The 72,089-nt window shown below is 41.3% G+C and overlaps 3 protein-coding genes across 4 annotated transcripts; 1 reads left to right on the forward strand and 2 right to left on the reverse strand.

Moving 5' to 3' along the window:
• Nucleotides 1–10,303: 10,303 nt before the first annotated feature.
• Nucleotides 10,304–30,676, reverse strand: LOC124272162 (DENN domain-containing protein 3-like). The gene is made up of 12 exons (XM_046707300.1): nt 30,641–30,676; nt 29,926–30,197; nt 29,052–29,441; nt 28,786–28,910; nt 26,553–26,695; nt 20,564–20,672; nt 19,484–19,687; nt 18,770–18,910; nt 17,518–17,693; nt 15,458–15,568; nt 12,504–12,600; nt 10,304–10,477 (listed from the first exon to the last, which is right to left on the reverse strand). The coding sequence occupies exons 3-12, from the start codon at nt 29,110–29,112 to the stop codon at nt 10,304–10,306; spliced, it is 1,341 nt and encodes a 446-aa protein (XP_046563256.1). The 5' UTR covers nt 29,113–29,441; nt 29,926–30,197; nt 30,641–30,676.
• A 186-nt stretch (nt 30,677–30,862) lies between these two features.
• On the forward strand, nt 30,863–37,377 carry LOC124272145. Its single transcript, XM_046707290.1, has 4 exons — nt 30,863–30,971; nt 33,473–34,098; nt 35,274–35,432; nt 36,157–37,377. The coding sequence occupies exons 1-4, from the start codon at nt 30,872–30,874 to the stop codon at nt 36,553–36,555; spliced, it is 1,284 nt and encodes a 427-aa protein (XP_046563246.1). The 5' UTR covers nt 30,863–30,871; the 3' UTR covers nt 36,556–37,377.
• Nucleotides 37,378–49,389: 12,012 nt separating this feature from the next.
• On the reverse strand, nt 49,390–62,940 carry LOC124272146 (C5a anaphylatoxin chemotactic receptor 1-like). 2 transcript variants are annotated; one of them, XM_046707291.1, is made up of 3 exons: nt 62,900–62,940; nt 56,660–58,040; nt 49,390–49,748 (listed from the first exon to the last, which is right to left on the reverse strand). In XM_046707291.1, exons 2-3 carry the CDS (start codon nt 58,036–58,038, stop codon nt 49,682–49,684), a joined length of 1,446 nt encoding a protein of 481 aa, XP_046563247.1. In that variant the 5' UTR covers nt 58,039–58,040; nt 62,900–62,940; the 3' UTR covers nt 49,390–49,681. The 2 variants fall into 2 exon arrangements, with proteins under 2 accessions (XP_046563247.1, XP_046563248.1); XM_046707292.1 differs by having other exon boundaries at nt 56,639–58,040.
• Between the last annotated feature and the right edge of the window lie 9,149 nt (nt 62,941–72,089).

The following is a 72,089-nucleotide window of genomic DNA, read 5'->3' on the forward strand; positions in this document are numbered from 1 at the left end:
TTCAATCTCTTGGTCCACCAGAGTAGATGTGGTTTGGCGTAATCTGGTAGACTGAGCGGTAGAGAGTCCTCGAGATGGGCATTGATGAGGGACTTGTAATGGGCCATAATGGAGCCTGCCTCTGAGTGTCAAGTCTTGAGCCGATGTGAGTAGTCCCAGTAGACTCTGCCACTGTCGTGTAGTAACGGCGGAGAGTAGGGCTTGGGGGATCAGTTGTTGTATCTTGATCCATCTGTCCTCGGGACTATCATACGGTTCTGAGCTGTAAGGAATCATTATACCTAGAAACTGCAGATCTTGCGTGGGCTCTAGGTCCGACTTGAGTAGATTTACTAACCAGCCTAACTGCGTTAGTAGCTTGATTATAAATTCCAGCTGTAGTCTGAGGCGCTGTGGATGTGGATCCACCTGTATGCCGTCGTCTAGGTAAAATGCACTCCGCGGGCCTTGGCGATGTAGATATGAGACCATAGGCTTGGTTATTCTTGTGAATATCCATGGGGCGAAGTGATTCGAAGGAAGTACTTTCCATTGGTAGTGTATGCCGTCTAGCATGAATCTCAGATATTTCCTTGAACTGGGATGAATCGGAATGTGTAGGTATGCATCCTGCAGATCTATACTTACCATGTAATCTAGTGGGCCGAATTAGATGGCGAAGTTGAGGTAAATGTATCATCGCGGCAGCTGGTGGTTTGCATAGAAATTCTCTGTTGAATATGCTCATGTTGTATATTAGGCGATACTTCTCTTTGGAATTCTTTTTCGGCACTAGGAAGACTGGGGAGTAGAAACCTGGTATGATGTTTTGCTGATCGAGAACTTCTAAGGCCTGTTTGTTTAGTAGAGACTGTACTGTTTCTCTTAACATGGGTAGTAATGCCAGTTGAACGTTGAACCCTGGTGGGTTGACTGTTAACGGTGGCTTGGCCTTGAGTTGTAGACGATATCCGTATCGAAGGATGTTGGATACGTACGGGTCTTGAAGTATCTCCCAGTTTTCCCAGTGAAGTTGTAGTCGTCCACCCACTTGAGAGCGGTTGTACTGGGACGACTGGGGGTGGAAGACTCCAGTCGTTCCGAACCTGACTTTCATCGCTTAAATCCACGTCCACCTCTGGATGATCTGCCTCTAGCTGATCCTCCTCTGAACTTGTTGTAGGGGCGACGAAAAGAATCCTTGGGATTATTAGCGGCCGCTAATTTCTTATCCCGTGCTCTCTGTAGCCCTGAGAATTTAGCCTTACCCGAGTACCTCTGTGCTGAATGTTTGAAGACGTTGGCTAACGTATCCATAGATCTAATCATCAGTACTTCTCTAGAATCTTTAGATACTTCCTTGGAGACCTTGTTAATGTTGCCACCAAACAGTAAAGGTGAAGACCATGGAGCTGTGTACAGGGGCTCTGTGAATTGATTATTCCAAGAGCATGAGGCTAGTAATCCTTGCCGACGTGCCATGGTGGTAGTTTCAGTAAGAGCTGAAAGATGGTCTGTAAGGAATTGTTGATCTTTCTTCTGCATAAGTAGAGCTGAATAGATCATCCTGTCCTCCTCATCCGTAGAGTTCTTGAACTTGGTGATGAGAGTTTCGTTAATAGTCCTAGATCTATTAAGTCCGAAGAACATTCTTCTGGCAATGGTATCTAACTGGGCCATCTCACACGATCGTCAATCCTATAACTTCTGGACTTGGAATCACTGATAATCTTGAAGTTTTCATCAATCTCCTGAGTCTTGAAAAAAGGCTCCATATTATGTCCATAAAATGCTTGGCATTGAAGATCGGTAAGTGAGGAAGATGGGATTTAGTAGATTTGGAGAAAGTTGTATCCAGTTTAGCAGGAGCGGCTGCGATAGGATCCACAGGAGGTATGGTGATATGATCTACGTCATCATCTTTCATCAGGTAAGTTTGGGCTGTATCCTGCGTTCTTGGAGGGAGAGGCCAGTTGTAATTCATTTACCATCCAATACCTTATCTCAGCCTCTGAGAAAATAATACCATCGTCTTCCTCTGGCGTATGGTGCATATGTCGGAGACCTCGATCTGTAAGAAGATCTATGTGAGGACTGAGGAGAAACGGACTGGCGAGTGGCTAGTGTATGCAGATCTTGGAGGCGACATCCTTCGCGGAGACTGTGGGCTCTGTGAGCGTTGATAACCGCCGGCCGGCCTCTGGGCTTCTCGAGCGTTGAGGGCTGCGAGAGCGTCTTGTAGGCGTTGTAGAACCACTTAGCCTTAGCCTTGCGCGAATGTCTGGAGTCAGTGTCGCTCCGACATATGAGTGCTTGCTTTGCGAGCATGCCGTACATGACAAGGTGCGTGCTAGGCGAAACACTCCTTCTCATGAAAGCCTCTTGCAAAGGATCAGACTCTAGCTCCTTCCCGGGCGGCCTGGGATACCTTGTGCAAAGAGCTCACTCGGGCAGGGTTGCCCTTGGCGGCGTCTATGGGCTCAGGGGCCCCTCGAAAGTCAAGTCAAAGGCTCTGGGGCCCTGTATGACTTAGTATGGGGTGGGCTCTGGGGCCCGTGGCTCTGAGGCCTCTGTAAGCCGTAGCGGTCTTCCATCATTCTCATAATGTGGTTGATCAAGTCATCTGGGACGTTCTGCGTTGATGAGGGATGTCTCTCTGCAGAGGTGACGGGACCCTCAGATAAATGTATTGGTGATAGCGTCGGCATCTCCAGTTGTGTGTTCGTCTGCGCTGAGGTGATAGTCGCAGAAACAGGCCGTTTCTTGTGACGAACTTCTGGAATGATAATAGGCATATCATCATCATATAATGCTAATTCTGTAACTGGTAAGATATCAGAGGCAAATTTATTAGATTTAGTTGACTTCCCTTTAGATGACGGTGTAGATCTTGGAGTACGCAGAGTACGAGATGATATGGCTGGTTTCCTCGACTTGGACTGAGGCGGCGGCAGCTCTTGAGATGCAGGTAAACTTCTTGGACATAGCGGACTGCGTCCCACTTATCCTCGAGGAAACTCAGGCATGCCACCAGCCCGGTGGCGAGTCCTCAGTCAACAGTTGACATGAAACATTAATTTGCGATGTATTAGCCATGTTTGAAATCCGTTTACGAGATTTATCTGCCTTCCGTCTGTAAGCGGAACATAAATATTGTCAAAGGCAGAGATAGGTAAATTGCTACACAATTTACAGCGAGAATCAAAGGAACATGGAGTAATGCAACTAGGGCATTTTAAATGAGGATCGGTATCAGAGTAGCGTAGTTTACAATCTGTGCAAATTTTTCATTAATGTAGCCTACTGAACAATCACGGCAAAGCGTGAATAAACAGCAGAAACACAATTAATAATCAATGCAAATTGAATAAATATACTAGCACTACCTCTATACTAGCATTATAAGAGGAACTAAACTAGATTTAAATAAAGGATATATGTGTTGGGAGACACAGGTGCTCTCCGTCCAGCTCACTGGAAGAAGAAGAAGAGAGTGAGGCACATGGGCTTGGGTGGCCCCCTTCCAGCAGCTACGGAAAGGGAGATAACTTCGGGGTGAGTACTAATGAGTGATTTTTTATTGAAGGGAGCTTCAATTGGGAGATACAAGTGTTCCACTAGGTTAAGCCAGAAGAAGAAGACAAGCAAATAAACATGAGTCAGGATAAGAAAAATAAAGTCAGTTTGGACAACTCATTAAATATAACCACCTTTCACTCGGCCTGTAACTCAAGACTAAGATCATGTATGGCACAATCATAGGTTTAAGGAACTTAAAGGCAATAATGTTAAACATTTTCGACAATATTTTGCCAGCTACAATGTACTTTTATATATTGGGAGCATATGCACTCAATCTTTAGCTTCCTATTGGTGCTTAGGAGACTTATTATCCCTTATGACTTGGCCTGAAATTGATAAATTGAAACTTCGACATCGAACAGCTTCTAAACAAATAATACTTGCCATGTATGGAATGTAAACTATTACACCCATACACCCACAACCGTTTAATGGCGGATGTTATTAGTATTTACCAAACTTGACTCAACCACAAAGTTGCGTATAGGATATTCTGTGAAAGAGCACTCTAAGGACATGACTCCCCATAGTTCCCGCTTTGCAATAATGTTCAAATGGGTAGAGTGACGACAGGTTCGACGGCGCGATGTTGCATTAATTCATTTTGAACTGACAATTGGAAATACGGTAATCTAAACATCTACCTGGACTTGGAATAAATTATATGGTAGCTTCCTGGAGGGCTGATATAGTTGGTATTACTATTGAGAGAAATCAAATTTTGTATTTTTAGAGAAGTGTGGTTGTGACATTGTGCCTTTTATGGGGTGAAACTCTGCACATCAGGCTGAACTTTCTTTACATGACAGGGCCATTGCACCACCTTGGCCCCATTAAAAATTGTCTCCAGCATTAGCGGACACAGGCCTTTTAAAACAGCTGCGTATGTGAGCCAGTAAAAGTGACATGACCAGATTGATTATCGTAACTGTGTATTCATTTCCATAACTTAATTCCAAGTAACTACCAATTCATAACAGTCATCTGACTCTCGCGTAGATATAGATTAAGGTCACTTGCATTCAAGGCTATTATTTCAAGGCAACATCCAGAAAGCAGCGCCAGGAGGAGTGGAGCGAGTTTATTTGGCGCTGCACTCAGCAATATTCCAGCCATATAGTGGCGGTCTGTAAATAATCAAGTCTGGAACATAAAATCCAGTGATCAACAAAAGAAGTTGTGAGTGAGTGAGTGAGTTTAGTTTTACGCCGCGACTCCAGCAATATTCCAGCCATATGGCGGCAGTCTGTAAATAATCGAAGTCTGGACCATACAATCCAGTGATCAACAAAAGAAGTTGTGACATGAGTGAGCGAGTTTAGTTTTCACGCCACACTCCAGCAATATTCCAGCCTATATGGTGGCGGTCTGTAAAATAATCAAGTCTGGACCATACAATCCAGTGATCAAAACAAAAGAAGTTCTGGCGGCCAGTTGTATTCATACTGATAGACTGAAGGTATATTTTCCTTGATGATCAAGGATGACGCCATTTCATATATGCTAGATATATCAGATATCAATGTAATAACGCTTAGTTGTGGTACACACAACTGTAATGAGTGAGTGAGTGTAAGTAGGTTTAGTTTTACTTTAGCAATATTCCAGCTACAGTCGAAGCACCGTTGTCTCGGGATATTCATGGGACCAAGAAAACACCGAGTTATCCTAACTTCGAGATTCCAATTGAAAGTATGGCCGCCCATAGCCTAAAACCTAAAACGTCCATAACTGCTATCAGCCCGTTTATCGCACAGTGAGTACTCCTAATTATTTCCTTCTTAATTAATCGTGAAATACAACAAACAAGGATACCCTCAAACTCAATTGAATTCTACCAGTTTTACACTCAATGATCCCTTTGATTCCGCCGCGACCGTAAACGTGGTGGAAAACAACCTCAGTTCAGAGGGATACTTGCCCATGAAAGGTAGGTGAATATCGAGTTTCTACCAAAAACAAGAAAAAGTCTTCAGAATGAGGAATGCTAAGTTTCTACTTTACACATACAGACAACGCTCACAGCATAAGAACCCGTGGAAGATCCGGGTTAGAATTGATCTTCAGTAACCACATATACAATGTCCACAGTATATTAGGAATGCAGTGTCATACATATACAATGTCCACAGTATAAGGAATGCAGTTATCACACATATACAATGTCTCACAGTATAAGGAATGCAGTGTCACACATATACAATGTCCACAGTATAAGGAATGCAGTGTCCCACATATACAATGTCCACAGTATAAGGAATGTAGTGTCACACATATACAATGTCCATTAGTATATGGAATGTAGTGTCCCAATATATACAATGTCCACAGTATATGCAGTGTCACACATACACAATGTCCACAGTATAAGGAATGCAGTGTCACACATATACAATGTCCACAGTATAAGGAATGTAGTGTCCCACATATACAATGTCCACAGTATAAGGAATGCAGTGTCACACATATACAATGTCCACAGTATAAGGAATGTAGTGTCCCACATATACAATGTCCACAGTATAAGGAATGCAGTGTCACACATATACAATGTCCACAGTATAAGGAATGCTGTGTCACACATATACAATGTCCATACAGTATATGGAATGCAGTGTCCCACATATACAATGTCCACAGTATATAGGAATGCAGTGTCCCACACATATACAATGTCCACAGTATAAGGAATGCAGTTATCACACATATACAATGTCCATACAGTATAAGGAATGTAGTGTCCCACATATACCATGTCCACAGACAGAGAAAATGATATCTAAAATGTGTACCACATGCACTGTGTCTGTCAGACATTGGCAGAACTATCAGGAGAAAATCAACAGTGATACTGCAAAGTCACCAAATTTACCCAAAAAGTCACTAAACCTACAATAAAGTTACCAAGACACCAGAGAGTCATCAAATATACCAGACAGTCACCAAACACAGCAGTAAATCACTAAACCTACAAGATATGTCACCATCTCTACCAAAAGTCACTAAACCTCACAGAAAGTCATCAAACACACCAGAAAGTCACTAAACCCAGAAGAAAAGTCACCAACTCTACCCAAAAGAGTCACCACCACTACCCAAAGTCACAACCTCTACCCCAAAAATTTACCAACTCTACCCAAAAGTCACCAACCCAACCAGAAAGTCACCAACTTTTCCAAAATGTCACCAACTCTACCCAAATGTCACCACCTCTACCCAAAAGTCACCAACCCAACCAGAAAGTCACCTACTCTACCCAAATGTCACCACCTCTACCCAAAAGTCACCAACCCAACCAGAAAGTCACCTACTCTACCCAAATGTCACCAACTCTACCCAAAAGTCACCAACCCAACCAGAAAGTCACCAACTCTACCCAAATGTCACCAAATCTACCCAAAAGTCACCAACCCAACCAGAAAGTCACCAACTCTACCCAAATGTCACCAACTCTACCCAAATGTCACCAACTCTACCCAAATGTCACCAACTCTACCCAAAGTCACCAACTCTACCCAAAGTCACCAACTCTACCCAAATGTCACCAACTCTACCCAAAAGTCACCAACCCAACCAGAAAGTCACCAACTCTACCCAAATGTCACCAACTCTACCCAAGTCACCAACTCTACCCAAATGTCACCAACTCTACCCAAATGTCACCAACTCTACCCAAAGTCACCAACTCTAACCAAATGTCACCATCTCTAACCAAATGTCACCAACTCTACCAAAATGTCACCAACTCCACCCAAAAAGTCACCAACTCCACCCAAAAGTCACCAACTCACCCAAAAGTCACCAACTCTACCCCAAAGTCACTGACTACGAAAAGTCACCAACCAACTCAACAACAGCATCACCAAACATAACAGAAAGTTTCCTGTCTAATCAAAGAGTTACCCAACCTATCAGAAAGTTACCACACAACTCTGAAATATTACATTCCATACATAAAGGTGTCACATAACTGCAAGATGTGATACTAAATGATTTGTAATAGAACATATCATACAGAAACTGAAACTGACTGGCAGATATTTTGTTGGTTAATCAGAACTGTTTTCCGTCTGCCAAGAAGTATGTCAAACCCTAAAGCAAGAATGTAACTGTGAACTGCAGGCAGTGTGTGCTCTCAAACAAAGAACTAGCATAGTCTAACCACGAAAAGCTCTGACACTGCTGAGACAATGCATGGCACACACACACACACATACACATCACAAACTACCCTCTGCTTGAAGAAAGGGCTCTCATGCAATTTGCATTTGACTTGGTCCAACATATACTTACCTACAGGCTGAAGATGTGAAAATGAAAGTGAAATAACATTCAGTTAGCATGGTTAGAGTGACAGAATGTTGTTTTATGCCACTTTAAGGCATATTCCCACAGTATCATGATATCTGTAATGAATGGATTAGTGCCAGTGTATTCCCGACAAACAGAAAAACATTCCACCTAAAGACACCTTGTCTCCATGCAGGCACACCAATCTGGTCAACTGGTCACTCTCCATTTTGGCTTCATTGCAAGTTGAATTTGTATCTGTTTTCATGTGACATGTTTTGTCTGTTCATGGGGAACACATGGGGAAAGGATGTTTCCATTAAAGTTTGGGAAAACGGTAGGGCTGCGCAATATAACCGGTTTACCGCTATTAACAGGTTTAGACCTGAAAACGATACGTATTGCGATACGCTGATCTAAAAGCGGTATTTTGACTTGCATTCGGAAAACTTCGTAACACTCGGAAATCTTCGGATGTGTCCTTGTTTCATTTGTGCCAAATATTATTCACATTTTTATTTTATCATGATTAAAAGTTGTTATTAAAGCTTAATCAAGCCTAGTGATTTTGTTGTGTTTTGCTCTAAAAATCAAGAATTAACTTGATTATAAGTAGTTTTTGTTTAAAAATACTTAATGCAATATATTGCAATACATATCGCAATACATGCTGTCGCATCACAATATATCGCAATATGAAATTTCTCTGCAATACCCACCCCTAGAAAATGGAGTGATAAGCAATTAGTATGAGTCAGGATAATGTCAAATAAGTATATTTGTCCTCATGATCCAGGTATTAACCCATGGTATTGCGCGACGCACAAACGTGCACCTAGTCTGCACAGAAGTAAACAATGGACACAGAACAGCCAAAATACTGTGTCCGGAGTGACATACAAAAGTACCAAGAGCGTACCTACAGTGCATGAAGAGTAGTTACTAGTGTCTGTTATTTCCAACAGTCATGGTCACTGACTATGTGATCATTGATCATGATCACTGACTATGTGATCATTGATCATGATCACTGACTATGTGATCATTTGATCATGATCACTGACTATGTGATCATTGATCATGATCACTGACTATGTGATCATTGATCATGATCACTGACTATGTGATCATTTGATCATGATCACTGACTATGTGATCATTGATCATGGTCACTGACTATGTGATCATTGATCATGGTCACTGACTATGTGATCATTGATCATGATCACTGACTATGTGATCATTGATCATGGTCACTGACTATGTGATCATTGATCATGGTCACTGACTATGTGATCATTGATCATGATCACTGACTATGTGATCATTGATCATGGTCACTGACTATGCGATCATTGATCATGGTCACTGACTATGTGATCATTGATCATGATCACTGACCATGTGATCATTGATCATGGTCACTGACTATGTGATCATTGATCATGATCACTGACTATGTGATCATTGATCATGATCACTGACTATGTGATCATTGATCATGGTCACTGACTATGGGATCATTGATCATGATCACTGACTATGCGATCATTGATCATGGTCACTGACTATGTGATCATTGATCATGATCACTGACTATGTGATCATTGATCATGATCACTGACTATGTGATCATTGATCATGATCATTGACTATGTGATCATTGATCATGATCACTGACTATGTGATCATTAATCATGATCACTGACTATGTGATCATTGATCATGGTCACTGACCATGTGATCATTGTCACTGACTATGTGATCACTGATCATGCATCACTGAGCACGTGATAACTGATACATTCGAAAGCCTCTGAAGTCATCATACACTACACCATTTCAATAATTTGCAAGACCCAGCCATATTACCAGAGCGGACCCATGGAGCATACTGATAAGGGGCCCCTGGACTCCCTTCTGTAAGTCCAGGTAAAACCCTGTGAACTGCATATAACCTACTGTGTCTCACCTCAAGAGTCTTGGACAGGTAGATGATGCTGGCACGGAAGAACCCACTCAGCTTGTCTGGCATCACCACTAACAGCTGGCAACCGGAATGTCTGGTATTCTTCTCAAGCGGAAGGAGGAGTTGAAGGGTAGATGGAGATCGAGGAGTGGAGTGATGGATAGAGGAGTGACGAGCAGTGGAGGAGGAGCTTCTGAAGTGAGTGGAGTGGAGTGAGGAGTGAGGAGTGAGTGGAGGAGTGAGTGAGAGGAGTGAGGAGGAGTGAGGAGCGAGGGAGTGAGTGAGGAGTGAGGAGTGGAGGAGGAGTTAGTTTTACACCTCTTCAGGAATATTCCAGCAATATCACGTGGGGACACCAGAAATGGGCTTCACTCATTGTACCCATGTGACTTAATCGAGCCCAGGTCTTCAGCAGAGCAGACTCTTTAACCATTAGGCTACCCCACCTCAAATAAACTCGCTTCAAATAAACTTAAGAAGATCTTAAGTGGTGTATGTGGACTTATATACCTTGCAGGCATACTTGAAGAGCTGTCTAACAGGCCTCCAACCTTTTTCACATATGGTCGGTTCTTTGCTTCCAAAATCTGACCAAAAATCCTGCTTCTCTGCAAGCCTCTCTGAGAGGAAGGTTTTGAACATGTCAGTTTGGAGAACCTGTGATAATGGGAAATAGGAAAATTCTATTACTGTATATTATGAGTTTTAAGTCACACATTCTTTCTCGGCTTCCTGTTTAACTTCAGAATGCCAAATATAAATATCGGTAAGCACATCTCTGATGTGAGTATAGGGCTCAACATGCATGTCAGCCAACTGACTTTAACACATAAAACCTCGGCTCTATGCAGATTCATACTGAAGGTACAGGGATGAGAATCCTACCCATTTTTAAACATACAAATCTTTCATACATACAGAATCCTTAAGATGATAGGTCTGCATACAGTGAGTGAGTGAGTTTAGTTTTACGCCACACTCAGCAATATTCCAGCTATATGGCGGCGGTCTGTAAATAATCGAGTCTGGACCAGACAATCCAGTGATCAACATTAAGATGATAGGATATACTCCACGTTACACTGCATACAACTAAAACACTTACACATTTTGTGACATACAGGAAACTACTGTTATAACGAACTCAAAGGTACTGCTAATATTACTTCCTCATTATCATTATCATTACGACTTAAAGATGTAGTTAGTGCCCTGGGTGCCGTTGTACAAAACAACCTTAGCACTAAGGCTACCTTAAGTTTATGCTAAGGTATGGGAGTTACGGTCACCTTAGCTCTAAGGTCGCCTTGTACAACGTCACCCTGGACCCCAAAACAGTTGATTCAATCCGGCAGTTCGGTCGTTATATATGTAGTTTACTGTATTTTTAAAAAAAAGATTACTGAACTAAATACCATACAAGAAAATGCACCCCTTCCAAATAGTTATGTGCTATCTCTACTGGCCAGGGAGACCTCCATATTGGAACATAATGGTGCCTCGTAGCTGATGCAGGTACCTTAGGGTCCTTAGACCAAGCTCATCGCCATTAAAGACTCTTTAAAGCCATCTCACTCTTAAGACCATCATACTCAACAATCCTTTTAGAGGCAAAAGGCCAAGTCAGCCTTTATGCAGTTATTGTAACACTCAATATCAGTTTGACTCAACATTCTGTGACAGCTGTCAACCCCAAATGGTGGAAGTTGTATTCACATTCAATGAGTGAGTTAGTGAGTTTAGTTTTACACTGCACTCAACAATATTCCAGCTATATGGCAGCGGTCTGTAAATGATGGAGTCAGGACCAGACAATCCAGTGATCAACAGCATGAGCATCAATCTGCGCAATTGGGAACCGATGACATGTGTCAACCAAGTCAGCGAGCCGGACCACCTGATCCCGTTAGTCGCCTCTTACGATAAGCATGGGTTACTGAAGATCAATTCTAACTCGGATCTTCACGGGTCCCAAATCTTGGAGGCAGGCCCCAGTCTGAGAATGACCAGCATTATGCCAAGTATTTTGCGGCCCTCTGGTATAAAGTTGTATGGTAAATTGCCTCAACAGTAAGTTGTAGAAACAATAGCAAAAGTAGAAACAATGGCGAAAGCACTATGACAGTTGAGTGAGAAACAAGGCAATTCGGCACAAGATTAAAGCAAAATATTTAAAAACACTATTGTGAATTGGCATGAGGCTACAGAGGTACTGCGTGACAGAGTGAGTTGTTTTGAAAAAGTGTCAGTATTACGCCAAATAAACGAGAGCCTGATACCTCATTTTCGATATGATGCATTCCTCTGTTAAATAAATACAATATATTTATAGAAACACATGAAAAACAACAATTGGTAATTTATTGAGTTTGGAGTGAGTGAGTGAGTTAATATTGTTTTATGCCAATTTTAGCAGTGTTCAAGCAATTTCATGGCAGGGACACCAGAAATGGGCTTCAGTAACTTTCACACATTGTGCTGGGCCTTCGGACCTTTTAACCACTGGGCTACCCCACTGCCCCATCTGAGTTTGTAAGTGGGTAAATATGTTAGACACATTTGGCAATATTTCATCAATATTCAAGCCATTTTACAAGAAATGAGTTACCATTAGGCTGCTGCTCTGTTAATATTATTATAAAATATGTAAGAATGTATGCATGGTGTAGTAGTTCTTAGTTACCTTATCATAGAAGGGTTTGTCAGTCTCTGCTATAGTTTCCTTGAAAGCTTCAACATTAAACTTGCATAAATCCACCTTGAGTTCACGTATCACTCCCCTGCATAGAAAAATGGTTATAACATGTCCAAATTTATAATATTTATGATATTCTTATTAATCATATATGAATATTACAAAGTGAGAATAGAAATAATTAGAGCAAAATAAAGTCAGTTTATATTTACAGACTTGGAAAATTATCATTCACTAATATTTAGAAGAAATGTATGCTGCATTTCCTGGCCGACGTAATATCATAGACTGTGGTGGTGATGATAGTGTCAAAACGATTTATTATCTGTAAGTGAGTGACTTTTGGTTTTATGCCGCTTTTAGCAATATTCCAGCAATATCATGACAGGGGACACCAGAAATGGGCTTCACACATTGTACCCATGTGGGGAATCGAATCTGGGTCTTCGGCGTGACGAGCGAACGCTTTAACCACTGGGCTACCCCTACGGCACTTATTATCTGTGAAATATATATGATGCCCAAATAAATTGATCTCCAGACGAGGAGACATTTGAAAGTCATTTTCTATAAATATTGGACATATGACAGTACCCTCAGAATAAGGCCATGCTACTCTTACTCAATATGAATAACCCGTGAAGGTCCAGGTTAGAATGAACCTTCAGTAACCCATGCTTGTCGTATAGGCGACTAATGGGATCAGGTGGTCAGACTCGCTGGCTTGGTTGACACATGTCATCGGTTCCCAATTGCGCAGAACGATGCTCATGCTGTTGATCACTGGACTGTCTGGTCCTGACTCGATTAAATACAGACCGCCACCATATAGCTGGAATATTGCTGAGTGCGCGTAAAAATACTCACTCAGTCACTCATCACATGGAATAGCTAAATACACCATGAAACACATTGAACTCTAATACCATTAACTGACTGACTGACTGACTGAGTTTGGTTTTACGCCGCTTTTAGCCATATTCAGCAACATCACGGCAGGGGACACCAGAAATGGGCTTCACACATTGTAGCCATGTGGGGATTCAACCCGGGTCTTCGGCGTGATGAGCCAACGCTTTAACCATTAGGCTACCCCACCGCCCCAATACCATTAACTACTTAAATCAGGTAGACTATAGTGTATGCAAAATCCAATAACGTTGTTATGAGGTAGTATTCATTGTCAGTATAATACTATATTTTTTATGTTTGTTAGTGGATTGATGGAAGTGTTCATGAAACAGAATTACCTCCCTTACTTGTTTCATCCCAGCTCTTTCACGAATGACACATAGAAAGGTGAACTGAGTGGAATTTGTTTTAGTACAGGCGACATTTCATTAACCTCAATTAAGGAAACAGTTTCTAGAAGGCTGACTGTATAAGAGCAAGACGAGAATGATTGAATGTCTCATTCTATGATCTGATCTACATGTAGGAAAACATGAACCTTTCGCCAGCTTCCAACAGATTCAAGAGTCCAGCATATAACTCAATCATTTTTCCCCATTGTGTTGCCTTTTATGACTGTAAACCAAATTTTGTGTGTCTCAGTATAATTTGCTAGTTAGTTATAGATCTACTAATGTGGTTATCTACTGATTTTACAATTAGTTTCCAGTTTAACCTTTGCATCTCAACTAAGGAATAAACACATGACAATATTAGAATTCAACATTACAGACAAATCAGTTTCAGACAGTAGTCTTAACTTCAAGGCATAATTACAGTTCATTTGTTTTCTATACAATTCTTCAAGACCCCAAAATGCCCCATCTATGATTTGTTGGGCTTTGTAAATATTAGTCAGGATGGTCTTTTTGGAGCAAAGGTGAGGTGAGGTGAAAATTGGGTTTAACGTCGTGTTTGAGAATATTTCGCTCATATGACGACGTGCATGCTTGTGTATGTGTATGTGCGCCTGCTTGTACTAGCCCAGACTTAAGCTGGTTTTATAGTGCTAGCCCACTGAGATACCATGCCGCAGTGAAGCATGAATACCCCACTCAGACACATTATACCGACTCCAAGCCGACCAGTCCTTGTTGTACCCATTAATGCCGAGCGCCAGGCAGGGACCAACAAGTACCATATTTTAACGTCTTTTGGTATGAGGCGGTCGGGGATCGAACCCGCGACCTTCCGCTCTCAGGGCTGACGCTCTAACCACTACACCACGGAGGCGGTTTTGGAGCAAAGGATTCAAGGGAGATGACAATTTCAGAGAAATACCATTTCCTCAATTCTGCTGTTTTGTCAATGAATTGCGAAAGTAAATTTCAATGTGAACAAGTATTTGTGTAGATTTTAGTTTGCTTATTTGTTTGTTTGTTTAAATCCAGAGTCAGTAATTTCCCAGCCATCTGTAAATAATTGAGTCTAGACCAGACAATAAAGTGATTAACATCAAGAGAATTGATCTATGGATTTTGATACAACGACTTGCATGTCAGACCACCCGATCACATTACATGCCTTCAACAACTAGCAATAGTTTTGAAAGACTGTTTCTAACCCAGATTTTCACCATTGCTGTGTAGATAGTAGGTAAAATGATATATCATATCAGAAAACAGTGAGTGAGTTTAGGTTTACTCAGTAATATTCCAGCTATATGATGGCAGTCTGTAAATAATCGATTCTGGACCAGACAATCCAGAGATCAACATCATGAGCATCGATCTACGCAAATGGGATATGATGACATGTGTCAACCAAGTCAGCGGGCCTGACCACCCTATCCTGTTAGTCGCCTCTTAGTCTTATGACAAGCATAGGTTACTGAAGATCAATCCCAGCCCGGATCTTCACGAGTCTATCAGTAAGCAGACAAAATAAAGCAAAATATAATGTTTGTAAAGCATACTGCAGTGTACTAGAATAGTTTTTAATATTGTGCAATCTTTACTATACAGATTTGGAACATTTATCTGTATAACTACCTGAAAAGGTTGACCATGAGTTCAAGGAAGGCCAGAGTTATCTGCCTGTTGAGCTGGTGTATCTTCCTGGACCTGTACTTCCTCTCTTCATTCAGATTATAGATGAAGGGTCTGGGAAGGAACAAGGTCAATATTTCAGTTCAGCAAAATACAGTTCTGGAAAACATATCATATCTTTGTCAACATTATGAATTCTGCTGTGACAAACCTATTAAAAACAGAATACATGAACTGAAGAATATGTTATTACATGAATTGTATATTGTAGTTTCAGAATCTAAGATACTGTGACAGAAGACAGTGGATAATTTCAATAACTTAATGTAAATATACTTCACAGAGAGATATTTTGGTACATGTGTGTGCTCAGATACATGCTTTTGTTCAGCCAATTAACTACTGTCTTCCCTTGTGAAATGTCAGCCTTTGTCATATTATCATAATATAAATATACAATTTACAGTTAAAATTTCCAAATTTTGGCGTTTCACATATATAGAGATCATTACACAAGCAAGTGTGTCATACAACTTATACCAAATGAGTGTGAAATTTTGTATGAAGTTTGTATAAGTCATATGCCACACTTGCTTGAGTGTAATAATTTCTTTATTATCCATTTTATTCATGTACATTTATGCAGTAAAACACGGTAAGCAAGTGTGACGACCCTCTTCATTAATGTCACGTTCAATTGTTAAATGACGTCACAGACGATGAAATACAGAAACAAGGGTTGCTAGGCAAAAGTGACACGTGCACATGTGCACATATAATATATATGACACTGGTTATGTTTCACAACATGGGTAATAAAACATGTATAGCTACCTGCCACCCATCTTTCATTCACCTGATGAAAGAGTAAGAATATACTCTAAAACGTCGTGTTCCTAACATTACAGAAGTCGACATCCATAAACTTTTCTCCATTATTTAAACCTTCTAAATGCATTCAAAGACTTTATACTTAAAGGGCAAGTATACACGAAAATGAACCTATTTTTCTTGCTCTTTTTTTAATATGAAACTTATTTACTTGGTACTTTTAAAGACAAAAACAGTAAAATTATAAAAATTAACTATATATATTTTTTGTAGGAAAACGATTTCTATTTTACACATTTACCAAGTGTTCCATTTCAATAGTAAAAACACCATGGCTTATGTCCATTGGAAATGACGTAATTGGTGCCACATTTATAAACAAATGACGTCATCAGGTTGTATGGAACCGCTTCACGTAGTGCAAGCACAAGTGTTTGATTCCAGTGTCTCAGATGCGCATCCTATTGAAATGGTGCACTGTTCAGTCCCTCGCTGTATGAACCACAATGCAAACAAACATGAAAGGATGAGTGAGTGAGTGAGTTTAGTTTAATGCCGCTGTCAGCAAGATTGCAGCAATATCAGGTGACACCAGAAATGGGCATCACACATTGTACCCATGTGGGGAACCAAACCCTGGTCTTTGGCTTGATGAGCGAACACTTTAACCACTAGGCTACCCCACCACCCCACAATGAAAGGATGAAATGGAAATATTACTTATACTTATAGCACAAGTATTCTCATTATTATCTCAGTGAAACATTCTCAATAGGACAGCCATCAATATCTGACTTATAAATGGCCAACACTTCATGATAGTAAAGGTAAGATACCCACAGTTGTCATTCAAAGTTGGCCCCAAGTTATTGGGTAGTTAACTATTCTACTGCGAAACTCAGTTCAGGTTAATATGATCCAGGCCACCCAAGGCGGCCTCATGCTTGACCTTACCTGTGAAGATCCGGGGTAGAATAGGTCTTCAGCAACGCATGCTTGCCACAAAAGGCAACTATGCTTGTCGTAAGAGGCTTGACTAATGGGATTGGGTGGTCAGGCTCGCTGACTTGGTTGACACATGTCATCGGTTCCCCATTGCGCAGATCGATGCTCATGCTGTTGATCACTGGATTGTCTGGTCCAGACTCGATTGTTTACAGACCGCCGCCATATAGCTGGAATATTGTTGAGTGTGGCGTAAAACTAAACTCACATACTCATGCTTGACCTACCTCTGCACATCATCAAGGTCTGTCTGGTAGCGAAAAGCCTTGGCAACTTTCCTGAAGAACTGTGCCGGCTCAACTGGTACATCAGGGATTGTCTTCTCTACACCTCCATTGTCTGAAGGTTCTGGGTTTATCTTTACTGTGTCGTCATCAATGTTGACAACAACCAGTCCCTCCACCTACAAACATGAGAGAAGCAACCTTTCTGAGCTGTTCTAAGTAGATGCTGTTGACTTGATATGACATCTCTCTCTAAAATTACCAAACTGGTACACTTAAAGATAACAGCTGTGACATCACACCTACAGGTACTTACTTCCTTATTCTCCAGATCATAATAGTGAATTAAACATACCCATCTGATCCATCAAATCCAGGTGCTTGCCATGACAACAAGGTACCCACCTGATCCACCACATCCATATGATTGCTGTGACATCAAGGTACCCACCAGATCCAGGTGCTTGCCATGACAACAAGATACCCACCTGATCCACCACTTCCATATGATTGCTGTGACATCAAGGTACCCACCTGATCCACCACCTCCAGGTGCTTGCTTTGACAACAAGATACCCACCTGATCCACCACCTCCATATGATTGCTGTGACATCAAGGTACCCACCTGATCCACCACGTCCATATGATTGCTGTGACATCAAGGTACCCACCAGCTCCAGGTGCTTGCCATGACAACAAGATACCCACCTGATCCACCACCTCCATGTGCTTGCCATGACAACAAGATACCCACCTGATCCACCACCTCCATGTGCTCCCACCACCTTCCATATGCTTGCTGTGACAACAAGATACCCACCTGATCCACCACCTCCATGTGCTTGCCATGACAACAAGATACCCACCTGATCCACCACCTCCAGATGCTTGCTGTGACATCAAGGTACCCACCATATCCACCAGGGTGCTTGCCATGACAAGGTACCCACCTGATCCATACATCCACCTTGCTATGATCCACCACCTCCAGGTGCTTGCCATGACAACAAGATACCCACCTGATCCACCACCTCCATATGCTTGCTATGACAACAAGATACCCACCTGATCCACCACCTCCATGTGCTTGCCATGACAACAAGATACCCACCTGATCCACCTGATCACCTCCATATGATTGCTGTGACATCAAGGTACCCACCTGATCCACCACCTCCAGGTGCTTGCCATGACAACAAGATACCCACCTGATCCACCACCTCCATGTGCTTGCCATGACAACAAGATACCTACCTGATCTACCACCTCCATATGCTTGCTGTGACATCCCATCATGAAGGTACCTGGAGCCTCCAACAGCTCTAAGGAAGACATGGAAAGGATCGGGACGTATGTGAACCTCCAGGAGAATGGCAGGATAAAGTTGAGGAAGCTCTAAACATAAAATATCACATATACACTCAAAAGATAATGTAACGATTATCAATTTCCATTTATCTGATAATTTGTATTCCAAAAATACATAAATGAAGACAGATGGACATACGATAAGACTTTTAATCATATATAAAAGATATTCAAATATCAAGTTCCAAAGCAGTCTAGCAAATACTATTTCCTAAACACAAGTTCTAGTTAGTTTTATACCTCAATAGATACAATTCTTTCCTTAGACTGACTGACTGACTGCTGTTTTACGCCGCTTTTAGCAATATTCCAGCTACATCACGGCGGGGGACACCAGAAATGGGCTTCACACAATGTATCCATGTGGGGATTCGAACCCGGGCCTTCGGCGTGACTCTTTCCTTAGAGATGTGCGACTGATTTGGTTTTAGATGTGTGACTACTTCTCACCCAGCTGTGGAAATTCTTTAATACTGAGCACACAATTTCAGAAATAATATTCCCCTAAAGATGCATGATCCTGAACACATTTTGTGCAGTATGTGTAACAGACATAGAGAGAAGGGACAATTGGCTGTTGCAGTGTAAGCTTAACCTGACCTCCATGATGACTGCCAGTTTGCCATAGCTGGAGGACACGAAAACAATCCGCTCCTCAGTGAGGATGCTGGTGAAGATCTTGAGAACATTGTCTATAGAGAACGAGAGGAAGACTAGGTGCAGGGGGATGTCGATCACTGGCGTGTCAGGCCAGTCGGAGGGGTACAGGATCATCTGCATCTGGAAGGCTGAGAGCGTCAGGATCTGTAACATCAGTCATCTCATTACGTTCATTGCTTTAGAAGAACAATTCAAGATCAAAGTAATTTGTTTTTATCACAGAAAACTAAAATAATCAAAAACAAGTTATGAGTCTGAAAGATGAAAAAAGACATGTTTAATGTTAGGATCTGTTTGGTTTTCTTGGTGAGGTAAAACCAGAAAGATTGTTAGTATGACCATGTGAGATCTAGATGAGGATTTAGATTTTTCCCAAGCCACTCACTCAGTGGAAGAGGTCTAAAAGTGAACATGTCTTCATGACTTGACATGGAGATTCCACCTAAAATTTGTCCTCAGGAACAAATGTTTGTCCTGTGAAATGACATATTAGTTCGGTTGCCAGGCTTGGTTGACAGTGTCAGTGTATGCCGCCATCATGGAGAGTTGCTCATGTTATCAATCACTGGATTGTCTGGTGCAGACTGAAATATTTATATAGCTGGAATATTGTGGTGAGGTGAGGTGAAATTGGGTTTAACGTCGTGCTTGAGAATATTTCGCTCATATGATGACGTGCATGCGTGTGTATGTGTATGTGCGGCTGCTTGTACTAGCCCAGACTAAAGCTGGTTGTATAGTGCTAGCCCACTGAGATACCATGCCGCAGTTAAGCATGAATACCCCACTCAGACACATTATACTGTCGTAATTTGTACCCAATAATGCCGAGCGCCAGGCCGGGACCAACAAGTACCATATTTTAACGTCTTTTGGTATGACGCGGTCGAGGATCAAACCCGCGACCTTTCGCTCTCCGGGCGGATGCTCTAACAACTACACCACAGAGGCGGTCGGAATATTGTGGAGTGATGCATTATGTGACAACAAACAAACAAACAAACAAACAAACAAACTCACCACAGAGACATTGCCAGGTGGGGGAACGGGGGTCAGTGTGAGGACGTAGGTGAACTCCTTCACAAAGAAGAACATTTCTTCTATGTCACGTTCTATGTTATCAACCATACTGAAAAAATACAGCAGCTTGTATCAGGTGACAGTTCAGCCTGCAATAATCTAAATAATGCACTCCAAGTCATTTTCATTTGTATCAGATGTGGTGCTCTCTATCATGTACAGGGTTATTAAAATTTAACTAAACCTGCAGAGGTTTCCAATTCTTTGAAGAGAGTCGTCCTTTGGGTACATATATGCATTTTCTGGGGCTGAAAATGTCCTGTGACAGTTGTATCAATGTTTTAATAAATATATTGTACAATAAATAAAAATCTTTTTTATCTATTATATGGCCCCCATCACGTGGAGTTACCTCCCTGCTACGCATGCGCAGACAACCAGGTAAACACCTAGGCCCGTATCATCATTCCTTCTGCTGAATAAATCAGTGAACAGAATTGCGGGGAGGTTGGCGGCCCTACCCCAAGGACGACTCTCTTCAAAGAATTGGAAACCTCTGCAGGTTTAGTTAATTCTTTTTCAGAGAGATCGTCCTTGGGGTACATATATGCATTAACTCAGACTCCCAAAGACCGGAGGCCAGGGAGGAGGGAATTCTGTCAAAGTACCCATGAATAGCGATCGTTAGGAAGAATGCAACAGACGCCACAACACTCACCTGTCACGTGTCCCGAAGCATCAGCGAGAGGCATTATGGGAGGGTAACCGACAGGGAGGATAAGAACTTAGTTCCGACCTCATGTGTTAAGCATAGCAATTCGCACACAATGCAAAAATAAAACCCCCGCCCACATCATCATCTATTAGAGAACACCGTAACGGGGAAAAACCAACTCACAACCGACCATAATCTCCGGAGAGAATCGAAAGGAGTTAGATCACACAACAGCGGACATATCAATAAAACACAATTGAAAGCAGCGTCAACTGACCAGATAACCAAGACTCACTCGGTCAGGGTGGCAGGACACTGTCCACTGGAGAGAACAGAACGGCCAAAACGCGCACGATCAAGTGAATGTGTATCGAGCTGATAGTACCTGATAAAAGTGCTAGGCCTGCTCCAAATAGCGGCAGAGCATATCTCTTCAATGGGTAGTGCTGATGCAAAAGCCTTTGACGTGGCTACTGCCCTGACCGAGTGAGCCTTCAACCCCTCAGGGGGAGGCTTGACCATAGCCTGATAAGCAGCACAAATGACCGATATACAAGCCAGCGAGACAGGGTCTGTTTGCTTGCCCGGCACCCCAGCCTTCCCGCCACCGCAACAGCAGAACAGATGGGTCCCCGTACGGATCCCTTGTGTTCGTTTGATATGGACCTTCAGAGTCTTTCGGACATGCAACGGGCGAGTGCTCGTTGCAGAGGTCCCTGATGTGGAAGGCTGGGTAAGAGTAGGAAGTTCGATAGGAGCTGTCACATGGAAAGCGTGATCAATCTTCGGACGGTAAGTATCCGGGTGGCAAGTACTGACACGATCTGGATGGAACACAGTCAGCGCAAGGGCTGCCCAGACGTTACCGCCACCAGAAATACAGCCTTCCATGTTAACAACTGAATGGAAATAGCCGATAGACGTGAGAACGTAGGACTGGACATCCAATCAAGCACAATTGACAAATCCCAAGGTGGGCTGGTTCGCCTGACAGCAGGTCGAACCTGATCCACGCCAGCTAGCAAGCACTGCATAAGAGGGTGCTGCCCCAGAAGAGCACCATCGACAGGGGTGTGAAAAGTGGAAACAGCGGTGGAGTAGCCACGAATGGTCGAAGCCACCAAGCCTTCTTACAAACAAGCTTGCAAAAACTCCAATACTCGGACTAAATCCGCAGAAAAGGGATCTGCAATCCCCTTATCTGAACACCAGCGCATAGCGGGACCACCTATCCTCATATTGAACGTTTGTCGAATCCCGCCTCAAAGCCAGAATTGTGTCTGCAACTGCTGCAGGAATTCCGCGTGCTTCGAGGCTAGACATGACAGAGGCCAAGCCACCCACTGAATCCTTGGATTGGGGTATGGCGCGCCGTTCTGAGTGAGAATGTCCGGTCGCAAAGGTAATAGAACAGGAGGCTGAGCCAGAAACCTGAGAATTACCGGAAACCAGCTCTGTGACGGCCATAGCGGTGGCAGTAGCACAAGTAGCCCAGCTGGCTGGGTGGACAGCTGGGAGAGGACCCGGGGAATGAGTGGTAGCGGTGGGAATGCCCAGCTTACTTTGCAGTCCAATCCAGCAGAAAGGCGTCGGAATCAATGCCCTCTGGTCTGAAGCCAACGCCTCTCTGGTATCTATTCAAGTCCCAGGAGACAAACCCTGGGACTGTGAGACACTGCCAGTACAAGCTTGCTGTATAGAGCTCATCCTCAACCACGCCCGCCACACTACAGAGATAGTTGCCGCCATTTGACCCTGTAGACGGAGCCAAAGTCCGCTGGTGCCTGGGGCTCAGACAGGAACAACACCATCTCCTGTACTCTGGTGACCCGGTCAGGCGACAATTCCCACAAGATCCTTGTGAGTTTGGAACACGCGCCCTGAGAAAACCAAGTCCTGGGTGGGTACCAGGTTGGATTTCTTGAGGTTTATGATCCACCCCAGTCGAACTAGAATGTCTATCACCGTATGGGTAGAATCTAGGCTTGCTGGCTGAGTTAGAGCTGAGCAACCAGTCAGTCAGGGGTAAGGGTTGAACAACGCCTTCCTTGGCGACCTTGGCGAGGGTAGCTGGCACTAACATGAGCTTGGTGAACTGTAACACCCCGGGGCAGTGGATATGCCAAGGGGAGCACCCTGAATTGGTAACCCATCCCGTCATAAGAGAACCGGAGGTACTGCTTGAATGATGGATGAATTGGCACATGTAGATACGCATCCTTTAGATCGATCGACGTAAGCCAATCGCCGGGCTGAACAGAGGAGATCACCGAGCGAGGTGTCTCCATCTTGAAGGATGGAACCTCTAGCATGCGATTCAACCCCTTGAGGTTGAGAATGGGATGGCCCCCGCCGTCCTTCTTCAGAACGAGGAAGTACATAGAATAAAACACTGCCTGTTCCTCGCCCGGTGGTATGCGCTCTATTGAGGACTTGTCCAGCAAAGCCTGAACTTCGTCTCGCAGTATGCCCGCCTTGACCGGACATGACGGCACCGGAGTGCGACGTATGCCGGTGAATTCTGGTGGGCCTCGCTTCCACAGTGGTAGATGGCCGACACTGATGGTGGAAAGCACCCAAGTGTTGCTGGTAGCCTTCTCCCACTATAGGAATATAGAGAGGCGACCCCCCACTGGGACGTGTGGTAAGAGTGAGTGAGTGGTCCCTTGCAGAGCTGATCTGACCCACGGCGACAGCCTGCAGGTTTAATGAGAGGTCAAGGCAGACCTCCTGCGACCGCGAAAAGGCTGAAGGGAGCCAGACGAAGAGGACTGCTCCTTGCCCTTACCTTTGGCGGGACAGCTCCTCCTCCTACCCCTGCCCAGCGGCCGAAGCCAGCCGGCAGACTCAGGTGAAGGCTGCACCCCAGAGGAGGAACACGCTACGGGAGCACCTTAGAATCCTTGAAGGAGGTAGCTGCAGCAGCAGCCTCCCGAATGACCTGCTGAGCCCCTGGAAACAACATCGCTCCCAGACAGAACGGAAGGGCTAGCAAGGTCTGCTGTGTTGCTGCCGAGTAGCGGGACATAGACAGCCACAGCTTGCGCATCCCCATGACTGCGCACATCACCGTGACGACACGCAGACCGCAAAGGGCAGCATGCTGGGTGGGCCTGCACTTCGGACAACTGGCGAAGCAGAACAACATGCGGGGACACGTCCCCAGTGCTCCCTTCAGCCTGCAGAGCCGACCTTTGGATAGAGGAAAGGTAGGCCTCATGGATCACCACCCGCACCTGCTGCATGGCATTCCAGTAGACTTCCTCATAAGTCCGGTAAGCCTGCCGCAGGGGGGCGCTCGCAAGGGCAAACGGTGGAACTAAACGCCCCTGCTTGGCAGCCGGGGCTGCACCAGAGGAAGCCGAGCCTCCCCCGAGGGCGACCGAAGTGAACACGCAGTTATTAACCACCGGCACAAAGAACAGCGAATCGTCCCCCAGCTGGTACCTCTTAACGAGTTCGGGCAAATCGAATTGAAGGCGTGTCCCAACCAGGAGGGGATCCATCACGTCCTGTACCAGGGAAGGCAAGATACAGAGCAGTGTCTCGCGAGGGTTGCCTAGGGCAAACGCCTTGCCCGAGTGACAGGTGGGTACCAGCGGCTTGGGGAAATACAGTGAAGCCTCGTTTATCCTCGAATAGTCCGGACTACTGAATCAAGACCCAAGTTCAAGCAAGAGTTGCTTCCCTTACTATTACAAAAAAGCGACCACGAATCTGGATAAAACAAATAAGCATTTAATGTAAAGCTCATAAAACAATGAATAGCAAGCACAACAATAATCTATAGTCATAGCAAAAAGTCTTTCATTGTTGTTTGTGTTACGTTTAACCTTCCTCATTGAATTCATCACATGAATAATTTTACCGAGTGACATCCATGTTGATCCAACGTGTCTGATCACGTCCTTCCTCAGCACAGGTGAGGTAATGTCTAACAAGCGATCTATTTTAGTATGCCTTGAATGTCCGAATTATTCCTGCATCCATCGGGTTGAATATGAGACATGGTATTTGGTCACATTTCATAAAAGTTAGCGAAGCACACTTGTGACTTGCAGCGTTGTTGAGTCCATGTGACCGCGATCTGTCTGTCAAAGTACATTAACCAATCACAAAATAGCTCACTTGTCATCAAAACCTTTGTATTGTGGTGTCAATCAAAGTGTAAATGTACAGCATCTTCAGTCGGGAGATTTTAATGTCTAACTAAAACAACAACCCCTTAATAGACATTTCTCAAAAGTTAACAAGAGTTCATCTTGTCAACTCCATGACACGAGTTTTATTGTTTATGGCCAGTTAAGTAAACATTGCGGTGGGGTGTTGTTATGGTTCGTGAACCACGACTTACAGCATCCGGACTGTGAAGCAATTTACTGTTTATTTTACTGATTGGTTACAGCTACTTACCGTCGGTTCCGGATTATCGAGGCAAATTAAATAGGCATAGATTGGTAACAAGCTAAAAATCGTAAGTTTAATACAAAGTCACATAAATGAGAAATAACAGACAGCAAAGTCAATAAAACTGTTCTGGCAAGAACGAATAAAGAACATACATACAGTTGTTGGAGTCTCAAAACATTCTTTATCTCTCAAAGAGGAGTAATTCAGCTAGGATACTTTCGAAACATGTGTGAAGGCTTTGGTGACAGCAGAAGGAATGATGATACGGGCCTAGGTGCTTACCTGGTTGGCTCGCATGCAGCAGGTGGTAACTCCACATGGTGGGGGCCGTATAATAGATAAAAAAGATTTTTATTTATTGTACAATATTTTTATTAAACATTGATACAACTGTCACAGGACATTTTCAGCCGCAGAAAATGCATATATGTACCCCAAGGATGATCTCTTCAAAGAATCGGTGCCACTTCAGTTCTAATAATCAAAGAGATTTGTGTACAAGTGTGAGTGAGTGAGTTTAGTTTTACGCCGCACTCAGTAATATTCCAGCTATATGGCGCGGTCTGTAAATAAATGAGTCTGGACCAGACAATTCAGTGATCAACAGCATGAGCATCGATTTACGCAATTGGGAACAAATGACATGTGTCGTGCCTGACGACCCAATCCCGTTCGTCGCCTTTTACGACAAGCATGGGTTACTGAAGATCAATTCTAACCTGGATGTTCACAGGTTTGTGTACAAGCAATATTTGCTGAAAAACACTTGACACCCACATTAATACAAGCATGACATTTTTGCCTATATTTCTGACATATACTATGCTTGTATTCCTAATGAATCATGTATCCATGCAGTATTACCATGAGAGACATTCCTTCATTGAGTAGAAGTAGGGATACTTGGAGATGAGGATGCAGCACTGTGGGACATACGCTCGCGTCTTCGTGCTACTCAGGTTTGTCTTCTTCACCTCAAGACTCAGGTTCAGGTTTTCTGAATCTTCCTAAAAACACACATGGATATTCATGATATGAGAGAAAGAAAATCACACCTTAACCATTCAGATGATTTTATATTTAACAACAAAATGCACAATTATGACTGACTGACTGACTGAGTTTGGTTTTACGTCGCTTTTAGCAATATTCCAGCAACATCACGGCGAGGGACACCAGAAATGGGCTTCACACAATGTACCCATGTGGGGATTCGAACCCAGGTCTTCAGCGTGACGAGCCAACGCTTTAACCACTAGGCTACACCACCACCCGCACAATTATGAAATCATACATAGATAGATAATTATAATCAACATATCATATGCAACATAGAAAGTTTGTTCTATATTGAAGAAAGTGTCATCTGTGTGGATCATGCATTTTTTTCAGACTGTGATACTAATATGCTTCAACAAAACATGTTAAAGGAGTATTCACAAAATACATAAGTCCCCATTTCTTGTTTCATTGTTTACAAGGTTTGTACATCTATGTGAAACATACCCATTAAACTGAATGCTTTGGAATTTTTAAAAAGTACATAAATCTGTATATGGCACAACTAAAAGCAGACCCTATCTGCTTACTAGTACTAATCCAACAAATAGAAATATGGTAAATGGCAAAGAATATAGAAGATACTGTTTTGACAAGTCAGCTTTCTTACTTCTTAAAAAGAATCTACACAAAACCCTTTTTAAGAAGAACAGACTAAGTTACTGCACAGCACAATTTGCTCTAAGTAATGGTTTTAAAAGTGACCTGTCTCTATATCAGAAAGGTAAGTAATGGTTTTAAAAGTGACCTGTCTCTATATCAGAATGGTAAGTAATGGTTTTAAAAGTGACCTGTCTCTATATCAGAATGGTAAGTAATGGTTTTAAAAGGGACCTGTCTCTATATCAGAATGGTAAGTAATGGTTTTAAAAGGGACCTGTCTCTATATCAGAATGGTAAGTAATGGTTTTAAAAGTGACCTGTCTCTATATCTGAATGGTAAGTAATGGTTTTAAAAGTGACCTGTCTCTATATCAGAATGGTAAGTAATGGTTTTAAAAGTGACCTGTCTCTATAGTAATGGTTTTAAAAGTGACCTGTCTCTATATCAGAATGGTAAGTAATGGTTTTAAAAGTGACCTGTCTCTATAGTAATGGTTTTAAAAGTGACCTGTCTCTATATCAGAATGGTAAGTAATGGTTTTAAAAGTGACCTGTCTCTATATCAGAATGGTAAGTAATGGTTTTAAAAGTGACCTGTCTCTATATCAGAATGGTAAGTAATGGTTTAAAAGTGACCTGTCTCTATATCAGAATGGTAAGCAATGGTTTAAAAGGGACCTGTCTCTATATCAGAATGGTAAGTAATGGTTTTAAAAGTTACCTGTCTCTATATCAGAATGGTAAGTAATGGTTTTAAAAGTGACCTGTCTCTATATCAGAATGGTAAGTAATGGTTTTAAAAGTGACCTGTCTCTATATCAGAATGGTAGTCATGTATGTCAGCCTCATAGTGCTTGTTACTTAGGAATGTTAAATCTGATTTTCTTGTTTGGATTACCAATCTTCTTTAATTTCATCATGTCATAATCAAAATCAAGTCTGATATCTTCAATAACAATATTTCAAAATTTTCCATGACATTGAAATTTGCCATTTAAACATGTTAAAGAGACCCAAATAATGCCTGGCTAGCTATTCTCAAAACATTCGTAGCCCTACGAATTTCTTAAACCCATTCTTAACACATTGCCTACGATCAAAGTTAAGAATTCTTAGGGCTACGAACGTTTCGAGAATAAGGGCCCTGGTCCTTATTTCACTCATGTTACTCGACCCATGAAGATCCAGGTTAGAATTGGTCTTCAGTAACCCATGCTTGTTGTAAGAGGTGACTAATGGGATGGGGTGGTCAGGCTCACTGACTTGGTTGACAGATGTCATTATATCCCAATTGTGTGATCCATGCTAAAGCTGTTGATCACTGGATTGTCTGGTTCAGACTTGATTATATACAGACTGCCACCATACAGCTGGAATATTGCTGAGTGTGGCATAAAAATAAACTCACTCACTCATGTCACTCAAAAGGTGTTACCTTCTGCAAGACATATGGCTTGTAGAAGGTGAGACAAGTAGCGTAAGTCCTGTTGCCGGATAGATCCGTGAAGACAAGGTAATGGACAGAGTTTTCAGGTTTGTTTCTGTACACTTTGGCATTTTCTGTCGACAAAATAAGAATTGTTATTAAATAAAACACATTTTAAAGTATAAAACTAAAAAATAATTAAAGATTACTTGATTCTTTGACATCAACGTGGTTATATCATGGCATGACAGATTAACTTTAGTAAAATGAAATACCTGGAAAACAGAACGTAGGAATCGAACGAATAACTTCTTCTGATAAAGGGAGATCGGTCATAGTCACAGAGCGATAATTGACAGGAAGCGTCCGTCGAATCAGGTGTTTCTTCAAAAGTGGTAATGGACTGCTGGATGGACTACGGCTGATGGTTGGACTGTAACGACGGCGTCCTTCACGGATAGTTTTGGAACGTGTAGGGAGACTAAGGAATTGTTCTCCTGAACTGTCCAGTGAATTGCCTGTAGAACCACAGCTGACAGGAGGGTAGTGGGGATCTTCTTTCAAGTATGGCTGGAAGTATGTGGCTTTACTTGATGAAACTGCAGCAAGGACGTGTGCTCATAGTCCTGGTAGAACAGGTTGAGGAGGAGGCTATCACTATCTCGCTGAAACAAGATGCCTCCTATTAAAGCATTATGTTAACATTGTTTCATCTATTCATCCCACAAAATTCCATTTCACTTTACTTCAGTTTCTAGAACAAAACTTCAAAGGTTTAGATTTTTCTCTTATACAATATTGTTTTTATTATCCTCTATTCCAAATAACTGATCCCAGCTTTGAACACCATCAGCTGCAACAAAATATTATAATTGCAGAAATTTCTTTTAAAATCTCATGGTTAAGTATAGAGTATGTACTAAAATTCTTTTTTCACAAAAACAAAATTATACTTATTTCATATGGCCGAGAAAATTATTTACAATGCAGTTACTTAAACTGACCAAGATCATGTTTAACATATTTAAAGTCAACATATGTTTTCAGATGAATAAATGCAAAAAATAGATTAGGTTATCCAGTACTATTGTTTTAACATCTTGTCTATAAGGATATTCTGTATTATTGTTATAGTTTTCATAGACATACTTCTGCATCTTTGTCTGCTGGAACAAGTCCAGTGTTTTCGTCAATGCCAACTACGATCAAAACTTCCACAAATCTGTTGTAGAGACTGTAGGCATTGCAGGTATCATCCATGTCTTTAAGTCCAGCCATGTTTTCTGTACTGCTTTGTACTGATGTCGCTCAGTGAAATCCTACTGTCGAGTCACTGTTAGAATCATGTTGTGTTTAAAACAATGTTTTGTGAAACAACTGCAACAATGTCTGAGCATGCCATGCTCTTCTCCACAAGAAATCTATAAGAAAAGAATCATTAAACATTTTATTATTTATATTCACATAATATTTTCTACCTAGTTTCGTTTTAGAGTAAAAATATTAATGACAGGGCACTAAATATATGATGATAATGAAGACACATTTCAAAGGAAAATCTCTTAAGTTATTAAACCTACGTAAATAACTGTGTATCGGTACATAAACATCAATGACAGGTAGTGGAATAGATACGTAGGTTCGAGAAATGATTATAGCTAGAGAAAAGAAGTTCGAATAAACATGAACTATCCCATATTTCTCTACACTGTCACTTAACATGTCCTGTTGTTTTGAAATGAAAACCAAAATAGCAAGAGTTCCCATTTTTCGTCCTACTTTCAATAGATGACTGACAGAAGGTCCTTCTCTGACAAATCGTGTACTAATATTTACAGTTGAGCTCAAGCATTCCTATCCTTACCCTTGTTCCCAGTCACGAGATCAACATTAGAGTTATCTACCCTTGAGCAAGCTTAATGTACTAATGAATGATTCCAATAATGTTTTCAATATATGCGTTTCACAGAATACACAATCGTAATAAAACTATTATGATACTCGCCAGGAATTATCGTGCTCAATAGTAAGTCCATAAAGCGACAACAATAGTAACTAGTATTTAACGGAAAGAGAGTATCACGCTAGAAACAAAATGGCGGCAAAAATGAAACGACGGAAATTTTTGTGGTTGTTTGTTGTGACAATATCGATTTTGTTTGTGTCCCTGGTTCTGTACTTAAGACATAAACTAGGTAAGGTCTCATAGAAGTCCCGGACTTTTAATTTTTGGAAACAGAGATTACAAAGATGGAATGTTTGGGCTGTTAGACACTGATTATGCTTGTCACGACTCGCACAGATCAATTTTCTTGTTGAAAGGCGCTGGTCGTCTGTTCATGAAGGGCGTCAACTTGATCACATGCACCTCAGCAGTATCGTTGCTACATGCAGTTGCACTGCTGTAGGTCCGGTGTCCAACATGCACTTGGCCCTTGATGCAGATTAAATACTATAGTCTGTAGTGAAAACGTACCGATAAATTTCACTTGGAAAAAAAATCAAATCAAATAAAGTTAAATTTAGATTGCGAATCCTCAGAATTTGACATTGACAATTGAACATTTAAATATCAGAATTTTGTTCAACGTAGGATAAAAGTTATTTAACAAATGATCATAGTTTCAAATCGCTTTTATTGGTTTGTATTACAACTTACAAGGGGATTTGAAACTATGATCGGTTGTTACACAACTTTTAGCCAAAGTTGAATAAAATTCTGAAATGTAAATGTTCAGTTAGCAAGGTCAAATCATTAGGATTTGCAATCTTAATTTAACTCTATTTGATTTACTTTTTTGTTTAATGTGAAATTCATAGGTACGTTTTCACTGCAAACAGACTATAGGCATTCTTAATGATCTGACGTACAGATTCAAGGAATGCCATGATTGCAGATTATATCCTAAGCCTTTTTAGGTGTGTAATTTAAATGAGAAAGATAGTTGTACATATTAATTCAATTAGTGATACGACCAGCTGTTAACAACAAATTCGAATAACATAGCTTCATCATATCCTGTTTTGTATTCTGTCAGCCGGGATTGTAGCATATCGATGTGAAGAATACATCGAACTTGCCTAAACTTGCAACATTTTGGCTAATGTCATATTTTTAACTGACTAAAGTTCATAATATTTTACCATGGTTTTGCAACCAAATTTAGTGTGCTATTTAGTATTTATTAGCTTTCATCACCTTAATTTAACCCCTTGGTTTAAAAAAAGCACAAGGCTCTAAGCTACCATTAGTTACTCTGTGACCTTACCATATGTGACTGAGTGTGATTACAGACTAGTCCACTGTCTGTAATGATTTTAGGCAGTGCTGTACTTCTTAATGCTGGATATGTACGGTTCTGTTATTTTTTTCTAAATTATAATGGAGAATGCAAGAACGATGAGATGACTAAAATTGATCCAGGTCCCTTACCTGTATTTCATACTTGATAGTCGCATCTAGATATCTGCAAACTTGTAATACTGAAAGTAAAAGTACCATTTGAAAACCACAATGAGAAATCCCATTGTTCTTTACTTATTCATTCTTTTTGTTTGTTGTTTTACTCTGCACTCAGCAATATTCATGCCATGTGATGGTGGTCTGAAAATTATCAATCTAGACCAGACAGTCTAGTGATTGACATCATGAGCATCAATCTATGCAATTGGGATAATGACACACATCTACAAAGTCAGAAAGCCTGACCACCCAATCCCGCTATTCATCTCATCATGCTCATATACCCAATATCCTTTGCTTGTTGTGAACATATATTTTACCAAACTAAATAGAAAACAAGTGTCAAACAAATGTGAACCTACAACAAGTAAGTCCTTTTTTAACAACAATCAGACAATGATGTTCAATCCATATACTCATTAGGGCGGTGGGGTAGCCTAGTGGTTAAAGCATTCGCTTGTCACGCCAAACACCCGGGTTCGATTCCCCACATGGGACATGGGTACAATGTGTGAAGCCCATTTCTGGTGTACCCCGCCGTGATATTGGTGAAATATTGCTAAAAGTGGCGTAAAACTAAACTCACTCATATGCTCAAAACAGATAGAAACCGTATTTTCCAATCAGTTAAATCAAATCTTAACATGATTATGTAATCACAATGCCACACTTCATCCATGCTTGATAGTGTGATTCTATGAACCCACATACCTAAATCCATGTATTTGTCAAAGATTTAACACAGGTCATGTTTGATAGCCAGCAACATTGGTACAAAATGGATGTCTAAAGAAGCTCTACCCACAACTGCAACATGTACCAGTTGAGGGTAAATCGAAAAGTTGATGGCAACCCCATTGTTTTCAAGCTATATGTATTTTGTGTGTTAAGAATGAGTCTTGTAATATATATATATATTAATATAACATTTTTACTATATCAGTTTCTTAGTAATGGTATTGTGGTCAAAACTTATTTCAATATGTTATCGATGTGTTAAACATGTTAAAATAAATTTGTCTCAAATAAATTCCAGAGTCATAAACAACAGATCACAGGGGCTTGTTAAATGACAGCACTAAGATAAAATTTTAATGTGATAAAAATAATTGTAACAAGATTATATTTTACACAGGGATTGTGGAATAATGAGCATGAACATTAAAACAAGACTTTAAGTTTGTCTGTTCTTAAGTTATTTGTGTTTTGATTGAACAATGAATTGTATTCCAGGTCAGCTAGAATGCACAGCCAACAAAGGCCCAGTACCTTTCCATCAGTACCTCTTGATGCTGAAGAAACTTATTTTCGGAAGTGTGACAGAGGATAGAGACAAGAAATCACTACTGTGTGGCAAAAACATAAATGAAGTGTGTATGCACATTCTCACAAAACAGTTACCAGAAGATGCCAAATACTACCTTGTAGAATTCTGGGAGAAAGATCCAGAGCTTCGAGAATTTGTATTTCGGATTCTTGTTGTTGTTGGATTAATTTCTTTGACAATATTCTGCAATTTCTGCAGGTGGATGACAGCAACTGAACTTCATTATGATGATGATTATGAAGAAAAGACAATCAAATCAAATCTTAGTAAAAAAGGATCAGAGAACTCAAATAACAAGCCTTCAACCCAACGAATCTCAGATTTGAAGCAAGTTAATCATAATGTGTCAAGTTCTTTTGAAGATAGTTCAAGGAGCTACCAATCAGCCAGGAGAGAAGAAGGGTGTCGATCATGGAGTGTGTGGAAGATTATAGGTGTTACATTGGCAGTCCTTACCATTCTGAGCATACCATGGGAATTTATTAGACTTTATCAGAAAGAGGTATCTAAAAGGGCTGCCCAGGCATCCATAGTAAGTCTTGATCATGATTATTGTATACTAATGATGTTTTGTCAATATGTTGCCATGTTATGTTACTATTTTTATATGTTTTCCTTACATGAGTACACAGGATAAGATGGTTAACTTTCCAGTAATCCTTTAGACATGAACTCTTCGTCAGTCTTGATGCTAATTTGTAGGAATGAGGGTGCAGGGATTGGGATAGAGAACTTTGACAATGGGTCATTTTCAGGATTATTAGCCATTTTCTGAATTTAGAATGAGACACTGCTTTTGTATCAATAGTAAACTTCAAAATTTTAATCAATGGGCCATTTTTTATTCTAATGTGCAAAATGGCCCATGGCCCCTGCCTTTCCCAATCCCTGAGGGTGTTTTGCTAATTTTAGATTTCCTTGGTCAGAATGTAACAGTCTAATCTAATACTGAAGAAGAGTGTATTATTCTTTCAGTTTTTGATATTTGTATGAATCTTAGAATAATTGAGATAACCATGATAACAGCCAGAATATACTTGCCATTTTCTGGAATTTTGCCAGTTCCACTGAGCCTGCAGGATTGCTGTATGGCACCTCCTTAATGTTAATAATATACTCATCTTGTGTGTGTATCTCATCATCATTTTTATCTGCATCATTCATCCATCAATGTGTTTGTCTGGCACTTAAATCTGTTGTTTGTTTTCATCATCATGACGTTTATCATGTTATAACACCTTTGTACCATAGTCAGCCATAACCTATTTCTCTGTTATCATGTATACTCTATTAGTTTTAAGATAGGTGTTTCTTGAGCTATATTTTTTGTTGTTGTTATAATTTTGTGAGTTAGTCTGTTTTGGGCAAAAAGCACATTTTGTTATCTTACAAAATTAAAGCTAAAATTTGTTGATAAAGCCAGGATTCCCGACTAAGTGCCCTTTGGGTACATTGTTATCCTAGATTTTTCTGCAGACCAAATATCACGCCCTGAGCAGGTCTTTGAAATTTGTCCAAGTGAGCATACCTAGCATTCGTAGAAAAAGTTTACTAAAATTTGAATGTGTCAGCAATATATCACCAAACGCAAATGTGATTTTAAACCCTAATCAGGTTTTGAAATTTGGTTAAAGCCATTATTTTATGTAACGTCTTGATTAACTGTATGGTGATGAACTCAGACTGGATGTGCGTGTTTGCTTGCAGGGATCACCACCTGAATGTTTCCCCAGTGGCATGTCAGTCTTTCAGAGTCTCAGACTTTGGCTGAAAAGTCACTTCTCCTGGGACAGCAGCACTGACCCATGTGAGAAGTATTACTACACTATGCTGGTGGATCCATTGTGGGAGCTCACTCCTCTCATGGTAAGTCCCTTTTCAATGATGTTTAGGTTTTAGGGGCTGGGCGTGAAGGATAGATAGAGTGGTCTTCAGCAATCGATGCTTTTCGTAAGAGGCAACTAACAGGGGCAGTTGGGTAGCCTAGTGGTCAAAGAGTAAGCTCACCATGCCGAAGACCTGGGTTCGATTCCCCACATGGGTACAATATGTGAAGCCCATTTCTGGTGTCCCTGCTCAATGATATTGCAGGAATATTGCTAAAACTAAAAGCGGCGTAAAACCATACTTACTAATAGGATCGGATGGTCTGGCTTGCCGACTTGGTTGACACATCTCTTCATATCCAAAATGCGTAGATTGATGCTCATGATGTTAATCACTGGATTGTCTGGTCCAGTATCGATTATTTACAAATCACAGGGATTTAGCGGGATTACTGCTGAGTGCGGCGTCAACAATAAATAAATATTACAGCTTTCAAATAGCACATGAAAATGAGGTAATGTTTGGTGTATGTTTTCACAATTTTAAGTGAGTGAGTGAGTTTACTTTTACGCCGCATTCAGCAATATTCCAGCTATATGGCGGCAATCTGTAAATAATTGAGTCTGGACCAGGCAATCCAGTGATCAACAGCATGAATACAATTTTAAGAATTTTAAGAGTAAAATCCTTTGATAATTATATATATTTTTTTCATGACCGGTTTAATGTTGTATATTTCCAGTTTGGATTGCCTTTGTTTCAGGTTCTGTCATCAGCTCTGACAAGGTGTATACTTCACCCAATGGAAAAACTCTCGTCTGGACTAGGTCGCAGCTTTCGGGTGTTCTTCGCCGAGATTCCTGCCCAGTGGCAACCCATCATCATGGCCCTGCTTCTGCTCTGTGCATTAATGCTGCTCCTCGTTGTTTTCAGCTACCGAATTTCCATACCACTTCTGTTCAAAGTGGAACCCAAGACTCCTGTCCAGGACAAGCAACGGCCACCACCTCGAATAGAGCTTTCATCAAATTCCCATGGCCACTGTGATCATCCTAACCACATGCATCATGTGCCAGACAGACGAAGTGCGCTGAAAGGCATACCCATCAAGACTGCAGGACGCAGACGAAGACTTGCATCATGGGATAATGAGCGGGATTAGCATCACTCCACATCAATAACAATGATGATGAAAATAATAACTATTGCTGTTTCCATGAACTTGTGCATGCTCAAAACGCTAACAAATTATTACCCCAGATAACCCAAGCTGCCTGTGATGCTCTAGAAGGTTAAGAGTCATATGACTTATGACACCGGGTATCCATTTTCTGCTGGGTGAACAGAGGCAGTTCATGAACAAACTCACTTGCCTAAGGTAAGACCACATCAGTTCAGGATTTTTCTGGGTCTATTGATTTGTGAATCCCGTGGGATCTCAGGAACATTTTTTAGTGTCACAAGGATAAATACAAGGGGCCAAGACATATTTCACTGTGATGTATACTTCCTTTGACTTCCAAGAACTTTAATGATGTCCTGGAACTGCACAATATGAAGCACTGCAGTAATAATGGTCTCTACCGAACTGAAGTTTCAGTACAATGAAAGATCGCAAAAGTGATGAAATGTCTGTAGAACAAAAGGCTGTTAATTACACTCTCTGAGGGGAGTTCATTGTGCTATTAATTACACTTTTTGAGTTGGGGTCATTGTGCGAAATGGGGACCAACACATCTGCTCCCTTTGGTGATCTGACCGATCTCTCAGCCTACATCTTGTGACTGGACTGACTACATTAAGTTGCTGAGTCCATGTTTTCAACAAGAGGAAATATTTGTACCTGTATACTGTTCTTGTTGTTCTGGCTGTTCTTTAGTATTCCCAACATGATGTTGATATTTGGATGCAAATATCTGCAAATATCTGCATGCATTGTCATGTTGCCATGGGATAAAAGAAGTTACATACTGTATATCTAATGTATATCTAATGAAAAATGATCTCTTTTAACGTGCGGAATAAGACACATGTAATACCTACTTTAAAAAAATTGAACAATCAGTAATATGTTATTACTAGAATCCCATTGGTGTTGACTTTTTGCAGCTGTTGACAAAACAGCAGTATTTACCCTTTCATCAAGAGAAATATGTGTCATGTATTTGTTCATTTGCATCAGTGAATAATTATGATGCCTGAAAATGTATGCTTTTTACCATTATTAACAGTTTTTTTGGAATTTAGTGACTAGTGACTCTTTTTGTTTGTAGCGCTTTGAGCATGCTCTGGATGGACTATGGCGCATAAGAAATATCCATTTATTATTATTATTATTAATTTGAAGTTATTACGAATGGATCTGTAATGATTCATTCCAGCATGTTTGGTATGTGTTCATGATTTTATATCAAGTGTTTCATATCACCAGGTGATGTAGCTATACATCAAAACAAAACAAATCATGTTTATCATAGAACAAGTTCATATGAATTGCTATTGATTTTTGAAGAAACATATCATCTTCATTTTGGGACATATTCTTAAAGATAAGAATGAAAAAATGAAATTTGACTTGGAATCAGATTAGATGTGATTTTATGCTCAGGTCCATCTCTAAACACATCGAATGAGAGTTGAATCCTTATGATGATTTTGTTGTTGTTTATGATCTCAATAGGGCGCTGGGGTAGTCTAGTGGTCAAAGCGTTGGCTTGTCACGCCGAAGACCCGGGTTCGAATCCCCACATGGGTACAATGAGTGAAGCCCATTTCTGGTGTCCACCGCCGTGATATTGCTGGAATATTGCTAAAAGCGGCGTTAAACCAAACTCAGTCAGTCAGTATGATCTCAATACCAAGGAGAACATAATTTGATTCTCTGTTACAAGGAGTTGAATGTGTTATCATGAAACTGGCCCAGAAGTAATAACTTGCATTTGATGCTTGATAACATTGTTAGAGCCTACACCGAAACGTGCTTCCACTGTAGAAAAGAAATTGTTCATCGATATATTGTTATCCTCCAACTTCTGAAGTTTCAAAGAAGTTTTCCATGGGTCAGTTAACCTAGAACCGGTTGTTACATATCAGCCATGCAGTAGCATAATTATATCATCAGTATGTAAACACATATGATAAGGTGACAGGTCACATGATAATTTGTGTGACCAGCCCTTCAAAACAGTCTGTATTTGCTTAGTACTTTAGTTTAAAATGTTGAACAGCTAATTATAGACCACTTGTCATCATGGTGTGGGACCAATATATCCTTTAAATGTCCTGCATATCCAAGGATATATTTCTTCTAGTATTTGTATGCTACCTTAAGGTGGATACAATGTATATACATGTGAATGTCAACAATATTTGTTGACTTTAATGATTGATTGCATGGTATGTATATATGAATTGTGATAAATGATTCATAGTGAAAGTGTCATATTCAACTGTCTCAATGCAATCAGTGTTGAAATTAGATGCCTGTCAGGTATTATCATGCTAGGCCAGTAATTTCTTGCTTTTTGGTCACAGTGCATGATTTATGCATTTAGAACTTGCACTGGTGCAACGTGCAACCTCATATTTCTACCAGCTTGCACCCAGTGCTGTTAATATATTGCTGTTCAAAGATCACAGACTTCAGCTGGAAAACCGAATGATGAGGAACTAACTTGGAGCAGTCACTCAGATGTTTTAAACAGTGTTAAATATATTTCTTTTATGGTACAGGGCTACAGATGAGGGGCGTACAGGCGTAATGTACACCTAAATTTCAATGAAGTACGACATAATATAAGATTTCAAGCGTATCATGTATGCACATAAATACCTTGTACGTCTAACATATATAAAGTTTTAATAGCTGAAAAGTTGTTTAATATCATAAATAACAAACCACATCACCAACTCACTCACGCAAAATCATGTCAGTACTCCTTCAAAATTCTCAGTACACCTCCACTTGCAATATGAGGTGCAAGTACACCCACACCCCCAAAAGTAATCTGGAGCCCTGTGGTATTAGTGGAATGTGTTCAAAATACTGTAATAATTCATCCCAGATAGGAATGTTGGCATGTAATGTTGGCATGTGTGAATGTATCCAGCATATGATCATCACCACAGGTTTCTGTTTTCCTCACCCAACACCTTGGGTCCTTGCACGAAAAGCCAGGGTATCACATGACTGTTGTTGGTCTATGTTGAGGTTGTGATGTTCACCTTACAGTTGTATTATTCAACTACTATTGACTTACAATATGTGCAATTTGAACAGCTGTATCAGTTTCCAAGCTGTCAGAGCTTAAAACTTCAATGCTTCCAGTATAATACTGTTTCAGCTGTAATATTTCATTCTTTTTCATAGAGATCGTCCTTGGGGTACATATATGCATTTTCTGCAGCTGAAAATGTCATGTGACAGTTGGATCAATGTTTTAATAAAAATATTGTACAATAAATAAAAATCTTTTTTATCTATTATATGGCCCCCACCACGTGGAGTTAGCTCCCTGCTACGCATGCGCAGCCAACCAGGTAAGCACCTAGGCCCGATCATCATTCCTTCTGCTGTCACTCAAGCGTTCACACGTGTTCCGAGTTACTAGCTGATTTACTTCTGTTGAGAAGAATGTCTGAGACTTCAACAACTGTATGCATGTTCTTTATTCGTTCTTGAGAGAACAGTTTTATTGACTTTGCAGTCTGTTATTTCTCATTTACATGACTTTGTATTAAATTTTTACGCTAGCGCTCCCGTGGTTTAAGCACGTGTTGCTATTCCATGGCGGGAAGTTTCGCGTGCCACATGGTTGAAATATTACGTTATTAACCAAGTATTTCACGTCGCATTGTCGCATTCACGTAATTTTCAATGTTTTGTACGTGTATATTTATGCTGCTGTGTTCCGCCGTTAGCTACATGCTTGCGTGTTTGCTTTCAGGCGTTTACTGGGTGTACTGTCTGCGGGCAGAATATCCCTAGAGCTGATAAGCATGACAAATGCTTGTGCTGTTTAAAGAAAGCAGGGCATAACCCTGAAATCTGCTAACTGTGTATGGCCTTTTCCCCCCGGGCCCAGAAGAGACGGGTGGCTGATTTCCTTTTTTATAAGGAATTGCCTTCTTTATAAGGGGTTTTGCTCCCAGTCGCCCTCTCGGTGCTGGCGCAGGGTCCGTTGAGGATTCCTGGGGTTCCGGTCCCTGCGCCAACCTGCCCCATGAGAGCCGAGGAGCCGGTTCTGTCCGGGCTTCCTCCCGTGTCTCGGGACCAGGGTTCGAGTATTGTGTCGGTTGCCGGAGCTGAGAGTTTCTTCGGCTCTTCCCTTCCTGCGGCGTCTGTGGCTCGGCCTCCCAACGGGTCGGGGTTAGGCCCCTCTTCACGTGGAGACCCAAATTCTGACTCGGACTCGGGTGCTGAGTCTATGGAGGTTGGGGAGGTCGAGAAGTCGGCACAGACACAGCTCCGTATCTTGCCTTCCCTGGTGCAGGACGAGATGGATCCCCTCCTGGTTGGTTCCTGCCTCCGGTTCGATTTACCCCAACTCGTTAAGAGGTATCAGCTTGGGGATGATTCTCTGTTCTTTGTGCAGGTGGTTGACGAGTGCGTACCTTTCCTCGATCGAAAGGTCGGCTCTGGAGGCGTAAGGGAGCACTGGGGACATTTCCCCGAATGTTGTTCTGCTCCGCAAATTATCCGAAGTACAGGCCCACCTGACGCAAGACTCTTTGTGGTCTGCTGCGTCTACGGTGATGTGCCCAGTTATTCGGCGGCAACACAGCAGACCTTGCTGGCCCTTCTGTTTCGGCTGGGAGGGACGTTTCCGGGGGCACAGCAGGTCATTCAGGAGGCTGCTGCAGCAGCTACCTCCTTCAAGGATTCTAAGGCCTTGTTGGAGCAACCTCTTGGTAGAGGTATGAGGAGGAGCCGTCCCGCCAAAGGAAAGGGCAAGGAACAGGCCTCTTCGTCTGGCTCCCAGCAGCCTTTTCGCGGTCGCGGGGGGTCTGCCCTGACCTCCCATTTAACCTGCAGGCTGTCGCCGTGGGTCCGTCCCAGCCAGTTCTTCTGCAGGGGACCACTCACGCCCTCTTACCACACGTCCCAGTGGGGGGCCGCCTCTCTCTATTCCTGCCGGAGTGGGAAAAGGCTACCAGCAACACTTGGGTGCTATCCACCGTCAATGTCGGCCATTCACCACTGTGGAAGCGAGGCCCGCCAGAGTTCACCGGCATACGTCGCACTCTGGTGCCGCCATGTCCGGTCAAGGCGGGTATACTGCGAGATGAAGTTCAGGCTTTGCTGGACAAGTCCGCAATAGAGCGCATACCACCAGGCGAGGAACAGGCTGGTTTTTATTCCACATACTTCCTCGTTCCGAAGAAGGACGGCGGGTTCCGTCCCATTCTCAACCTCAAGGGGTTGAATCGCATGCAAGATGGAGACACTTCGCTCGGTGATCTCCTCTGTTCAGCCTGGAGGTTGGCGTGCATCAATCGACCTAAAGGATGTATATCTACATGTGCCAATTCATCCATCGTTCAAGCAGTACCTCCGGTTCTCTCAGACGGGATGTATTACCAATTCACGGTTCTCCCCTTCGGCATATCCACTGCCCCCAGGGTGTTCACCAAGCTCATGTTAGTGCCGGCTACCCTCGCAAGGTTGCAAGGAAGGCGTTGTTACCCTTACCTCGATGACTGGTTGATCAGTGCGAACTCAGCCAGCGCGATTCGCCCAGCAGACGCTTCTTCGCCAGATCCTGGCCCCACACGAGTGGATGCTCGACCGGGTCACCAGGACAAATCAGATACCCGTTAGAACTCTGCTCTCGAAAGTACCAGACTTCAGTTGAAGCGCGGCCATGGCTTCCGGAAGCGCTTCCTGCTGGATTGACGGGCAAGGTGCTGTGGGCGTTTCTGCCTCTACCACTCATTCCCTGGGTCCTCTCCCAGCTGTCCACCCAGCCAGCTCGGCTACTTGTGCTACTGGCACCGCTATGGCAGTCACAGAGCTGCTTTCTGGTAATTCTCAGGTTTCTGGCTCAGCCTCCTGTTCTATTACCTTTGTGACCGAACATTCCCACTCAGAACGGCGCGCCATACCCCAATCCAAGGACTCAGTGGGTGGCTTGGCCTCTGTCAGGTCTAGCCTCGAAGCACACGGTATTCCTGCAGCAGTTGCAGACACAAGTCTGGCTTTGAGGCAGGATTCGACAAACGTTCAATATGAGGATAGGTGGTCCCGCTATGCGTGCTGGTGTTCAGATAGGGGGATTGCAGATCCCTTTTCTGCGGATTTAGTCCGAGTATTGGAGTTTTTGCAAGCTCATTTGGAAGAAGGCTTGGCGGCTTCGACCATTCGTGGCCACTCCACTGCTATTTCCACTTTTCACACCCCTGTCGATGGTGCTCTTCTGGGGCAGCACCCTCTTATGCAGCGCTTTTTAGCTGGCGTGGATTGGGTGCGACCTGCTGTCAGGCGAACTAGCCCAACTTGGGATTTGTCAATCGTGCTAGATTGGCTGTCCGGTCCTACATTCTCTCGTCTATCGGCTATTTCCATTCAGCTGTTAACATGAAAGGCTGTATTTCTGGTGGCGGTTACATCTGGGCGAAGGGTCAGAGACTTACATGCTATGTCGGTAGACCCGGCGCTGACTGTTCCATCCAGATCGTGTCAGTATTCGCCTCCCGGATACTTACCGTCCGAAGATCGATCACGCTTTCCATGTCTCATGGAGGTGGGTGGCCCTACCCCAAAGACGATCTCTATGAAAAAGAATTAGCTAAACCTGTAGAGGTTTCCAATTCTTTGAAGAGAATCGCCACCCACCTCCCCGCAGTTCTGTTCACTGATTTATTCAGCAGAAGGAATGATGATACGGGCCTAGGTGCTTACCTGGTTGGCTGCGCATGCGTAGCAGGGAGGTAACTCCATGTGGTGGGGGCCGTATAATAGATAAAAAGATTTTAATTTATTGTACAATATTTTTATTAAAACATTGGTACAACTGTCACATGACATTTTCAGCCGCAGAAAATGCATGTATGTACCCCAAGGACGATTCTTTTCAAAGAATTGGAAACCTCTACAGGTTTAGCTAAGTTTGTTATTTATTATTGTGTTATTCGTGTCCTTGACTTTTGTTTTTGAATCGTCCTCTGGGTAATTAGGAAAATTAAAAGACAGAATGGAGATTTGCAGAAGTTCTAGTTTACTTAGCAAAGTACAATCTCAAGTATTTATTACTCGCCCATGGAAGATAATGCAGTGTAATGTTTTTACGGCAATATTACGCTAGTGTAATACCGCTAGACCTCTGACGTCATAATGGTTTACAGTTATGATGTCACAATGCTAATACCTCTGTCACAATGGCATTAAACCTTGCTTGACTGTAAGCAGTTTCTATCAATTTATGTTGGAGAGTAATAAACAGAATACTAAACTTGCTTCCATGAAATACCATTTTTATTAAACTCGTGAAAGATTTAGTACCGAACTTGTTTTTCCTCATGTGATACCCACCTACACATACACACGCATGCACGTCGTCATATGAGCGAAATATTCTCAAGCACGACGTTAAACCCAATTTCACCTCACCTCATATGATACCCACATACACATACACACGCATGCACGTCGTCATATGAGCGAAATATTCTCAAGCACGACGATAAACCCAATTTCACCTCACCTCATATGATACCCACATACACATACACACGCATGCACGTCGTCATATGAGCGAAATATTCTCAAGCACGACGGTAAACCCAATTTCACTTCACCTCATATGATACCCACATACACATACACTCTCAAGCACAACGGTAAACCCAATTTCACTTCACCTCATATGATACCAAATCATTTTTTAATAAAAATGGTATTACACAGAAGGTCGTTTGTTTCCTCTCTGTATCCCATTGTTGATTCCTAGTCGGAATAGTGCAGACCAAATGAGTATCTGATGATAACAAGTCATGTGACTTACTGTGTGTACATTGTACTTATAGGGGTAATCACCTGATGACTGATATTTTGATATCAGTTTGTTCCCACAAAACAAGAAGATATACCTGTAGTTTGTCCTTATGTTCCCCCTTCTTGTCCCCCTGAAATATCTGTCAGTCTTTAACACATAATCCATATAGAAGTAGGTCAATGTCCTGCACAATGTCCAGCTTTTCCACGATCTGAACAACATTATACCTCTACACATCAAACTGATAGTTGTCTCCTTATTTCATTTTATTAGCAGAGTTGACAGATACACACTTATACAGGCGTCAAATACCATAATATATCTGACATATGGGTGAAGACATTCCATGACAGTTTGTTTACAAACTGCATGTTTGTATACAATAGCAAAGAGGCTGAGGTTCATTGATAGTGTCTTTATCAGATATTGCATATATAGTTCCGCTTAACCCCTTTAGATCTGCACTGTTTTTTGTTCTGGCAAGAAAGGGATGTGCTTCTCTTCCTTTTAAAGACAATATTGCCAATTGTTTACAATGATGACTGATGACCACTCCAGGCCCCACCTGCTGAAGCCTTACCATGGTATCAATGAATACAATTGAAATATGTTAATCAGTGTATGACATCTATTTTTTCATGATTTCTACTGGCTACTGAACAGTTTATCGCCATATTTTAGCGGAATTTACAAAATTGCTCCGCCGTTCTTTAAATTAATGAAACAGAATTAATTATGATACTTGATTACCTATTCACCGACGTGTCCAGCCTGTTCACTGCCACCGATCATGTTTTTATATAATGCGGTGGCAGGGAATCATGGCGGTATAAATAGATGTTTCTCACAACTAACTGTAACAGTTATCACCATTCCGAATTTCTCATGCCATTCCTGAAATAATATATATATTTATATTATGTACAGTAACCTCAAATAATTGATTGTGTGACTATCTGAGTGTTTGTTTTACAGTAGATTGATAGGGAATGAACACTTGAACTTGCTATTATATAGGTCATGGGACATTCCCCTGACTAAGTTCAAAATTTTTGTTATAGGGTTCATAACTTTATCTTTAATTTTTCTCTTATTTTACTTACCGTGAAGAATTTTCTTTTGCTGTCCTTTATTGTTGTCAAATACCAGAATTGTAATTGAAGGGATTGATGTATTGGTGATAACTGTGACACGGCGATAACTGTTTGCTAGCCAGTATAGACCATCAAACCTTGTAAAGTTCTTTCTCAGTGAAAAGACAAGGCACCCAAGAGGTGCCTAATTAAAGAAATCAGAAAGCTTTCTAACATTATATAACGTATCTAAATATGAATTAGAATTAGACTTTGTCTATTTTGATAGCTGCATGTTTTGGACTCATAACAACACTTATTATACAGGCAAAACTAAATGATGTGAAAAGGGTAATTGTAGCTCTTTCTAAGGAGTGTTCATCTAAGATATGAGCATGTGTTAGATGACCAAACTGACTTTAACAGAATTGTGTGAAAACAATAATACAAACATGAGCAAACAGTTTGGTTCTGAGTGTTTTGAAGACTGTGGCATAGGGTTGGGGTGGGGTGGGGTTTCACAGTCAAGTGAACATAAACTACATGATGATTGTATAATTTGTTTTGCAATAATATATAAGGCCAGACCGATTTTATTTCTTGTTTTACAGTTTTGTCGGTCGTATTTTTTCAAGAATAAGAAAGAAAAAAAATTAATCCCCCCCTCCCCTCAAAAAACAAATATCCTAATGTTAATGTGATATAAGTGAAATACTCAGTGTGAAACCTAAACTCACTCAACTAAATTTTAGTTGATATGAACAAACCAAAAGAGTCATCATGGAAACTTATGTTGGATTTTGCTTTGACTGGTGATTTAAAAAAAAAATCAATCCTGCCTTTAGGTTTTGTGAGGACAAAAATCCGTAAAACAAGAAATAAAATTGGTCTGGCCTTACTGGTATTTAAACATCTTCATACCATTATTCCCAGATGGGGTCTGTCCCACAGCTTTCTCATCCCTTCTGTTCTTGTGCCTCCCAGGAGATCAAGTATCAGGCGTACACCTTACTGATAGCATGAGTGTTCACCTCAGTTTAATTGCTTATTGTCTTTTTATATTGCTTTAAAGACTTATTATGATGTACTATACTTTGTTACTGAGTTTTCAGTCTAAAAGGTCTGATCTGATTTATGCCTATTGACTTCCCATGATTTCTGTGAGGTTGATGTGTATTCATCAAGAATAAAAATATAATATGTATGCTTGTGTTTTTGTTAGTTTCTTTTTAATACCTCCATTCATCATGTTAGACTTGATAGCAATAATGAGGTACCTTAATATAATACCAATGATTTTTCATATGGGTCAAAGGAATTTTCATCATGGTCAACTCTTGATGGGTATTAGTACCAATTTGTATTCCAGTTGCATTAAGTTGGAAATGTGAAATTTTACTTGTCACAATCAAGAATGAGTTAAAAAAATAATTGGTGTCATTAATTAATTTTTTACAGAGTTATGGCCCTTGATCCATGCCTCTTAGTGTGGTGCATACTGTGTTTCATGAGGCTGGTTTTCTCAAAAACTATTTAAGTTAGAGAACTCAAATTCTACACACTGATGAGACTGGTCATGATATAAAATGAATTAGAAATTTTGTGTCTACTAAATCAAATTTTTATAGAGTTATGGCCCTTGCTCCATCCTTATCAAATTACTGCAAACTTCAAGAAAGTGAGTTTTTTCGGAAACTACCTATTTTTCATGAATGAATGTGGCATGCTTATCGGAGAGATAATTATCAAGCTGAGTTAAAAGAAACATGCCATAGATTATTGTTTCCAGAGGTACTTCCCTTGCTTAGGGACCGTTCATAATTTATGGCTAGTGAGGTGATGATGATTTTTATGGAGCAGCATGTACAAAGTGAAAGCCTCCCCATCCTCCACCCCTAAAATTTATGTACAAGGTAAGTGTAATGTCATGTACAAAATCCCTTATTTTTAATCTTGGGCAGACACATTTATAGACAGAGTGGAGGCAGGTATTCTCAGAAATTACTGAAGTAACATGAAGTTACTTGAACACTGAAATCAAAATTTGTTACCACAATTATTTTTTGAAAGGAGGGCCCTTTTATGTGTGGTTATTTCACATTTCCTAAAAAAAATTCTGATGACATAAAGCAACCATTTTGCCTTTCTCTTTTTATGGCTTTATGTGACTCATTTTTCGGTCAACATATACTTCCATGTCATTCATTACTGAATGAACTAACATAATTCTAATGTGCCCTGTGGCAGGATTGTGATAATGCTGTTTTCTTGTTCAAAAGTTCCTGTGATCATGGATGTGAATGCCAGTTTGTCCTGTTTGTATTTCTAGGTTTGTTTTCACCAACACAAGAGGAGAGTCATGAATATACAGTTTTACTTACATTATAAATAACTACATACAAAGACAGCAATGTGTCATGTCAGAATACCATGGGATTAGGTATTCCTTGAGCATCTGGATGGCCAACCTCAACTGAGGAAGTGACAAGGGTGCCTTTGCACAAAACAACCTTAGCTAAAGACTCCCTTAAGTCTATGTTAAGGTATGGTAGTTATGGTCACCTTAGTGCTAAGATCGCTTTGTACAATGACACCCTGACCTGTTGGTCTTCCTCTGTCAGTGAACTCTCATCTCTGTCACCACAGACTCAAGGCATAGACTGAGTGGAGCTCATGTTCTTTGCCTTTGATTTACATTCATGACTTAGACCTAAACCCACCTGCGGAAACTGACATCCCCTTTGCCTCCAGGGCTAGCCTAGGTTTACCAAAACAGTCCTAGACAAACACTGCATGTAGAAACTGTCATTCTAGCCAGGGACAGTTCATAATTAATGGCAAGGGGGTTCATAATTAATGGCAAGGGGGTGGGGTGGGGTGGGGATGCTGATGATTTTTATGGAGAAGCATGTGTCATGTGAATGACCCCCAAAAAAAAAAAGAAAGAAAAGAAAAATTATGTACAAAGTATGTGACCCCCCTGCATGTCATGGACAAAATCAATGACACCCCACCCCACCCCACAATTCTTAAGTATAATTATGAATGGTCCCTAGTCTTATAAACAAAACTATACAATGTGATTTAATCAATGGGATTGAAAACATATATGCGCAGAAAGGGAGTACAGGTTAAATGCTGGTGATTAGGCTTTGGCCCTTCATATTTTTATAGTGTTTCTCTTCTCCAAACTCAACCTATGTTGTGAAATTTTAAGATTTAGATCACATGGTAACAGTCTTCAGATTGATATATTATATACATCAGGTAGTTTTGCGTTCTTAACAGTTATTTAACTAAATGTAGATGAAGAAAGATCAGGCTGATCTGGGGTTTCTGATCACTCTGATCATGAGGTGCAAGGGTAAGAGTACAGGGGTGGAAATAACTTTAAAATTGCTAGTGTACTCTGGTACAGTGGCACATGTAAAATCACTTGCCCTGATAATTAATCCACTATACCGGCCGTTTTCTTGTTGATTTTTTAAATAAACAACATTGGAATATCAACTGGACACCGGTACTGTGTGATATACAAATTTGCTTGCCCCACAGAAAAAAACACTGGACTCGGGAGTCGGGCAATGGGTTATTTCCACCCCTGGAGTATGAATCACATTGCAGCTTTAAATTTCAACAGGGACATGGACAAATGGCATTTTTATGATTTCACTTCGGAATGAAAATTCAGGGCAGGTGGGAAATGGGAATCAGTAAAAACAACAACATAATGACATTCTTTTGTTACAGCAGGTCATGGTGTGTCAGTATTGGTCAGTGCCTCTCACCCACTGCGAGTTCTGTTTATAGAGGTGTCCTTACAAACCACATTGGACACTTGCTGTCAGTCTTCTTGCGACAATGTAAACTTAGTCTGTTGTAGAAAATGAAATGTGGGGAACCACAAGCACACATTTAGTACCAAGATGAACTTAGGGTTTGCACATGTTTTTGCAATATAATTGTATGGTTCGTTTTTGGAAATCGGTATAATTTATGAAACACAAATAAATGTGTATTCCCTTTTACATTTTAAGTTCTCTTGACCTCAAGTGTAGACTTGCAGTCCTGACAAGGATGTGATTAATACTATCGCACTTGTTTACGCATGTACACCACAGTTCCCAGATTGACACTATAATGATACAGTGACTATACTGGGCGGGATTTGTCACGATATAATCAGATGAGTGGCTACTTCCGTAGGCCTCGCCTCGGTCATCTAGGAGTTGGGTCGTGTCCAAGAAGCAGCGAATGTACTTGAGTAACTGCCGTCACCTCGATGATTTCTGCAACCAAACACCAAACAGTTTTCAACATTTTTGATAACATTCAGGGTCCCGGTTGACAAAACGTTCGTATAACTACGACATCCGTAAGTCTAAAATGAACTATAGAGTTACGACAGGTCGTAACGTAGCGGACGCTATTGATCGGACTGAAGGATATTCCATCCATTCCATACGAATACAGTAGCCCTAGTACAAATAATAGCAGAAAATAATGATAATAATTCCATTTGTGTGCGCCATTCTACTTCAGTCGCGTTACATTATTACGATTCGGTGTGTAATCAATTTTCATTCTCAGCTCCCTGCGGAGTATTCAACCACAAACTATAATCGCAATATGCGACGTTAGTTATGACTATTAGCGCTGTGTACATGCATGCACATGTGATGGACTATAGCGCTATATAAATACCCACCTAATAATAAAATAATTAACAATAATGCTAATGATCATTTCCAGTATTCGTAATATAAGATTTCGTTTTGTCCGTTAGATTGCAAATATGATTCTGCTTTTTCACATCCAGTGAATCGCACGTGAGTGTAGGAAGAAAATCAGATCAAATAAGTAACGTAACCAGTGTTATAAGTTTTACGGAAATGGCTAGAAAGGTGTCATAATTAAATATAACGGACAAAGTAGATCGTATTGGGTGTTCATATGGCTCTGAGGGCTTTGGTTGATCTGTTTCTGCATGTCCCGAGTAAATCGATATTACTGGGACAACCCAAAGCACTCAGTTATCATTACAAGACGTAAAGGATTAATTTTCTGGAGTGATTCGTTCGTGTCGATCAGTGTTATTGGTGAACCACATCCGCAAAGAGGCGACCACAAGAAGCCCAGTCGTTTCAGGTAGGTAGGTAGATAGATAAGGTTTTAGGGCGACCTTGGGCCTTAAAAGGCCTATATACGCCCAACACTTAACAAACTGTTATATATTTGTTCAATTAAATTACGTCGTACTGACCCGTTTTAACGAGGAAGACTAAAACAGCTCTTTGTATGCAACCCTACATTAAATTATCGCCAAGTATTGCGTTCAAGTATTTTGGGTTTTGTTAAGCACAGTTTCTTTAAGAGCCTTACGTGAGTTTTCATGAGCTGGACATTCAATGAGGTAGTGCTGAACTGTTCCTGGGCAGTGTAAGTTACAGCTTTCACACAGAGGGGATAGGTCTTTATCTAAAATACTTCTATATGCCTTTAATCCACAATGTCCCAGCCTGAGACGAGTTAAAACAACTTCATCTCTGCGACAACGCCGACGAATTTTAAATGTTTGTTTACTACAGGACAAGTAGAGTACATGTGTCTACCTGTAGTTTCAGTATCCCATTTATTTTGCTAAGATGCAGTTATTGAAGATGAAATGACAAACCAGTATTCTCTTGGAATGGGCTTAATTGAATGAATATCTGGCTGTGGTCTGTTGCAAGCCATCTTAGCAAGTTTACCAACTACTTCGTTTCCAGCTACACCAACATGTGCAGGAATCCAAACAATATCACAGCTGATGTACATGGAGTTTAAAACAGTATCAAGATACAATATGTCGTATAGTATGTCACTGCGTGAACCTTGTACACCTGATTGAATTGCTTGTACAGCTGACAACGAATCAGTAAAAATTATTGCTTCGTGTTCATTATCTTTTACCCATTTTAAAGCTTGAAGTATGGCTGTCAGTTCTGCTGCAAATACAGACAGATGATCAGTCAATCTAAATCTTTTGGATAAACCAATATCGGGAATATAAAATGCTATATTTGGTGTGCATGTAATCTTGGGTTAGGATTTAAATAACACTTGGTGACATTTGTTTGTTTACAAACTCCGATAAATCCTGTGAAATCGAAGGTTGTGTTAAAGTCCATGGAACCGTTTTACGGAGAGATCGAGCAGCATTCAACAGAATATTGTTCAACTTGTACTGAAATGCAAATTGTTGTACAAGCAATCCAAACGGTGGTTTTCCATGATTTCAATCACACATGACATATTCCACACACTCACACAATATACCAGTTGCTGGTTGATACCTAGATGGAGCTTTTAAAGATAAATAGTACTTAAGGGCAACTTTAAGACGATGATATTCCATTCCATTCTGAGCATTCCTCCTGCAGGGCAGAAACTGGAGTAGTTGGAAAAGCACCATCAAGTTTAGCCAAATGACATTTTGCAGCATTCATGAAAACTTGACAGCCATATTCTAATCTAGACAAAATTAGTGCTTTGTACAAAAGAAGCAAGGATGATTTATCAGCACCCCACTTTGTGGCAGACACGCTTTTCAGTAAATTGAGAACTTTAGTACATATTGATGAAATGTAGTTGATGTGGTTTGACCAAGTGAGTTTTTGATCAAAGATTACACCCAAAAATTTAAATTCAATAACAAATTTTATGTCCTGACCACCAATGTGTAGCTTCAGAACATAGCAACTGATTTAGAAGTTGAAACCTTGAACCCCCACTTTGAACACCAAAGATCTATAGAATTTAGAGCTAATTGGATAGATTTATGAAAAAACTCAATGTTTCCAAAACGTCCCCAGCAAGCACAGTCATCTGCAAATTGTGATGCATCAATGTTTAAAGGAAGTTAAGAAAAGAAATCATTGATCATTATATTAAAGAGCAAAGGGCTTATAACACTGCCCTGTGGAGTGCCATTTACAATAATTCGCATGTCAGACACGTCTTGCCCAATACGAACTTGTATGGTTCGATCAGTTAGGAAGGACTTTATCCACTGTAGCATACGTCCCCTACCCCCAAACTTTGCAGTTTAAATAAAAGTCCACTTCTCCATAACATATCATATGCCTTTTCAATGTCTAAAAATACACACAGCATATACTCTTGGTTTCCTAGTTCTTTTGTGCTTCATTTTGTAGTCGAACTAGATGATCTATGCAAGAACGAGTTTTCCTAAACCCACACTGTAGCCTCGTTAATAATTCATTTGATTCTAAGTAGAAACTCAAACGATTTGTGACCAACCTTTCCTTGATTTTACACAGGTTAGACGTTAAGGCTATTGGTCTGTATGAAACAGGGCGAGATGGATCGTTACCAGGTTTGGGAACAGGGATAACAATAGCGTGTCTCCAGCTTTGGGTATTAACTTCCCAGATATCCAGCTTTGATTTATGATATTAAGTATGACTTCTAGAGCTGAATCTGGCATATGTTTAAAGTGCTCGTAACACAATTCATCGGCACCAGGAGATGTATTCTTGCCTTTTGATATTGCCAATTTTAATTCTCCCAGGTGGAAGGATAAATCAGATTCAGAAAAAGGTTGTAATAAAGAATCTGAAATTATAGGAATAATCTCATTCTCCAAATTTGTGATTTCGTTTTTAAATTTTGTTGAAAAGTTTTCATAGCTGCTAACAGCCTCAAACTGATCTGCTAAAAGATTTGCTTTCTCTTCACGAGAAATAGCCCTTTGATCCAAAACAGGAATAGGGGATCTACTACGGTTCCCACTAATCCTTTTTACCTTGGCCCAAATTGAAGACAAGGAAGTACGCCTGTTTATTGTAGATATGTAAGAACGCCAACTGCTGCGTTTTAATGATCGTACAAGACGTTGGAATTCAGCCCGTTTTTCCGAAAGTCTTCTAAATCAACCGGTAAGGATGTCCTGCGAAGTCTGTTATAGGCCTTTTGTCGAGCTTTATGGGCTTTGTCACAATCGTTATTCCACCAATACTGAGAATTTCGAGTAGTTGGCTTTCCGGAAGTTTTACCAATAGCTTTTTCTGAGATTTTAGTCAGAGTGAGTGAGTGAGTTATTATTTAACGTCACATCGGCAATATTTCAGCCATATCGTGACGAGAACATTTGACGTTGAAATAGAATATATATAGATATTATAAAAACCTGCCGACGAAGGACAGTAAAAATACTAGATAATCACAGATATGAATATAAAACTAGCGAACAAAGCTAAAATATTCCAATTAAAGAAGACAATACAATGTAAAAATGAGATTTTAGTCAGAGATAAAGTTGGATTACAAGTTGAACTTTCAATGTCATCTGTAAGCAGATCACACGTTATTTCATTTGAACAAAGTTCAACAAATTTATGCCAATTTGCAGATTTAAATCTCCATCTAGAAAGTCCATGTGCAGGTGTTCGAAGAGGTGCAAACGATATTTCAGTGAAAACTGGAAAGTGATCACTCCCCAGACTGTCGTGTTGATAAACACCCCATTGGCATTTGTGTGATAAAATCGGCGAAACAAGGGTAAGATCCAATGCTGAGAATGTAAAGTTACCGATATTTATACGTGTCATTTGGCCAGAGTTTAGCAATATTAAACCTGTGTCATCCAAAACATTTTCTACAACTTGACCAGCATGATTTGTATGCCTGCTCCCCCACAGTGCATTATGACTATTGAAATCACCACATATCAAAACTGGTGTATCTACAGAATTTGTCAGCATTTTATAATCATCTAGTGATGGCGAACCATTGCTGTATATATTAACAATGGTTAGGAATTGTTTCTCGTCTGAGACAATTTCCACCGCATTTGCCTCAAAATTAAGTTTCGGCAAGTATGACTATTATAGGTTAAATCTTGATTTGACAAAAATAGCACAACCGCCACGTTTAGGATTTCTGGTCGTAGGGTCATATTCAATGCGATCTTTTCGCATGCTAACATAACCATTAATTTTGGAAAAAGAACGGAAGATACCTTGAGATATATCAATGTGGAGATGAGACTTTGCAGCGGACATAATACGACAAATTTTGTCATCACGGTTTGGAGCACCAAAACAGACTGTGATAACCTCTAGTAAGAATGCAACAAGATTTTCAGTGGAGTTATCAACTCGGGATGTGCTGCTTTCGCTTGGTGGACGAGTAGACTGTGATTGATCCAGTGATCTATCGCCATGAATAGAACACTGACATGAACATTGAGTTGAACAATAACTATTTGAACCATGAGTGACCTTGACTGAAGGTCGACTTATTGCAACTTGCGGAGGAGATGGAACAACTGGCTGTTTAGGACGGAGTTTGACAGCATTTGCAAAGGACATAGACATAGGATTGTTTACTTTGACCATTTGTACGGCTTCTTTATAAGAAACTTTGTTTTCAACTTTTACACGTTGGATTTCAACCGCTTCCTTGTATTTATTACAACCTCTATATGCTGCGCTGTGATTTCCTCCACAACTGGAACATTTCAAGGTATCTTTAGAAAGACAGGCATCATAAGCATGATCCCCACTGCAGCGAGCACAAACCTGAACTGTACTTTTACAATTGTTTGTTGTATAACCGAAACGCTGGCATTTATAACACCTAAGGGCTGGTGGTACATACGTTCTTACCTTGAAAGACTGATAGTACATGTATACATGCTCTGGGAGTGTGGTACTTGCAAAAGTTAACAGAACTGATAATGTCTGCTGTTTTTCCTTACCTCTGGTTAAACGTTTAGCATCAGTCACTTTGAAGGATTTCAACTGCTCAACTATTTCATCTTCAGAAATATCCAGATCTATATTGTAAATAACACCTTTTGATTCTCGCAAACTTTTGGGGACATAAGCTTTGATTTGTTTCCCACAAATTCGCGTCAATGAGGGAGCCGTTTTGGACTGCTCAGCCGATCTGCAGTGTAACACAATGTCACCTTTATCTAGCCTCTTTAGGCTATGTATATCACCAATATGTTTTTGAATGTCCTTAGTTAGTGCAACGGGAGTGACGGATTTCAAACTGACACTAGAGTCTACCGAGGAAAAAATAACAATGGGCTTCAGATTTTATTCTGTAAAATTTGTCTGAACATCGTCATCATGTTTTCGTTTTGGACGTTTAGCCAACATAGCTTTATATTTCTCAGCAAATTCGGCATGAGTAGAAGTTTCCTCAAAATCATCAGGAGCCGACCAGTCGGCTGTATATTCCCCGTCAGAATCTGAATTCATAGCCCAATCTGCGAAGCAAACCAGTTGTTTCAATCGCCGCGAAGAGTTGCGTCCCTTACGCGCGCTAGACACAAGATTCGTTCTGATTCAGTTGGTCAACATAATTCCCGTGCTCGCAGGTTTCCAAAAGTTCAAAACGTGTAAAATTGGGATCATTTCTAGATTTTCTCCAACATCTAGTTCACATGCCGTCATAAAACTAAAAGTGGAGTAAGACGAAACTGCTGGAGCACGTTACCAGTTAGTTGGTATATATATGTAAGCGTATATTAAGGCGCTTGGTCGTGATTTTGATCCTTAGTTTGACAAAAACATATCTTTACGACATATTTACTCCCACATGATTACGCTGTTAAACGAGGCGGGGGTAGCCAAATGGTTAACGCGTTCGCTCGTCACGCCTAAGACCCGGGTTCGATTCCCCACATGGGTACAACATGTGAAGCCCATTTCTGGTGTCCCCCGCCGTGATATTGCTGGAATATTGCTAAAAGCGGCGTAAAACCATTCTCACTCACTCGCTCAGTGTTAAACGAGGTACTGAAGTGTCATGAATCAATGTTTACCATTGTAACTGAGCGTCAACACACGTTTAAAAATTAACTTGTTTTTAACTAAACTAAAATGTATACCTCATCATATGTACATCATATTAAGTTTGATCACATTTACACATGACATCATGTAGTTAAAGGGAACATTAAATTTAACGACAGCAACAGACAGTATGAGCAAACGAATTTATAGTTTCGGACGGGAGGCTTTCGGCAGGTACATGTGCTAGACACGTTGGACTTTGCCCACATAAAGATTATATACTGTATATATTTGAATCTGTTCAAACGGGTGTTAAAGTAATCTCACTTACTCCCTTACTGAGGTCGCTGCTCTTAAGAAAACCTCACCATGCATCAAGGGTGCCTCACTTTTTGCGACATGCCATCCTTCTGCAAAGACGAACACACTCCCGTCGGAACTGGATGTTGCAGAAGCCGTAGATGATGGGGTTTACGGTGTTGCTGACGAGGTAGGATCTCAGAAACAAGTTGACCGCGACCTTCTGTCCATCGGAAAGATTCTGATACCAGGTATCTCCTACAACTGTCCGAATCATGGTGATTACCAGGAACGGTAAAAAGCTGATAACGTACACCGCTGTAATGATAGCCAACATCAGAGTTGCCCTCCCAGCTTGAATTCCTTGTTTAGTGAACTTTATAGAAGCAAGTGTTGCAAGCCGATTCCTACGCGGCTGTGGTACGGTATCGCTGGAGCTGTCATTGCTCCTGAAAACGTCATCTGGCATTTCTTCACCACTGGAATCTTCTGAAGCTCTTTTGGGTGCATTCTCCGATCTCTTCTCCGCGGATCCTTTATAGATCTTGCGGCCTTCAGCTGTGCTGAATTGGAACGACATGGTTCTCACAGACTCGGTTCTCTTGTCCATCCTGAATTTCCTCATCCAGATCCGCACCCCAATGAGTGTATACAGCACTATCATGACCATTGCTGTAGCGATGAAGCCAACCCAGAGGTATATGTAATAGCCTTCTGCATACCACTTATCTTTCACCGAGTCAGCCACATTGCACATTACAAATTTCATATAGCCTCTTTTCGTTTGAAAGAAGACAATCTGTTTGCCATAGATTACCAAAGCTGGCCACGATACCGCTAGTCCAATGAGCACTGCAACTCCACACGCCATCTTTGCCCCTTTGTATGAAAAGGAGTTCTTGTTTGGCTTACAAATTTTGATGAAGCGATCAATGGAAATGATGAGTAGAACTATGGCTGAATTGTTGTTCATCCAGAATGTGGAGAAACGGGAAAGCTGGCAATATACAGGCATATCAAGGTAATAGAAGTTCCGCAGGATAACTATTTCTGTCGGCATGGTGATGATACAGTTAACAAGGTCAAGGACGGCAAGTGTCGTAACGAAGATCTTGGTTGTGGCGCGGTGCCATCGACAGCCATATACGTAGATGACAAGGACGTTGCCGAGGACGCCGATAAGCATCATGATGGCGACAAAAATGATTGGAACAACAAGCTTCAGAGCTGTGTCCTCGTTGAGAAAGTCAACGTATTTCTTCGGCAAAATGAATATGGTTGTGTCAGAATGGGAAACGCCATTTGTTGTCGCATTAGTAGACGGTAGAGCTGTTGACAGGAGGGCAGTTGACGGTAGACCTGTAGACGTGATATCAGTTGTTAGAGGAGCTGTAGATGCTAGCGGTGTGTACGGTAGCGTTGAATGCAATAGATCTGTAGAAGATCCACTAGATGATGAAGAAATCATATCTGAATAGAAAATAATACGTGATTCACATATAATTGCCTCCGATTATCTAGTGTATTGTATGAAATACTCATTTCTCTTACGATTAATATCATATATCATTCGCCATAAAATCGTTGTTTTCCGTTCGTGCCGCTACGCATTTCGTAAATCTATATGTAACCGTAGAATTGATCACAATGTAGTTGTACGATCGCTTTGTGAAGCGGGATCCTTCGTTCCGATCCACAAAGGGTTCGTAGCATTATTACCTGTCGTAACTCTATAAGTTAATCATAGACTTATGAATGTCGTAACGCTACGAACATTTCGTGGATCGAGACCCTGGAATGTCTACATGACATTGTGGCTAAAACGAGTATTTGATACGCTGAGTGAGTGGGTCCCGTTCCTCAAAGGATTCGTATCATTACGACCTGTCGTAACTCTATAGTTTATCATAGATTTATAAATGTCGTAACGCTACGAAGGTTTCGTTGATCGGGACCCTGGAATGTCAACATGAATTTTATTGATTTGTGGCTAAACGAGTATTTGATATGCCGAGTGAGTGAGTCCCGTTCCTCAAAGGGATTTTAGCCCTCCCATACTTTGGCTTACGATAGTCGTAACACTAAGATCGCCTAGGCGGGATTTATTGTAAATCGTCAATGAGTCAAGATCTGCTGATCCCAAGATGTCTAGATGCCCCTTTTTCTGAATCCCGGAACTCACAAGGGCTCACTTTCACTTTAAATAAATTTATCTCTTTCTATCCAAATTATCTATTTTCAGGGACTAAGTGTTAGTTTATACGTGCCAGGATTCTGTAATTATGGGCTGAGACATGTCCCAATAATGCTTTTGCTTTGTAAAGATCATAGGTATCTGTCTGAATCTCTTCCATATTAGAGGGGCGGTGGGGTAGCCTAGTGGTTAAAGCGTTGGCTCGTCACGCCGAAGACCCGGGTTCGAATCCCCACATGGGTACAATGTGTGAAGCCCATTTCTGGTATCCCCCGCCGTGATGTTGCTGGAATATTGCTAAAAGTGGCGTAAAACCTAACTCAGTCAGTCAGTCTTCCATATTAGGCAACTATTGTTAGCACGCTGTGTCGCCTTTATATGGTATGGTTTGTGTGTGTGTGTTGTGTGTGTGTGTGTGTGTGCGTGCTGCGTGCGTGCCTGCATGCATAGGCGGATCCAGGAATTTTCAGGGGGTTTATTAAACTTACTAAAAGCTGACATATCTTGAAACGTACGAGAATACAAACTATGACAGATGAACTGCCTTGACGTATATTTAAAGTGTCATATATGGAGAATCTATCATGTAATCTGCTGATTATCTAACCGTGCAGTGCTTTAGGACAGGCGTGTCAAGCGTTCCGGTATCCCCCGCCACTAACTCACATAAACAAGGTAAGGAAGTTGTTTTTATTTGTTGTCGGACTCTTGCCATGCGACGGTATCCTGTGCAGAACCATTAATTATGAAAACGGCAAAACCTTAAGCTGCTCACCTGGGCCCCGATCCACAAAGCGTTCGTAACGTTACGACCAGTCGTAACTCTATAGTTTATCAAAGGCATGTGAGTGTCGTAGCGCTACGAACCTTTTGTATTGGAACTGTCGTTCCTGTCGTTTGTATATATATTTGAAAGACATATGATCCCAGCTCTTTGTGGGACTTTAGGGAATAACTTACATTCCGACAAGAGAAAATATTGGCCTTCAGTTACCCATGCTTGTCGTAAGAGGCGACTAACGGGATCGGGTGGTCAGACTCGCTGGCTTGGTTGACACATGTCATCGGTTCCAAATTGCGCAGATCGATGCTCATGCTGTTGATCACTGGATTGTCTGGTCCAGACTCGATTATTTACAGACCGCCGCCATATAGCTGGAATATTGCTGAGTGCGACGTAAAACTAAACTCACGGGTCGCTGAAGACCAATTCTAACCCGGATACAACTATTGCTATTCACCAATTCCGAAATATTCACCAAGGTGGATATTATTTCCCATTGTCATTGTACACGCAAAGTGTATTATGTTGGTGTCCTTCCAAGACGTGTATATAATATAGAAACTGACCATGCATAATATGACAATCATTTTATGAGTTGACTTCCAGTTTAACATCCTTTGATCTTTGTCGTACAATGCCCGTATCTCGACCATTCATGAACGGTTAAATGTTCGTCGACTTATAACAGATGCAACATAATCAAATTGATATATGACTAATCGGAATACTGGTGTATCCTGTTTTCTGGTAGACAGGACAGTGTGGTTAACGTTGAGTATATTTACCAGAGTTGCTTTGGCCAAACCATTTTATTTCTTGTTTTACGGATTTTTGTCCTCACACAACCTAAAGGCAGGAGGAATTTCTTTTTTAAATCACCAGTCGAAGCAAAAACCCACAAAAGTTTCCATGTTAACTCTTTTGGTTTGTTCATATCAACTAAAAATAAGTTTAGTGAGTTTAGGTTTCACACTGATTTCAAGAGTATTTCACATTAACATTAGGATTATAGTTTTGAGCGGGAAAAATTAATTTTAAAGTTTTCTTAAAAATACGACCGACGGATCCGTAAAACAAGAAATAAAATCGGTCTGGCCTTATATACTTTTGCAAAACAAATTATTCAATCATCATGTATACTATAGTTTGGCATGAAATGCATGTGGACCCGGTTTTTTGTGAATATCTCTTCATCCAATGACCCAATCGATCTCAAACTGTGCAAGTGGATGTTTTGTCAGACAACCTAATCACATTGTAAATCACCGATTTTATGCATTTGTATTAAAGAATCTGTCTATGTAACTGTCAACAAAATAAACAGCAGAACGCAGAATGCTTGCAGAGGGAGGGAGCCAATGACCTGTAACAGCGTCATTGGATGAAGAGATATTTACAAAAAACCGGGTCCACATGCATTTCATGCCAAACTATAGGCACATAAAGAAACTGTGCATACAAAAATTTTAATCTAAATTTATCAAACCCGTGTAGACACATAAGGATTTAAACTCAGAGATTAGTGACATGTATCCAAGATGCATGCACGTGCCACGTTCCGTGACGTCAGTGGGTTCGTCCTTGAGACGTACAATACGTTGTTGCACGTGCATTCCGGGAAAGAAAAACAGAGCAAATGAATGCCACACAATACTGTCACTTTGGAAAGCTCAACCCCTGCCCTTGCGATCGTTCAATAAATTAAAGGGCTATTGAAACGCATAGCATGCCAAGGCTCACGTCTGCACAACGTCATGAGGCCATTGGGATGGTCCGTCGGGGAATGTCTCAACGACAAGTGGCTGCACATTTCCACTGCAACCGGAACACCATTTCTGCACTGGTGAGACCCTACCAGAACACAAATGACGTCATCGATCGAATTAAGTAACAACGCCAAGACAGGACAGATCAATAAGTGTGACCCATCTTCGCCACAGGTTTCAGACTGCAGTGATGACTGCCCGAACCATCCCAGGACTTCGTCGTAACCACCCCAACACAGTTCGACAACGTTTACGTCATCACGGGATCAGACCACGACGTCCCGCCATACGGTCTATCCTGACACAACGTCATCGACAAGCTCGCCGAATGTGGTGCCGAAATCATGTCCGGAGACCCGTGTTTTGGTGGAGAAATGTTGTTCTTACAGATGAGTCCGGGTTTGACATTTCCCATAGTGATGAACGTCAACGTGTCTATAGACGCTTGGGAGAACGTTATGCACAGGCCTGTGTCTTGGAGAGGAATCGCTTTGGTGGCGGTTCCGTGATGATTTGGGGTGGAATAACAGCACGCCAAAGAACTCCTTTGGTGATTGTTCAGGGCAACTTAACTGGTGTGGGCTACAGGGGTCAGATTCTTCGACCTGTGGCAATTCCTTTTCTGCAACGTCATGGCCCTGGGTTAACATTCCAACAGGACAATGCCCGCCCTCATACGGCAAGGGTTGCTATGGATTTCTTGCAACACCACAACGTTGACTTACTGCCTTGGCCTGCAAATTCACCGGATCTCTGCCCGATAGAGCATGTTTGGGACGAGATGGATCGACGTCTACGCCGTCTTCCTCATCCGCCAGATAACGTCCTTGACCTTGCAACAGAACTTGAGAGTATCTGGCGTGACATCCCACAAGCCTTCCTTGCACGTTTGATAGGCTCTATGCGTCGTCGATGCACTGCTGTTCTCAATGCCGATGGTGGACATACCGGTTATTGAGCTTGTGACAAGGTCGTTTGACCCCTGTCCCGCTTGTGGACTCGTGACGTCATTGTGATTGACTTTTCAATTGAAATTCTCCCGACTTGTTATGGTCTCATGATCCCTCCATTAAAGTGTATATGTACCTTTGACATTGTTATCGTACTTATCAACTGGGATAATATTTTGACAATGCATAGTTTCTTTATGTGGCTAGTATAGTTTATGTTCGCTTGACTGGGATACATTCGCTAACTAAATGCCTAGTGCAGAGTTTGTAGAATATCGAATTTGAAAATAAGCAAATCTCTCCCCCCCCAAGATCAAATGTTATTTAACGTTTCTTTACCATATTATATTCACAGGGAAGAACGAGTTTTCTGTTTTTAGTACTTAGCGGCGAAGCACAGTGGCGAAAGCGTTTGACAATCAACGCGATAGTCCAGGTTCGCTTCTCTACATCGGTACATACTGGAGACATTTCCATATTTCTGGTGATGTTTGGTTAAAGTGACATTAAAACCTTATTCATTCAGATGTTCAGATTAATAAATTCCGTTAACAATGAATGGTTCATTTTGTTCAAATAACGAACCGTACTGGTCACATAAAACTTAATTATACAACGTGACATTAAGAGCTTACCTTAGCTGGGCTGGGGACACTGACTGTATAGTCACTCGGAGAATGTCTGTATCGGACCGGAACAATGCTCGCTGGCCCAGGAGAGTAGACAGGAAACGACGTCGCATTCCCTACAGCATTATCTCATGAAACATATTTCACCATGTGCCTGTTCTGAAGTAAATCGGGGATATCACAACTAACCTGCTTCATGTCAACATATTCTGTATAAGTGAATTAACCACAACCAATATTTAAGACTGTCATCAGCCCATCAATCGGTAGTCACTCTTAAGATAAAAGTGAATGAGTGAATGTGAGTTTATGCCGCTGGTAACAAATTCTTTGGTTTTGTTTTTGTTTTGCTGTTGTTTAACGACGCACTCAGCAAGGTCCAGCTATATGTCGGCGGTCTGTAAGTAATGGAGTCTGGACCAGACAATCCAATGATCAACAGCATGAGCATCGATCTACACCATTGGGGTACGATGACATGTGTCAACCAAGTCAGCGAGTCTGACCACCTGGTCCCACTAGTAGCCTCTTACGACAAGCATGGGGTGCTGTTCAAAGACCAAATTTAACCCGGATCTTCACAGGTTTTTTTTAACAAAATCACGGCAGGGAACACTTGAATTGGGGTTAACCATACTTCAACAGTATTTGGACACGAACCTTGGCCTTCCGCGTTTTGATAAATACTCACTACACCCTCTATCGCACAATATGATTAATCACGGCCGTTGAAGCACGTACGCACAATGATCACTGTTATTAATTTTATGATTTTTCATGAAAAACGTCTGGGCGCAGCTGACAAGTATCCTGTCACTGGTAGCCTAGTGGTTAAAGCGTTCGCTCGTCATGGCAAAGGCCCGAGTTCGATTCCCCACATGGGTACAATGTATGAAGCCCATTCCTGGTGTCCCCCGCCGTGATACTACTGGAATATTGCTAAAAGCGGCGTAAACCCAAATCACTCACTGTTAGACTTCAAACACAACCGATACAGAAGTAATGTCAATATGAGTAAAAGAATGTGTATTTATACCTTCTAGGTAACATCTTAGCATGACCAAGACTGACCTGAAATACACTTGTTACGATATGTTTGAATTGTGTCTATTTACTTTTTGATATCTTTTAAACTGATAGAGCTCAGGTCACAAATCAGTTGAATCCTGGGATGGGTGACCGTGTTTGGAAGCTTAACTATTGAGATTTTCCAGGAATTCTGTCCTGCCCCACAACAAAACATAAGGACTCACCCACAGGGGTTTGTAACGCTAAAAACTTTCATCAAGGTATGTACTGTCACTAACGGGGTCTTATCACTGATTCACTATATAAAAGGAAAGGGATGTAACGAGGTCAACATACCAAGCTCGTTTCAGGGCGAATTCAATAATGCTCACTGTATTTTTCCCATTTAAAGTATGCACACATTTCAAGCCAATAGATTTACCTACAAAATAAGACATACAGCACAAAAATCGAAGGAGTAATTTGGGATCTAGGGTCTTCGGAAGCTCGAAAAATCGTGATTTCTTGATTACGAGCCAAAATCCCTGCTCTTATGTAGTGATATGACCCCGTTAGTGACAGTACATACCTTGATGGCAGTTTTAGCGTTACAACCCCCTGTGGTCTCACCTAAGGCAAGGGGATTTGTTCAAATTGCCTCTGTTCACCCAGTGCAACATGGGTACCTAATGGGATAAGTCTAACATGACTCAAAGGCAGCCTCAAAGGCAGCTTGAGTTATCGGTGGTGATAATGTCCATTATGTTCTATGCGCTTAGAGCATGCCCGTATGGCGTGTAGTTCTGCGCAATAGAAGTGGCCTTATTGTAAATATTTCACATTTCTGCAACTCTGCATTTTCCATGAGCAAAACAGAACCATAATCCGACCTTGTCGTTTGTTAAAACTATTATGAATAGGATAATACTGAGAAAAAAACCAAGAATAAAAAGAAAGACGGGCAAAAACAACATGCAACACGTAAACGAGTGGTAATATGTGTTGTCATGTCCATCCTAGTAATACGGGGTGGTGGGGTAGCTTAGTGGTTAAAGCGTTGGCTCGTCACGCCGGCGACCCGGGTTCGAATCCCCACATGGGTACAATGTGTGAAGCCCATTTTCTGGTGTCCCCCGCCGTGATGTTGCTGGAATATTGCTAAAAGCGGCGTAAAACCACACTCAGTCAGTCAGTCAGTCCTAGTAATACAAGGTTATGTATGTGTATGTGTGTGTCATCTAATAAAAGAGGGGCGGTGGGGTAGCCTAATGGTTAAAGCGTTGGCTCGTCACGCCGAAGCCCCGGGTTCAAATCCCCACATGGGCACAATGTGTGAAGCCCATTTCTGGTGTCCCCCGCCGTGATGTTGCTGGAATATTGCTAAAAGAGGCGTAAAACCACACTCAGTCAGTCAGTCAGTCCTAGTAATACAAGGTTAAACTAGTCATAATGTCATCAACACTTGCATATGTTTGTCTGGTTGTCTGTGTTGTTCAGCCCCGCATTCAGCAATATTTCAGCATATATCAGTTGATTTATCCGTTGTTAGGATTTTAACTTGGATCCAAAACAACTTTGAGTTCTTGGAATTAGACGATAACAAATTCACCATATTTCCCTTATAATTGGTTATGTTTGTCTGGTTGTCTGTGTTGTTCAACCCCGCATTCAGCAATATTTCAGCTGAAGTTATGAAAATAATCGACTCTGCACCAGACAATCCAGTGAACAACATGAGCATCGATCTACGTAATTGGGATACGATGAGATGTGTCAACCAAGTCCGTGAGCCTGACAACCCGATCCCGTTAATAGCTGAAGATCAATTGTAACCCGGAAGTTGCGTAACTTCGAGAGGGGTTAATTGAGTGATCTGCATGGGGGCGACAATAAGCACTAGGATGAAACGGAATGGAAGAATATAGCATGTCACTGTACTCTCCCATCATGATACAACCATAATTAATCATTTAAATATTATTTTTCCACACGTGCAATGTTAACGAACGCAACAATGACGTATATCAACGTATTTCCGGACCCTCTCAGGTGGACAACTCAAGTTTCAACCAGTTAAGTGAATGTCAAGTACTGTGAGTGAGTGAGTATGGTTTTACGCCGCTTTTAGCAATATTGCAGCAATATCACGGCGAGGACACCCGAAATGGGCTTCACATATGTAAAGTACTGTGAGTGAAGTGAAGGACGTGGGACTACCAGTCAGATCTTCAGGTTTTCGCCCTTTACCTTGAAGTCTTGATACCAATTGATGCTTTGGTGGAAGATCTCCGCCTGATCTACAATCTCCGGATACGGAAATGTTTTAGTTCACATGTGGTCGGGTGGAGCCTTGTTGTGGTTTTTTAAAGCGCAAATCCCTGCATTTGGTTTGCTCTGGAAAGTAGAAGTTCATCCTCTACCCAGAATGTACTAATGTATCAAGTGAGATCATGTGTATCAAGTGAACATCCTTAACCCTCCAAACTTAAAATGCCACGCCATACACTGCCCCATGTACAAGGTGTGAAGCTGGTGTTGCTTTGAACATTGCTAAAAGCGACACAAAACTATATTCACTTACTTTGTCAAAGCAGTGTTACTTTAAAACTGGCATGGCAATGCCTCCGGTTACTTCTATAACAATGTCAGGAGCAACAGCCTTCTTACAGGAGCATCTCCAGAGGGTCCAGAATACAGCTGCCAGGAGTGTAATCAAATTACCAAAACACTGCCACATCAAACCGATTCTAAAGTCCCTTCACTGGCTCCCAGTCCAGGAGAGATTCCAGTTCAAAGTCTTGACACTTACTTACCACTGTGTCAACGGAACAGCGCCAAACTATCTTTGCGAATTGGTCAGCGAGAAGACTCAGATCATGTTCGCAACACAATCTTGTCATTCCGCGGACAAAATTGAAAACCTTCGGATGTCGATCATTCTCTAAGTATCGGCACAACTCTGGAACGCTCTTCAAATTGAGTTGAAGACTTTACCACCAGTGGACCAAATCAAATGTCAGCACTTTATGTTCCACCTGTGCTTCTCTGACATGTACGTTCCACTCTCCCTGTCGCGCTCTGAGCATACATGTGTATGGAATCAAGATCTATATAAGCAACCTAATTATATTATTTCTGTTTTGAAAAGGTCTCTTCTCCTTTGGGACAATACACGGGCAATGAAATACGCAATATGCCTTTAGCTAACATTATAAGAAAGATAGTAGAACTTTAAAAAAATGCAGGGCAGAAATACAAAAATATGTTATTATTAACTTGAATCCGAAAGTCCGAAATTTCGTACAGTTTGAACCATGTTTCATAATTTAACCTTAACGTTTGGGATCATATGAACAAAGTCTCACCCACTTCCATTTACTAATGTTGCACACAAACGTTTGTGACGCCCAGTTCATACTGAATGACGATTGAAGTATTTTCGTAGGTCATTTAACATCGACACATAGGTTTTAACTGATGTTCTGCTACCTAAATGCTAAATGTATCTCAAATACAAACATATAACTGAAATGCTTTACATATAGATTCATATAAACATAGACTCCTTTCGAATGTTCTAAGATTAGAAACAGAAGTCTTTATGCTTCCTTGTCTTGTTAAGCTGCTGCGGAAACATTAGGGTGAGGTGAGGAGAAAAATTGGTTTAACGTCGTGCTTGAGAATATTTCGCTCATATGACGACGTGCATGCATGTGTATGTGTATGTGCGGCTGCTTGTACTAGCCCAGACTTAAGCTGGTTTCATAGTGCTAGTCCACTGAGATACCATGCCGCAGTGAAGCATGAATACCCCACTCAGACACATTATACTGACTCCGAGCCGACCAGTCCTTGTTGTACCCATTAATGCCGAGCGCCTGGCAGGGACCAACAAGTACCATATTTTAATGTCTTTTGGTATGACGCGGTCGGGGATCGAACCCGCGACCTTCCGCTCCCCGGGCGGACGCTCTAACCACTACACCACGGAGGCGGTTGGAAACATTCGGTGGCGATCATAGCGTGGTGGGCGGATTGGCAAATATCACAAGGATGCATGTATTCATCATTTCCCTACAGGAACCACTGGCAAATAGGATGTTTCTTATCGCATCGTCAAACAGTGATATGCCTTTCATGAGGATCCGGGTTAGCATTCGTTTGATCAATGACCATGATACCAACCCCTGATTGGACAGAATGGATTATTTACAGACCACCACCATATTATTAGTGGGTGCTGCGTTAACAAACAAACTACAAAGTCCTCATACGCCGATTTGGGAACACTCCACCGGTAGCAAGGGGCATAAAGCAAGGGGCATGAGCCATGACACATGTGGGGAATATAACCTGTGTGTTCTGCGTGACAAACCAATACTTGAACAACTTGTCAACCCATCGTCCAGTTCTTGCCCAGTGAGTTTTAAAGGACAGGTATACACGAAATAAACCTGTGTCTTGGACTTTTTCAACATAAAACGTATTTATCTTGTAGTTTCACAGCCAAAACGGCACGGATATCACAAGTAACTAAAGTTTCTTTGCATTATATCGATTAATATTTTTCACTTTTACCGTTTCCAAAATAACACAGTATGAATTATGTCCCTTGTAATATGACGTCACTGGTGCCAATTGATAAACGAATGACGTCATTAGTCCTTAGTTGGCCCGGATAGGTGTAGGTACAGGTGTGTGGTTCTTGTGTCTCTCATGTTGTCTGGCTGGTCTAAATCCAATGCCGCTCTGTGAAGACGTCGCGATGTCTAACTGCCTCCTTGCAGCAAACAACTGTAGTTACTTATTTCTGTAATATAAAAATGACTGCATCCGTGGTGTAGTGGTTAGAGCGTCCGCCCGGAGAGCGGAAGGTCGCGGGTTCGATCCCCGGCCGCGTCATACCAAAAGACGTTAAAATATGGTACTTGTTGGTCCCTGCCTGACGCTCGGCATTAATGGGTACATCAAGGACTGGTCGGCTCGGAGTCACAAATAATATTGTCCTCATCCAGTTCAGTATGTTGTTGTGGAACAGGAGAAAAAGGATATTTGTAGAATTCTTCATTCATTATTTAGATGAGAGCGAGGTGTGACTGAAGGTGAGGTGAAATTGGGTTTAACGTCGTGCTTGAGAATATTTCGCTCATATGACGACGTGCATGCGTGTGTATGTGTATGTGCGGCTGCTTGTACTAGCCCAGACTGAAGCTGGTTTTATAGTGCTAGCCCACTGAAATACCATGCCGCAGTGAAGCATGAATACCCCACTCAGACACATTATACTGACTCCGAGCCGACCAGTCCTTGTTGTACCCATTTATGCCGAGCGCCATGCGGGGACCAACAAGTAGCATATTTTAACGTCTTTTGGTATGAGGCGATCGGGAATCGAACCCGCAACCTTCCGCTCTCCGGGCGGACGCTCTAACCACTACACCACGGAGGCGGTCATATGTGACTGAAGTAAATAAGGTGGTGGAGTGAGTGATTTTTGTTTAACGCCGCTTTGAACAGTATTTCAGTTATACCAGGTTGATGTGGAATTGCTATATGGCGGTGGTGTGTAAAGAATCCATTCTGGACCAGACAATCCAGTGATCAACATCACGAGCATAGATCTACGCTACTGGGAAACGATGACATGTGCCAACTAAGTCAGAGAGCATGATCACCTGATCCCGTTAGTCGCCTCTTACGACAAGCATGGAATGCAGAAAGACCACTATTTGTTTGATGTTGGATAATACCTACATGTAACGTTATGCAAGTCATGGACGTTTAGCACTTTGGTAATTCCAACGAACATGAGTATGGTGCTAACAGACCTATATCAATATCATAACAAAACGGTATTTGAACACACGTTCATAGGTTTCTGGCATATTTAAAGGAAGCAGTTCTGATATTCCAAATGGATTTCAAATGTTAATGGTTTGTTAATCCGCGACGTTATAGGACTAGTGTCGCATGGATAAATTAGAATCAATGTATTTCCATTCCGAGTTTGAACCAGATCAATTGATTTCATCTACATATTTTTAACCTGAAAGTATAATTATCTCTCTGAATGAATAATGTCGTGTAGCGGAGTTAATTGGATAAAATCAATATTTCTGTAATATCAGTTTATGACTATACACGTTCCTCTGCACTTGAGAAGTTAATCAGTTCGCGTCAGTAAGTACTTATGAATGTTTTATTGGATACTTTAGCAACTGTAGCGAAGACACGGAAATGCTTTGTAGAAATTCCGTACATTTAATTCGGTTCCGCTGATTAGTTCGGTACAATTATTTAAATTTCATATCTCTGCCCTATTCCGTTGGTTCCAGTGTCCATATAGTATTTTAAAGTAGGGGACACTCCATTTTGGGATTATATTATTTGGGAACCAAACAGTAAAAATCTTATACGAATTTTGAAAATGATTATTCCACTCACGACGTGTAATGAATTTCGTGCAATCGCCAGTTTCCTTCAAGCGTTTCTCATGGTGTGAACATGGTCGGAGTAAAATTGGAAATTTACAGTGAAACGTGCCAGTGTGCCGCTTTTCAATGATAAAACCTGACTGAATATTGTTCTGTTTTAAACTCAACTCATGTCAGGAACGGCTACGTTCAATGAGCATGGTGGATGTTCGAGCAGGACAGAGTACTTTGACATGAGCTCCTAACGTTTCACAATCAGTTGTTGGCAGATTACAATACATAAGAAAATATGCACGTCGTCGGTATACGGAGACAAGCAGACAGTAGGGTTCCCAGGTCTACCAAGTCGCATACTACGACATGCATAGGTAAATATTAGGCTTCAGTTGTCACCAGAAATCAGACCTCTGAAGATCCGGGTTACAGTTGATCTCCAGCAACCCATGTTGGTCGTGGGAGGCGACTAACGGGATGAGGGGGGTGGGGGTGGTGGTGGGGGTGTTGGGACGTAGATAGTCTGAAGGTGGACCCAATAACGTTTTTTCTGAACTCACTTTTCGGATTCATATCCTACTTTAGTTCACATTCTATACACAGTAATCTTGAAATACCTCTTTAATTTAATTCTGCAATTGTTACTATTCATTAATTGTGAAAAGATTCGAACGTTATAAGTTTGAAGTTATGGGTCATTGTTCAACATTTACATATGAAGCAGCCATCGAGTCTCACGAGCGTGTCCGAAGGTATGTAGCGATAACCATTATACCAGTGTATTGGAACAGACATTACTAAGTTACACAAAAGCATAGTTTCCCACAGACTTCCAGAGTAAGGTTATATTGTCTTGAAACAACCAAGTCGTTAACAGCCATTGAATCTACATAAATGCATCGCATACCCCTAAAGCCACAATAAAAACACAAATTTTGGCGAGGTTAACCGTTCCTTTTCCGAGTACAGGAAGTTGAACACACCGACCCGAGTTCCGCACCGAATTCCACCTATTTGAAAATACCTCTGCACACATTCAGCATAAGTAATTGTACTAAAAGTGACAGCACAAAATATTGAAAAATATGGTCGGTTTTACTTACTGGATAGATATGCACATTTAAAAAACAAAGACGAAGGACTACTCGAGTTCTAGTTGAGCTCAAAACATTATAATTAAATTGACTTCTTCCAGTTACTGTGCACAGTTTTCAATATTTATGTCGGGATAGTTTGATTTGATCGATGACAACCTCAAAGTTTACAACCACAGTTGTATCGAACACATAATTAATTCAGATTAATTACGTTAGTAAGTACCTTAGCGTTAAAGCAACTATTCAAATATTCCCAGACATCAAGCTATGGAACGTAGTTCTTACTGACATGGGTGTGTGATCCGAGGTCATAGCGGTTTCCTGGAGTGTAACAGGTACATAATTTGTAAACAATGCTGTTTTCAGAATTACTTGAATACTTGATCAACCAACCGATTTTAGAACTTGAAGCTAGCAGACAAGGTGTTAGCGGATGTAAAAACCGGTCACTGTTACCTGGAAATCTGATTCCTAATGACATTTTTTATTCACGCTAAGGATATGCTAGTGTGTGAATATCTGAGGAGATGCTTCGATCAGGAAAACAGATGTCTTAGAGAAATTTGAAGTCAAAGTTGGAAAGGCGAAAGGTTGGTAAGGTCTGCGTGTTTAGAATGAGTACATCTGTTTTTATTGTTTAGTTTTGCGAAACTGTTCTTACAG

The sequence above is a fragment of the Haliotis rubra genome, unplaced genomic scaffold (assembly GCF_003918875.1).
Source record: "Haliotis rubra isolate DU_JTF1 unplaced genomic scaffold, ASM391887v1 Scf167, whole genome shotgun sequence".
Taxonomy (NCBI): domain Eukaryota; kingdom Metazoa; phylum Mollusca; class Gastropoda; order Lepetellida; family Haliotidae; genus Haliotis; species Haliotis rubra.

What these genes read in the sequence shown, in the direction of transcription:
- LOC124272162 (XM_046707300.1), bottom strand. Translation starts at nt 29,112, where the DNA reads ATGACCGATCTCCCTTTATCAGAAGAAGTTATTCGTTCGATTCCTACG. An exon ending in CACCTGGCAATGTCTCTGTG is followed by an intron (nt 19,688 to 20,563) that starts GTGAGTTTGTTT and finishes CTGATGTTACAG; the next exon opens with ATCCTGACGCTCTCAGCCTT. An exon ending in ACAAACCCTTCTATGATAAG is followed by an intron (nt 10,478 to 12,503) that starts GTAACTAAGAAC and finishes CCATTATCACAG; the next exon opens with GTTCTCCAAACTGACATGTT.
- LOC124272145 (XM_046707290.1), top strand. Translation starts at nt 30,872, where the DNA reads ATGGCGGCAAAAATGAAACGACGGAAATTTTTGTGGTTGTTTGTTGTG. An exon ending in GTACTTAAGACATAAACTAG is followed by an intron (nt 30,972 to 33,472) that starts GTAAGGTCTCAT and finishes ATTGTATTCCAG; the next exon opens with GTCAGCTAGAATGCACAGCC. An exon ending in GGGCTGCCCAGGCATCCATA is followed by an intron (nt 34,099 to 35,273) that starts GTAAGTCTTGAT and finishes GTTTGCTTGCAG; the next exon opens with GGATCACCACCTGAATGTTT.
- LOC124272146 (XM_046707291.1), bottom strand. Translation starts at nt 58,038, where the DNA reads ATGATTTCTTCATCATCTAGTGGATCTTCTACAGATCTATTGCATTCA. An exon ending in AGGATGGCATGTCGCAAAAA is followed by an intron (nt 49,749 to 56,659) that starts GTGAGGCACCCT and finishes GTTTGGTTGCAG; the next exon opens with AAATCATCGAGGTGACGGCA.